The sequence below is a fragment of the Barbus barbus genome (genome assembly GCF_936440315.1).
Source record: "Barbus barbus genome assembly, chromosome: 33".
NCBI classification, from domain to species: Eukaryota; Metazoa; Chordata; class Actinopteri; order Cypriniformes; family Cyprinidae; genus Barbus; species Barbus barbus.
Window position 1 is genome coordinate 5,186,106 of NC_136761.1, and position 72,089 is coordinate 5,258,194.

Here is a 72,089-nt window from a genome sequence, read left to right on the forward strand (position 1 = left end):
AAATTAATTTCATGGTGTCTCTTTTTGGTTTTGCGCTTTTTAGGGTTAAATTCCATTTCTTCATATCATAAAATATTTTTCAATATCACGAATAAATAAGAAAAAAATCAAAAAAGTCTCTATATGTTATGATGTAACAATGGAATATTTTCTATCATTAAATATATGGGGGTGAGAGAACCAGGTGTTATAAAAGTAGGGTGACTAGACGTCCCGTATTTCAGCTCTATTTTTAGTGTCCCTATATAAACATATATTTTATATAAAAATATATAGCTTTTAAATATAAAAGCAGTGAAGATGCACATAATTAGGAAATTTAACTGGTTTTAATATTCAAATTCCTTGACTAGGATTGAACAACCTTATCTGATATGTTTATTATGCCAATATACTCTCCCATTGTGTACTGGTAATGATTTTAGAGTCTTTTTGACCACAGAGCTGGACAATCCCGATGACAGAAAAGATTCACATTTATGCTGTTTAACAAGCTCTACCGCTTTTGTTAGATGAGATCAGTAATATTAGGGAGAATGTGAACTGTACAACAATGAAGCAGAGACACTATACTACATACTGTATACAGTACTCTTCTTTCACAGATAATAGCCCACTTATATGAGTCTGATGTCATGTGACTACAGTAGGATGAAATCAGACAAGAGCCCAATTCAAAGCTGAAAGATGTCTTCGAAGCATGAGTTAATATGTAGTATGTTCCTCAGCTAGACTTTTTTTCTATAAATAGTTCAATTGTGAAGTAGTTTTACACGGATGTTCAGTTTTTAAAGCAAACAGATCAACTCAAAAGCCATACAAAAGCCATATATATATATATATTTGTGTAGCACTGGATGGTCATATCATGCTAATTCCCTTTTGCTTTTAAAGTTTAAATACTTTACTCAAGATATGATGAATGACTATGACCCTTATTCCAAGATTATCTTTGTGTATGGTAGATAATAAACCCTAAGGTTCAGTTTCATGATACCGTTGTGCTAACACACCCCTTACAGAATCAGTAAAAAGTCTTCAAATCCTAAAAAGGAACACAAATAGGAAAGAACCGTAAACAGCTGCTCAAGATAAACCAGTAACTTGTGCACAACTATCACAATAGACTACAAAACCTGAGGAGGCTTTAAAAGAGTGGAGTACAACCTCACACACACACACACACACACTTGTTGTTAATCTCTCTAAATAAGTAATAAACAACTTTTTAATATTTTAATCTTTATTTTACATCACTGTGAAACAGAGTAAAATTTCTTCTCTCGATGCAACTTAATCCCAACTATTAGTATCACTTTTGTTACAAATTCACAGAGAGGTACACTAAAATATAAGGGGTACATTGCTTACCGCCACATCTATATGGAGAGAGCTGGAAAAATGGAGGGAGTCTTTGGAAATACCATTCACATCTTCTGACGACTGCAGCGATTTGAAGAGTTACGCTGATTCCACAGATTACTCTGGCAGTGCTAATGTACACGGTTAAAGTTTAAGCAGAAGAGAGGAAGATCTGGGCTTAATTCTCTCCACAAGCACATGCTGTACTTATGAATCTAACCAGCAAATCTGAGACAAACAGGACATAAATGTACAATTTCAAGCATTTAATTTTTTTTTAAATCATCTAGCTCACTCTAACAAAACTGCATGTTTCCGCAGTACGCAGACATTCCCACTACTTAAAAACGTCCAATATCCCCAGTACAGTACAGTCTACACCAGTGCAAACAAATAATCATGTTAAAGGTCTACGTTAAGAAAACATCACAGTTGCCCTTGAGAAAGATGGAACATTCCATTCAATTTCGGCTGAAAGCACTTGTTACAAACAGAACCCTGATTACGAAAAAAAAAGCCTAAAAATTAACTGCAGTGCCTTTAGCTCACGCGTGACTCTCATACTATGAATGCATGTAGTCTGACGCTCTGAAGAGATGTAGTCGATCCAAAGGTGTGTGTCGCTGGGCAGAAAGAGTGTGTGTGGTGGCCGAGCATCGAGCCTGTGCTAACAGCGTGCTGTTTGCAGCGCAGGCCTTCATTATGCCACAGTCCACAGTCCCGCTGACCAGAGAAACAGCTCCGGAGACCTGCAGAGGACATTTACACACTCAGTGCTGATGTTGTGTTGATTTATGCATGTTGTTCGACACAGCAGTAGTGACAAAAGCACATTTGAAATAGGATTTACTACTACATACATTGGAGACAATTTTTTTTTTCCCTTGGAAAGAAATGTGCAAAAATCTAGGCAGTACTTCCCGCATGTCTTATAAAACATGAGCTGTGAATGTAATTTTGGAGTATGAATTGAATGAGGACAAAAAAGGCAGTATACCGCCAAATAATGGCAGGGAAATGTATCTTTAATTTGAAAAATGCACATAAACCAAACAGGAAGTATTCAATACAAATAACGTGCAAACTAATTCTGAGCTATTTCTTTCCCTGAGACTTTGTAATGAGTTTCTGAACTGAACCAGTCTTTCAGTTGTTCCTCACCGAACAGCAAATTATTAGTAATTTCACTGATGTTTGCATTGAACATGACCTGAACTAAGCTAAACTTTTCATGATTCGTAAAGTCGGCATGAAATGAAAATGGACCCTATCCATTTTGTTAAAAGGTAGTTCACCCAAAATGAAACTTCTTTCATCATTTAGCAACTAAACGCAGTGGTCCCCACTGACTTCTGTAGTATGGAAGAAATATTGTGAAAGTCAATGAGGAACAGAAAGTGTTTGGTTACCCGCATTCTTAAAAATAACTTCTTTTGTGTTTTGGAACAACTTGAGGATAAATTCCAGAATTTTAATTTTTGGGTGAGCTATTCCTTAATGCATGTTATTGTGTCAAAAGTTTGAGGTCAGTGAGATTATATAAAATATAAGGATAATAAAAAATATAATAATAATAATAATAATCCAAAATCAATTTCAATTTTTTTCAATCCTGGAAAAACAACAAATGCTTCAAAAAAACATTAAGCAGCATATATATATATATATATATATATATATATATATATATATATATATATATATATATATTAGGGGTGTGCCAAAAAATCGATTCACAGAAAAATCTAGATTCTCATTTGCAACGATTCAGAATCGATCTGAAATGTCCAAGAATCGATTTAATAAATAAATAAAATCAGCTGGCTGTTCGCCTCCATTTTTGTAACTATAGGCTATAGTCTGTACTGATGCCACCACGCAGCCGGTTTTTGAACGTAAGCGTGCGCGGCAAATCACTAAAACAAAGAGGAAGCAAATATGGATGAGAGGGAGATCCAATCAGCCCCGTCTTCACTTAAAGCTAAAGTTTGGCGTCATTTCGGTTTTTACCGAATGCCTGGAAGCACTGCGCTGGACATGACACACACAGTGTGCAAGCTTTGCAAAACGAAGACCAAGTACTTCTTCGGCAGCACAACAAATGCGCGTGCTCATATTACTAGGCATCACCCGGAGCTCAGCGACACGGAGCAGAGTCAGCCGCCAGCTGCAGACCAACGCACACTGCAGTGCTTCACGAAACTCCCTGCCAACTCCGAGAGAGCAAAAAAAAGAACAGCGCGCTGGACATGATAGAGCGATTCCTAGAGCAGCAGCCTGCTATTTGTGCCGCGCTGCTCTCCCCCCCAGGTGAGAAAATCTGGAAGTGACATCTGCACACTCAGCGACACCGACATCTCCGCTGCTGAGGAAATAGCATCGGCGCTGAAACCAACAGTAACCTTGTACACAGTTCATGTTCAGTTTTTTTCATGATTTGTTGAAAATCATATAATCAGTTGCACAGTTTACAGTTCTGTTGTTGCAAGAGACACTGTCATGAACATTTCAGAGACAGGTAGCTTAGGGGTAGGCTACTATTTTTCATTTTGAAAGAAGCACTTTATTTTCATAACTTGTTATTCTTTAAGTTACTGAATCTGACTGAGAAATATAGATGTTTTTTTGTCTTCTCCGGTTGTGTTCTACATGATATTTGTGGTAAACTGCAACTTTCCTGGGAAATGCATCAACCATTTTGTATTATGAAGAAGCACTTTATTTTTGTTCCAACTTATTTTATAGCTAGCTACTAATGAGTAGCAATTGAGAACCAGACAATGTTTTTGATAAAAGGCACTTCCCTGAGAATTTAACTTAATAAATGTGAAAAAGACACTTTAATGTCTCCGTTTGTCATTCTGCAAAGCAGATGAGAGTAGATCATGATCAGAAACCCGATTAGAAATCATTATGAATAAAATCGAATCATTTTGAATCGAAAATCTTTTTGAATCGGAATCGAATTGAATCGTGAGATGGTAAAAGATTCCCACCCCTAATATATATATATATATATTTTTTTTAACGTTTTCATCATAAATGATAAGAAATGTTTAATGGGCACCAAATCAGCATATTAGAATGATTTATGAAGAATCATATGACACTGAGGACTGGAATAATGGATGCTGAAAATTCAGCTTTGCCATCACAGGAAAAATTACATACTTTTTTTAAAAGAGGAAAACTTATTTTAAATTGTATTTCACAATTTTACTGTTTTTTTTTTTTACTGCAATTTTAATGAACTTAATGCAGTTTAGGTTAGCATAATAGACTAATAAAAATCCAAAATCTTACCGACCACAAACTTTTCAACAGCATAGTATATCAATATGGAATTTACAATTTTTGCCAATAAACTCTAAGCCTAGAAACAAAAGTTATTGTTAACCACCTGCTATGTTTGCACAAGCTGTGACATACATCCTGACGTCATTGTACAGGTTTTACCACTCACCTGTCTCTTGGCAAAAACAACAGCACTATGGTGAGGGAAAGTTCATCTTGTCGACCTGATTCATCTTAAGGTGGTTATCCAAGATCTGGAAAAGCTCCTGAATGTTGGGCACATATCCTGATTGCAACTTGAACCAAATTGGTACATCTAAAACAGAAAGGAACAGTGATGCTTCTTTGATATACATATATTCTTCACAGTTTCAAGATTTTTTTTAAGTGTTGTGGTCATCCAAATGACATTACCATTCAGTGAAACCTCAAAAGCTCCTGTCGAGAGGAAATGGGTCTCCAACATGTTGCTAATGAAGAATGCCATGAGGCAGGAGAAAATCTGCAAAACAGACCCATCAAATGTGAGAAACTTTCTTCCATGTTATTAAAAACAACATGCAGACATAATGCAGTTTTTTTATGTAACGGTACACGAATTACAGGTCTTTTGGTTCGGTATGCATGTGTACCGGACAAATCACTCAATTTTTTCATGAAATTCAAACAATAAATGCCATTTTGACGCTCTTTGATGAGGTGTGAGAGATCATTGTACAAACACCTCAGTTCAAAGGGCAGCGCTGAGCGTGATCATCCCTTCCTCTTCACTACTAGTTTTAATGCAAAATAAACATATCACGCCTCATGTCTTCACTTAATCAGTTTCAACTGCGGAAAGACGTCAATTCATTTACCTCAGACAAGACATCAGTGTCTACAGTTTGTTAGTTTACAAGAGAAATGAAGTCTAGAGAAGAAAGTTTGCTAAATATTAGACTATACTCATATTTTGCTTGACCTGATGTCTTATTTAATGTACCTTTAATAAATAAATCTGTCATGAAACAAGTTATGACAAATGATTGTAATGTAAATGATTACATTTAAACAACAAATAGAAATTGTATCATTTTGAAGTTAATGTAAAAACTGCATTATTTGAAATGTACATGTTTGCATACAATTTCTTAAGTTGAGTGTTGACTATATTATATTTAAAATTAAATAGTAGTTGAATTTAAGTTTGGGCTTTGTTTTTACTAGTAACCCTATAGTAATGTAAAAGGGCTCCCTAGTTAAAGCAGAAGCTCTAAATGTATTTAAAGGAAGAGCAATTTGTTCAGTAAACCACTGTTTAATGTATAAAAAAAGCAATTTAGTTTAGCTTTTTCCCTCTGCTGTACCGAAACCATATAATGTCAAAACCGAGGTACGCACCGAACTGTCATTTTTGTGTACCATTACACCCCTGGTATATATGCTCTCCAATAAGCAAAAAAAATCAATAAATTTGATGCTAATTCAGTTCCATCACTACCAGGATCTCCTTAAAATTGCAAATGAAGTCAATTTTGATTTTACGTCTTTAACATGTGTTTGCAATCGCTACGTCATCATACAGATTCCCGCAATTCCGGGCATGCCCTTCACACTCAATGACACGGTTATGGCTCTGAAATGCTGCTCATTCCTCAAAACAGGATGTGCGTCAATTAAACTATGACACACAGTCACAGTGCAAGTTTATCTTCAGCCTAAACTCCGCTATAAAATCAGATTAAAGTCCAAGCACTTCAACAACATTACCTTATTCTCCTGTCCCCAGGACCATATTCCTGGAGTGTTCATACCAAACATTTGGAAAGGATTTTGTCCAGTCACAATCAAGGCGATGGCAAGCAATTTGAAGTAGGAGATGAAATTTCCAACGTATCTACAGAGGAAGACACAAGACAAGTTAAAGTCAGGACTAAACCACTGTCTAACAGGGGGCTGATTCCACAACATCTGGAAGGACACACACTCACTTGTTGATGGGTTGGGGAGGGTAATTCTCTCCCTCAATTCGGATGTCTGGGTACAGCTGGCTGATGGACCGGGAGTACTCCTGGAACACCTTATTGTACCCTCAGGATATACTAAAAAAAAAAAATAATAATAATAATAATGGTGATAAGTCATTTTAGAAATGGTCATTGATATTACACCCACAAACACAATTTGGCATGAAATGAAAACTCACTCTATTTTCTAAAAGCATATAATATCCATGCAAATGTTTAATTATTTTTTGACCTTAGAGTGTTAAATCAAAATGTCAAATTGGACTTCTCCAATCACGTATCCCTCCCTTAAACCCACCTCTGCAAGATCACATTCACCAACCGATGAATTGAACCTTATATCTGTTATTTTCTGACACCCCTTTACACTCAGATTTCAGATTATGGAAGACTTTAATATTTTAATGGCTACATTTATATTTAAGCACCAATTCAGCTTCTTCAACAGGTAGAACGAGCAAATAAGTAAATTAAACTGGTAAATAAGGTTAATCAACCACAAAAGACGTAATTTACATATAGAAGTCTTAAAGGTACAGTACAATTAACAGCCCGTTTAATTGTAAGGGTGATAGAGATGATGTGAAAATAAAAGTCACTGACATGTGTGTACTCTCACTTAAATAACATTAAACCACACCTCTACATTTATTACTTCAGAAAAGAAAAAGGTAAAATATTCAGTCAAAGCCTATTAAATCGCTCTTTCCTATTGTCTTTGGATTATGTTGTGTTCTTAAAGGGCAATGCAATCTCATAGGAGCTTTAAGCAGATTTATAATAATCTGCTCAATTCAACACGTTTCAGTTAGACACATGAATACAAGATACATTTTCGCAGCAATGATGTTAATTATGTAAGTTACATAAATAGAAATAAATGTGTTAAAAAAAGAAAAAAGACTGTTTTATGAACATTAACAAGGTCCATTGAGGTAAATTGGAGCGGTTTTTGACATTCATCTCATGACAAAAATGGTCAAATTTATTTAAATTCATTCCATTTCTAATGCAAATAAATTTATTATTCATGATATAGTTATTTTAGTGCATATTTATCAACTTAAATATTTTAATACGTTATCTTTTTTACACATTCAGGCATGCAACGTTAGCCGTATTAGCTTAGCATCCTCCTGTGGGCTTTAAACAGACAGTAAAACACTGAATAACATCAAAGTCTGTGTAGTATCTCACCAGAACTGGAACTTGAGAACCGGACCCGTGTAGAATGAGTGTTTGCTCTGTCTCTGTGTGTGTGTATCGGGTCCACTGCTGTCCTGTTGAGTCATGCTGCTGCGGCCCACATATATATCCCTCATGGTTACCACAGTAAACAGCAGCACGGCTGTTAATATACCCGTCTGACTGTACTCCGCCATCTCCGGCCCGGTCCACGGCGAGAGAACCGCACTCACAGCCCGCCTCCCGCTGCCGATACCGCCGCAGGACTAAACACAAACCACCTGAAACAGGGTAAAGTGACCAAATAAATATATTTCAAAATAAAAGTCTCTCAGGCTGAGTCATGATGGAGAACGTGGAAAACAGCGACATCTACTGGTGAAGTGTGTCAGCTACACATTTCTGGTTTTTGGCTCCAGCGCACCACGTGTTCATCAAAAAAATACAGGGGAGGAATGGACCGTTTAGTGCAAATACATATTGCAAATAAAAGATGAATGAAAGTATTTATAATATTTGTATTTTTAATTTTTTCTGTTACAACAGCATTTTACACTACACATGAATTACATATTGTGCAAGAAGCAATGTGGGGAAATAACTGTGATTTTTATAGCCCATCTTGGCCTCAGCTCAAGAAAAGGTACATATTAATTTATCTGTTAATTATGTTTTTGCCTGTGATTTTTCAGCATATTATACTCTTAGCAGTTTTAGGCAGAAAATGTAATTATTATGAGTTTAACTTTAAAATACGACATTTAAACATTTCTGGAACACATTATTCAATAGTTATGCAAATACTTTAAACATTGCTTCTGAAATGCAATAAATACGAAATATTTTGCAATTTTCATCAGAGAGTATATCTTAACCCTAGGCACTTTTGAATAAATTATAATTTTACTTTTAAATGTATGAATGTGAGTACCAGTGTAATATTCTACAGCCTGTATTTGTTTGAACATAAAACTGATTACATAAGCACTCTACATAAGATTTATTATTTCTTTTTGCACTGGTTTATATTTAGCAAAGTGAACAATTAGGCCTTCCACATTCAACAAAATCTGTTTAACTCCTCTTTATTCTTTGCTAATTTCTATATTTATTTATGACAGCAGGATTATTGTCGCATGCTCTTTGTCTTTGTTGATACTCTCCTTAACGATTTCTGCTGAATAGGATTTTACAAATGCATCATGGTTAGTTTATAACTCTTTTCAGCATAATATGTTAATTAACAACATTGGAAAACCACTTCATCAGTTCAAAAAATGTTTTTTTTTTCTTTCTCTAAAACACGAACTCCAAGAACAGTTTTAAAGCATTTCTCAGCTAATAAAAGATTCAGTGCTTCAGGATATCTGAGATTTAATTTGGTGCTCAAAATCATACATACATGTCCCACAGCATACAAGGGCACAAAACAAGACAAATCATAAGGCTTCAATCTCTTCAGTAGATATAAGGCTAACACTGTTGAAACCAGAGAATTCTCTTATGAATCTGAAAGCATTTGAAACCACACAGAAAACTGCAACTTCTCCTGTAGAACCAAAAGTACTGAATAAGCAGAGGATAGAGGTTAAACAAAAACAATCACGGGGCACCAAATTGCACTCGCTCATTCCATAATCAACACATTATCAGCAACCCTTTCCACAGAAACACTCATACTGCTATTCTGTCAAGTTAAAATCATTATTTTCTGGGTCTTTTGAGTAAAAATTTAACAATCACCGGCCTGTTTGAACCTTGCTTTTGTACATAAGTGTTTATGCATTTGGAAGAACCACCTTAAGCTGGTGAAATACGGTGATGCTACATAAAACTTCCCACACGGATTCACTCTTTCCCAAGGAAATGAGCATGTGGTGAATTCTCAGATTACATTAACATTTGGGTCACTATTCAATGATAATCATCAGAATATAGTTTCATAATCTGAACGGGTTTCAAATGTATCCATGCTGTTAGTGAGGGAGAAATATTAGAAATATTTTAGCAGTGAGTAACCACGAGGCTATGAGAAATAACTAGCAATGGTGGCAAAGGAATATGTTTTAAGGCAATACAAACATTTGAAATGATCATTGTGACTCATGTGAAACTGGAAGGTTCAGATTCTACAGTATGTGCAGTTCCTGGCAGTTAAAACATTAAGACCGTCAGCCAATTATGTTGGAGATGTTATGCCATATTCCACTAAGTAATATCTGGATTGATTGTATGCTGATGGATGCATCCAAACAAATGTGTGACGGAAACAAATGACTGTAAATCCAACAAATGTCACGTTTCTTCAAACCTATAAAGATTGCTTAAGTGGTAAAGTGTGCACTGAATTAAGCATGAGGGGTCGAGAAATACATCTTGTGCAAACATGTCCAGGTTGCATTACTTTTTGATTAATAAAATGAAACATATTTTAGGGCCATCAGAATTTTTGCACTTTGACATTATTTTTTTAATGGAAATTCAACACATTGCCTCACCAGAAATCTCAAAATAATGCATTTGGATGTTTTCCTTTTAATGGATGATTTAGGATGTTTTTAAAACTGATGATTGTCCTTAGAGTCTCATTACTGTGATACATTTTTTATTTAAATCAGCATAAATTAAAGGAAGTACATAATATATGAGTATTTTTGCATTACCATAATAGGGAAAGTGTGCTTAAGTGTCATAAAAATAATGTCACAATGCAAAAACGGTCTTAAAAGGCATAATATTCTTTTAGCAAAATGTAATTTCTTATTTCTTTTGATTTTGAGTTGACACACAACTTGAACATGTTCTTGACAGGTTTTGTGGGATTTGCCTTTTTAGTGAAGGTGTAATTGAAGAAAAGAACATGACAGATAATCACACACACACACACACACACACACACACAAAACAGAGAGTTCATGGAGCAGCTGTCATAAAGTAACTAAAATTAGTTGCAGGCACATTCTTGCATTGTGAATTATCAATGTTAATAATTTCACAGTTTAGGGTCCTCAACAAGGGCAGTTACTCTTAGGGTCGGGCTGATGTGCCAGCCTCACTCTGCCGTCTTCTCTCGCCACGTTTCTGTATATAAGGGACTTTTGGGCTTTTAGACGACATGCCAGGCACATGAAAATGGAGTCCACGTTCTGGCTCTCCTTGGGATCTTTGGCTGATGTTTCAAACAGTAGCATGTTATGGGCATCGGCAAACTTGAGGGCAGTGTTGGAAGGGACCTGGATCTGGTCAACTAGGTCGCATTTGTTACCCACCAGAACACGAGGCACCGAGGATGACACCCTGTGCCCATTACACTCCTGAATCCAGGTCTTTAGGTTCTGGAATGAGGCCATTTTTGTGACGTCATATACAAATACGACAGCATGCACATTGCGGTAGTAGTGCTCCACCATGCTCTTCCGAAAGCGCTCCTGGCCCGCTGTGTCCCATACTTGCACCTGTCAGAGTAGAAACAAGACAAACAACAAATTTTGGAGAGAAGTTAAAACGAGAAAACTGATGGAAAGAAATGGATTAGAAGGTCAATAAATAAATCTGCTATGGATATCTTTAAAAAGCAATTTTTAAAATCAGGCTGTGATATTAAAGGTGTCATCGGATGCTCATTTTCCACAAGTTGTCTTAATGAAAAGTCTATAACATACTTTGGTTAAAATTTCTCAATGGTAGTGTAAAAAACACCTTCTTTACCCTGTCAAAATCAGCTCTGTTTTCATCAAGCCGTTTTTTTAGTCCATGTTGCTTTAAATGCTAATGAGCTCTGCTGACCCCGCCTCTCTCTTCCCTGGAGTGACCAGCAGTAGTTTACTTTAGCCGTGAACCTGGCTAACTAGCACATTATTAGGAAAGGCGATTTGCAAAGATTCATAAAAAACCCTTATACTCACTTCTTCTGTAGTTGAAGCTGGATCACGAATGATTCGCGCGAACATTTAGGCAGATCGGGGATCAGCGCATTCACTTCAAAGTGAAAGTAAAGTTAATCCTCTGCGTCTTCAGCGGTTCAGATGTCAGGAGTAAATGACGACTGCTATATTCATTATTACATCCAACAACAAAGCACCTCAATCACTTAATCTGAGACATCTCGTCTTCCCCTGCACCGGAGTCGACACAATGGCAGACTAGAGCCCTGCACGGGCCTCAAATTTAGGCCCTAGCCCGGCCATGGCCCGAGACGCTCAGGCCCTAGCCCGGCCCACGTCCGACAGCTTATCAGAATTACCGGCCCGAGTCCGACCCGAGACCGTCTTTTTTTCCCCCTTCTCCTAAAACAGTTTATACTACTGTTTCGGCTATTAAAATAGTTCAGTTTTGTGTGTAATGTCAAAATTATTATATTTTGTTTCGTATTTTTATTAAGTTAATTTAGAAAAACGTTTGGAGCATTTTTGTTCGTTAAATAGCCTTTCAATTTTTTTTTTTTAAAGTAACGACCAAGCGGCAAGCGGCATGAGCTGATCATATGTTTGATCAATTTAGCCTTCTCATATCATCACGACTTGCCTAAAATAAAATATATAGAAATCATGTTTCTTTCTGCAGGGCAAGTCGCGATGGCTGGCGTTGTTCATTGGTCAGGCATCGACCAATAAAATGTCTTCATTCGCAGCCCAGCCCCGCCCCCGGGTCTGAGCTCTCACATCTGCATTTACAAGTGCACAAGTGAGTTTTGCTACAGGAATACTGCAGAAGGAGTAGCAAAAGTCAAAGCGCTAAGATTTGAAGTTGTACTGCCAGATCTGAGAGGTTGTAAGTGCTGACTTGAGGTTTTACAGCGAAACTGAAGTAAAGCGCAAAAGTACACGTTTGTGTGTGTCATTTTGTTTATGTGAATGTCATTCTACACATGTGTAACTATTAATCTGCAACTTCGACTCCAAAACACGGGTGTTTTGATTATTGTCTGTGTGTGCAAATCGAAAGATTCGGGTTTTCAGATCAGAGCTGTGAGTGTAAATTTCAACTTACAAATACGAATGTTAATATGACAAGTTCTCAAATTCAGATCAACAAGCTCTCGAGTTTAGCTACTGATCTACCTTCATACTAGAGGAATAAAAAAAGTCAGGGCCCGTTGGGCCCGGGCCGAAATGCAGGGCTCTATGGCAGACAGCTCTCAGCTCACTCAGGGCGGGGCTAAGATAAGACAGTCTTGTCAATCAACTTTCGTGGGAGGGGACTGTACAGAACTACATCATTCTGACAGAAACCTCAGCCTGATTTGAGAAAGGGGATTTTAAAATAGGGATTTAAATAAAAAAAATAAAAAAAAACACTGGGTGGATTTTTATCATTATAGGATGGATGTGTACACTTCCAATACACATTTATGTTCAAATAACTTGAAAAGTGAATTTTGCATCCGATGACCCCTTTAAATCCAAATAACCATGTGTCACAGCTTTGAATTTTACTTATATATAAAGAAACATTCCCAGACAGCAACATATGGCCGACATCTGCTTGCTGTCTGGATTAAGATTTTTTTTTTTGATTTAACAGATTATATATTAAAGGGTTAAATTAACTCAGCTGACTGAATTCAAATCTCACACACACATAAATAAAGTGTTATCTATAATGTCATATTATGCTCCTTTCACCTGTCTATTATATTGTGTTGTATGAATAATAATAAGACTATTGGTGAACAATACCACAAAATCTGCATTGGACAATATGGTTTAATATAGATGTAGCTAACATGCTAATTTCTAGATAGTCTAAGATGGTCTAAACAGTTCACAAGCTTTTGAAAACCAGTTTGGATCAGGTATCTTAGACCAAGTAAAAATTAAACTGTCAATGACACGTATTTTGATTTGTCTTAAAAGAAACTACGCCTCTGATGCATCATGCGATCAGAAAGAAAGAGTCATTAATGTGATTACTCGTAATGTAAACATCCTCGCCATGCTGCTGTCTGTCACACTTCCACTGAAACACACACAATACAATCGTGATACAACGAGATATATCGGCCTGGTCGTGACGAGACCAACCCCAACAATAAATCCCACCTTTATTTTCTCGCCCTCGATCTCCACGGCTTTCTCCCTGAAATCCACGCCGATGGTGGCTTCAGTCTTACAGGGGAAGGCTCCGCCGGTGAAGCGGAAGGTTAAACAGGTCTTGCCCACATTTGAGTCCCCGATGACAATGATTTTAAAAATCCGCGTCTGCACACTGTGATCTAGAGACGTGCTCAGGTCTAGAGACGACGTGAGGTTGGCAGTTCCTTCTCTGCTTTCTAGGATTTCATTTGCCATAACGGTGAAATGATGTACCGAGGCTGGTGTTCACTGGACCGGCGGTGATGATGATGATGGTGGTGGTGGTGGTGATGGGGGAAGGGATGGCAGATGCAGGGAGTTTACATTGTAGGCTGACAAGTTCATGCCGACTGATGAGGTACTTTTAAAGCAATTAAAATTAGGCTAGTTAAAAATAATAGCTGAAAAATAAATTGTACTTTACTTTTGTGTCGAATAATTGTGACAACATGGATGCACTGGTTAAATTTAAAGGGATAGTTCACCCCAAAATGAAAATGTTGTCATTGTCTACTCTGATGTTGACTTTTATGCTAGTATTGCAGTGGAATACAAAAGGACAAACACCCAGAAAAATGTAAGTACCAAGTTTGTTAATAAACGGTAAGAGTAGGCTACATATTTTTTTCTTCTATGGGAATAAACAAATACTATGCTATGCATGTTGCTTAATTCAGTTGTGTGGTGTCTTGTATTTAAAATGAAACACACCCCAAATTCCTAAATTAATGCATGGCCATTTGTTTGGTGCAATGGTGGCATTTTTTTTTTTTTTTAAATGATATATATCAAAAGAAAATTAATATTCAGTAATATTATATACTATACACTATAAGATTAAAACAAAATTCAGGAATTGAGCTGGATAATGACACTAACACTGTTATTGAACTGAATTGAATCAACACTGAAATGACTTGAGCTGAATAATGATAATATTGCCTTCTGTAGAGCTGATTTACATCTGAATTAAATTAGTTTCATAAATCATGAACTTTACAACTAACACAGTAATTGAACTGAATTAAAACAACACTACACTAAATTGAGATTCATAATGACACTATTAACATCTATAGAGCTACTTTCATATTTGATGTCGTTTCATAATTGATGAATTTTACAACATTAATATTTTCCTGTTTTTGTCATGTTCCCACTATTGTGAAGCTGCTTGAACAGATGTATTGTATAAAGCACTGTGCAATTAAATGTGATTTGAATTAATAATATTTGATTTCTGGTCTTTAGTCTTTAATATCATTTATTTGCCCAGTGTGGCAGTAAGTGTCTTACATACTGTGTTCTTGTTTCGACAGCTACCACAATGTCAACATTTGTACCATACAAGGCCTCGTTCTGCTCTGACAAGGCTATTTTGTTCTAATGCACTGAAGAATACAAGAAATTCAACAGACAGCACATAGACAAATCACAGACATTCTGGAATGATTTATGTGCAATTTATGTTTAAAAAAGTATGTAAAAATCATTCTGTTTAATCTGTGGAATATATAAATATGTACAAACCAATAATTTCATAAATTAAATACAGAATACTAAAGAAATCTTATCCTCGGGTCAGTTAATGGGTAGATACAAAGACAACAATCCATGGCTATTCACAAAAACCATTAAGAAAAAATGCCATTTAACAACATTGTTGGGGTATTTTAAGTGCTTTTATGCACTTTTTAAGTATGATTTATGTTTTTAAAGAAAGGTTCCCATTTATTTTTCTTAATTAACTGATGGATTTCTGTCTATTGCTCAGATCACTTGAAGGTATGTTGCTTTGAAGTCTGTTCCCAAGGCATTTCTAGCATTACATTTGTAAATCCCTGAGTTCATGAGGCCTGGGTCCTGTATGACCAAATTTCCCTCCTCTGTCATGTGAATTCCACCCTGTGCTGTGAAGCGACTATTGGATACAAGCGTGGTACGTCCAGGCAGAGTCCAAGAAATGTCTGGTTTGGGTATGCCAGCAGCTATACAGTTCAGAATCACAGGAGACCCCCTGTTAACTCTGGTTATTGAAGGTGGAGCATGAGTGATTTGAGGTGGAAACACCATAATACTTACTGGATATGATAAAGTTGAGGATCCAAAGGTGTTTGTGGCTTTGCAGATATACGTTCCTCTATCAAATTTGGATGTTTCTTTTATCTGAAGTGTGCCGTTAGATAAATATGTTACTCTTCCAATAACCTGGGGCTTGTCTAAGACCAGGCCATTTGGAAGAGTCCAGGTAATTGTTGCATGAGGCCAACCATCAGCATTGCATGGCATATTTAGTGTCTGTCCGAACGAAATCTTCATTGTTGAAGCTGTACTTCTAATATGGGGCTTCTGTCCAGGTTCTAAAGCATAGCGCTTTTCTGCTTGTCCGGCTACATTTTTAGCCAGGCAACGATACACACCTTTGTCAATGACACCTGGCTGCGTAATGTGTAAAGTCCCATTTCCCAGGTAGTGAATGAACCGTTGAAGTTTCTTGCCGGGATTCAGTGCCGTTCCATTGGGTAGAACCCATAGAAACTCTGGCTTTGGTTTTCCTGTAGCACGACACTCCAAAGATATATCATCACCATCTGCTTTGAGAGGAAGAACCTCTATGTTTGGCACTGGAAAGCTTGGCTTCTCAGCAAGTGATGCAACTTCGAGGTCAACTGCTAGACTTGCTTCCCCTAAGTAATTCTTGGCTATGCACAGAAACCGCCCTTCGTCAGTCTTTCGAATGCCCCTCAATTCAAGAGTGCCATTCTTGTGCACTTGGAACCTACCTCCCAAATATGGAGTGGGTAGAGACATGCCGTAAGGTGTGGTCCAGGTGATCTGTGGCTCAGGCTTACCTTCTGCTTTGCAATCCAGCAGCAAGGTCTGGTAATACACGGCTAAAATTTTGTTCTCTGATCGCCCACTGTGTCCATTGATTTGCGGGCCTTTAACCTCAACTAGAAGGTTCACGTTCTTGATGTTATCTCCGGCTGGGTTCCGTGCAACACAGGCATACTTTCCCTGGTCAGCCAAAGTCAGTTTTTTAATGATCAGAGTCCCATCATTTAGGATTTGGTATTTGACTGAAGATGAGGGTATTATCTCATTCCTTGGTGAGATCCAGATTATGGTAGGTGGTAGCACACCTGTAGCATCACACTTCATTTGTGCTGATTGCCCGAAAGGTGCCCACATAGAAACCTGCTCTTTAGAAGTTATTTGGGGTGAGTTTGGCACCACTTGGACACTTACTTTCATTGCATCTTCCCCCAGGGTGTTCTTAGCATAGCATGTATAATTGCCTTCATCCTTCTTTCCCATTTGTTGCAACAAAAGCGTTCCATTCCCAAAGATGATATAGCGCCGGGTACGGGTTCCGCTGTCATCCGACTGGAGGGCATTGTTGATCATGGTGCCATCTGGGAGGCTCCATGAAACCTCAGGATCTGGAAGGCCAGAAGCTACACAGTCCACCAGGAAGTTGTCTCCATTAGCAATTCTTTTATGTTGTGCCCCAGTGTTCTCTATCTTTGGTGGCCTCATGAGAACCTCTACTTGGAACAGCTCCATGTCCTCACCATTTGGTCTTTGATACATGCACAGATAATTGCCTCCATCTTTCTCAGTCAGTCTCAGAATTCTCAGAGTGCCATTGGGGAAAGCAGTGATGTGTCTTTGTGGACTGAAAACAAAAAGAGAGAAATTGTTTACATCTTTTTATGACAGCTGTACTATTTCATAGTAATAAACTATGATAGGATAAAAGAGCTCATAGAATTCTTCTTAAGACAGCTGCACACTATGCAATTTATTTTCCATGTCCTTTCAAATGTTGCTTGTCCGATTGTATAATAAGAGACAAGTGAGACCTTTCATTAAAAAAGCAGACTGTGACATGTTTTTTTTTTTAGATTGTGATATCCCTTACGCAAAAATAAGAATAATATAGTGTTAATACATTACAATATATTGAATAATACATATAAAATATATAATTTAATATATTTCTTAAATTCTATAATTATTTACATTATATATTTCATATATAGCAAGTCACTATTAGCACAAGCACACCTGCATGTACTAAAGTATTTAGGAAAGAGTCTATCACTGTGCTGAAGAGTGCACAGCCATTACTTTTTAAATGAAGTAACATACTTCTAGTCTTAATGGTGTTCGGCCAATCGTCATAACCACAGGCTCTACTCTTTAACACAACTGTAACCCCAAAAACCCACACCAGAAACCCTTTTAAACTTGATTTGTATTACATGTAATGCTATACTTGCCTTCATTTGAAAAAAAAAAAAAAAAAAAAAAAAAATATATATATATATATATATATATACAAATATAGCATTACATGTAATACAAATCAAGTATATATATAGTCAAGTCACCTTTATTTATATTTCACAGTATATTTATTTTTGTTTCGTAAGGGCAGTTTCCCATTTAGGAAAATGTATTATGTAATATACTGCATTATATTTGCATTAAAGGTTTTTTTTTTTTTTTAACTTGAGTTTTAAAGACTTATATGTCCTACAGAACAAGAGAAGAGAAAGATAAAGGGTATTTGTGGAATATTCATAGTTAAGAGCAGTATAGACAAACTAGTTTACACATGTTTTACTAACATCTATATTTCACACGCACGCACACACACACACACACACCTACATTTGGGATTTTCCATAGACTTCTATTACTTTTATACTGACCAAACAATATTTGTTTATCCCCTAACCCAACCCTAACCCTAACCCTAAACCCCGTGCAGAAAACCTGTTTGCACTTTTACACTTTCAGATAAACATCACTTACTATTTTTAATATTTTTTTCCCCTCGTGGGGACCGCAGGCCAGTTTTACTTCAATTTTTCAGGTTTTACTATCCTTGTGGGGATATTTGGTCCCCACAATGTAGCATAAACAAGTACACACACACACACACACACACACACACACACACACATTTATTTTTGTGTTTTATAGAGACTCTCTGTAGGTGTAATGGTTTTTATACTGTACAAACTGTATTTTCTATCCCCTACCCTAACCCTAACCCTAGACCTACCCATCTCACAAAACTTTCTGCATTTTAAAATTTTTAATAAAACTTTGTTTAGTATGTTTTTAAAGCTATTTTAATTTGAGGACTACGAGGAAATTTCCCCATAAAATATGTTTATGTTGTTATACCAGTAGCCTAAAAATTGATGTCATCATAAATCACATAAACATACACACAGATCATCATCATCATCAGTGGCGGTGTTTCTATTGCTTATTCATTAAATTATTGTTGTAGCTGAAGTAACACTGCAGGATTATAAACTGATATTTAACATTTGTGAACTAAATTTAATTTTGATCAATTTTAGTTCTAGACGTAATAATGAATGCCTATTGTAAAATGTATTTGTTATCTAACTGCTTTAAGTAGCCTGTTGTATAGATGACTAAGCACCAGAATTCCTAAAGATGGTCCTGCTAAGCATATGAAGCAGACAAATTGTCCTTGCGTCTCGCTCAGTTACTGTATTGTCTGGATCAGCGGGGGTTGTTTGGGCTTTCCTGTCTGACAGAGACTGCTTGTTTAATCTACACCATGTATTGTTTGAATTACACAAGTGATGAAGTTGGCTTGCTGTGATTTTGAGAGTGTATGTCAGACTGCTTGGTGTGAACAGTGAGAACCACTAATTGTCCAAAAGATAAAAATTAAAATATCGTATTAAAGGAAAAAATGACAATAAAGCTGCGACGGCTTGACTTAAATAAACCCTCTGTATGGGGTGCTTCAAAGGGGAAACAAACTCCCACATTAATAAGCAGAAAAACTCTTTATTATTTTATTTAAAAGAAAATGTCCAATTCTAGCTAGATAGAGCACTTATAAGTTTAGCTTGTCTTCAAAAGCATTAAATATGTACCTGTACTGATGTTCCAGAATGATTTTAGATGGTAGTCTCCAGACTGTGCCTCTGTGGGAACCTACAGACTCTGGACAATGCAGGAAAACTGTGGATCCATATGTTGCTGTGACACTGTGTTGCTGATATAGGCCTTTCCAGGGGCCTGGAGCCTCATGCCTAACATCCACCTGCACTGTTCTTTTAGCAAAGCCCACTGGATTGGTTGCTGAGCACTCATACCTCCCTGAATCACTGGGATTGACGTTCTTTATATAAAGCGTTCCATTTGGGAAAATAAATATCCGGCTTCCAATAAACTGTGTGGGCTTCATTTGTGAACCATCAGGGAGAACCCACTTAATTAGAGGGAATGGCTCTCCTTTAGCAGTGCAGTCTACATATACGTTTCTTCCAGCATTCATAAATATAGTCTCATGTGAAACCTCAACAATTATTGGAGGTAGAGCAGCAACACGAATGTGGTACGTGAGTGTATCAGCTCCTGCCACATTGCTGGCAATACATTTATAATCACCTTTATTAGAAAAGTTTGCTGAATGAATACTGAGTGTTCCGTTTGGAAAAAGAGATACTCTTCGGTCAAGGGTACCAATGTCTCGCACAAATGTCCTGTCTGGAAGTATCCATGAAATCTGAGCTTCTGGCTTACCCACCGCAATACAGTCCAAAAACACTGAGTTTCCCAAAAACACTGAGACATCTCTGGCTCTTGAACTCTTGATTTTTGGAGGCTCAGTCCGGACAACGAGAGTAACTACCATGCGGTCTGAACCAAATTTGTTTTGAGCTGTGCAAAGGTACTGGCCTCTGTCTTGCAGCTGGACATTATTAATCACAAAAGTACCATTTGAAAGGACCTCAAATCTTTGTCCAAGTTTTGTGTTGGTCTGAATTGTTGCACCTGTAAAAGAGTTGGAAAAAAAAGTAAATACATCAATACAGAAATATGTTTTGATTTGAATTATGTATATTTCTCACAGGGGGGTCTTTTAGCCTTTTTTCGTAGCTGTTAGTGACCTTTCAAATCAGGGGGATGTAGATTAACCTCTAGGACCAGACAAATGGATCTGTTATAATTTAACCAAAATGTACCTGTATGATTTCATCCAATTTATGTCAGACATGTAAGTGTTGTATATACAATTTCTCATTACAAGAATTACTGATTGCAGCCTTTCAACCGCTAATTCAAACACAAAATTACCGTTTCCTTTTATTCAGTGATTAGAAATATTTATGTCATCAAATATCTGCAGCTATTATGATAATTACCATAAGCTGATAATTTGGCTTCAGTTGCACTCCAGAGTCACTCAGAAAATAGAAAATCACATGCAGGCCCTCATAAAGAGAATAATGATGTAATAATCATGAAAAAAAAAAAAAAAAAATCTTGGGCACTTATGAAGCATGATGGTAGTGTTTGATAACTATCTAAAGTATGCTGCGAGTGGGCACTCTATAAATTGTCTCATCCTCCATTGAGACAGATGCATCCATAAAAGTTATGCAATGAAGAATCGCCTAACCTGTTGAAACTTTGGTCCATGAAACAATAGGTTTGGGGTCCCCAGATGATCTACAGGACAAAAGCACATCTGTCTCTGCTAAAGCAGATATAGTAACGGATTCAGTTGCTGTGATCCTGGGTTTGACACCATTGCCCATCAGGTTTGGAAAGGGAATGGCAGTGCTCAGTTTCTTTGCTCCAAACTGACTGTAGTGCCAGCGACCACCATATGGTATGCTAGCTGTGAAGGTTGGTTTGTTTGTATATGCTAGGATGGATGGAGGAGTCACAGGCTTGTAGATGCTTGGGATATTTGAAGCTTGGTGAGGCTGTGGGGTGGGACGATATGTCCTTGGCTTAGAAGTGACAAGCTTTCCCATCTGGGCTAGTCGATATGCATCAAGCTGTGACTGTCTATATCTGTTTCTGAGCCTGTTGAAAAGTAAATGGTCACGTACACGAGATGAGCTGACATGTGGAGCTATGGTCCTCGCAATGGAAGCTGCCGCTGACCCCGAAATATAAACTGTGGGCTTTGCTGTTTGAGCAGTGATTTCAGGCCGATTGGTGACCCCTGCACCCCTGCCTCCTGTTTGTAGGAAATACCAAGTTTTGTCTTGGGCGTGGTGGTGCTTTGAGCTATGAACTGTGGGCCAGAAGGGAGACTGAGTGTAGGGACGGGGTGTAATTGAGATTTGTTTTTTTGGTGTATACTTCTGGATTAACCAGGGGTGGATAGGAACTCCTTCAGGATGCCTTGCCCAGTTGTAAACTCTCTGCCGGTCCACATTAGTTAAGGTTGGTTTCTCAGTCACATGCGCTATTTTTGTCTCTGGAGGATTTATGTTGCTGATTTGAAGATTAGGGATGGCAGTTGTCGAAATCTGCCTTGTCTTATCCTCATTTGCCTGGCTATTAGTTCCCAAAATGATCTCTCTGGTTTCATGTCCATACCTGTTGATCTGTCTGGGTGTAGCACGTGTAGCAGGAACAGGTTCATTTTCTTGCAGAGATGTTGCACTTACAAGCTGAACTGACTCAATGTGTTTTGTTTTGCCTTCAAGTTCATTCAAGTTGTCATCTTTTCTGAACGTTGTTATAGGCACTTTAAGAGGGTCCTTTGTAACTGCCATGGCAAAGCTTTCAGTTACTGGGTAATGTGCAGGAGAAACTTCTAAAATCATTGATGCTATGACATCTTTGTTTTGGGCTTGAGTATAAGAGTTAGTGGTCATTGCTACACTACTTATAGGTATCAGTGTCTTGACTGGAGAGCGAGTGAATGGCACTGCTGTAGAGGGAGCTACGGTGAAATTTGGTCTCTTTGGACGTGGTCTACGTGAAGGAGGCCTACGCTGCCTATATGGTAATCTTCGTCTTTGGTTCCAGATGGAATTATTGTTTGCCCTTATTTTCTCTTCTATTGTCTGTCTGTCTACCTGTTTTACCAGCTGAGTCTCATGTTCAGGTATTGTTGTTGTGTCTATGTGTTCTAAAGTCAGATCTGAAATGTTATAATCACTTGTCTTGTGTTTTGATTTTTCTCCCTGTGTAGTTTCCTGTACGTGCTCATTGTGGGGTGGTGGTTCCAGCTGTTTCGCATTGAAATGTTGGATGTTTGAACTTGCGCTGGTACTGCTAGCTGTAACATCTGTTTTAGTCGTTTTAAAGGTATCAGCCAAAGTTTTGGTGGTTGTAATCAGTGAAGACTCAGTCACTGTTTTCAGTGTTTTTGTCATTTCTAGATGCGTTGTGACTGGTGGCATGGTTGAGAGTTTAGCGTTAGCTTTTGCAAGAATCTGCTCCCAGCGGCTGGGATCAAGCTTTTTGACAGAGTTATTAGGTTTTCTGACACTCTCTTTGATTTTCTTTCTTTTTGCATTTTGTCGGACGATGCCCCCTCTGTGTTTTCCATCGACCCTCTGAGGTGTGTGTTTAGCAGTTGGTCTTTTGATTTCTTCATATCCTGACCCTTCACTGTCCTCATTTTCAAAAAGCAGTAATTCACCCATCGATACCGTAACACCTTGTTGTGCGTCTTCCATTTCACCAGTAACAACAATTAGATGAGACAACATATCAGCCCCATAGAGGTTAGCTGCTAAACAACTATACTCTCCGGCATCCTCGTAAGTCACTTTTTTGATGATCAAAGTGTTGTTCTGTGATACATACACCCTTCCTTTCATGTCTGATGCTTTAAGAATCTGATTATTTGGTAGGAACCATCTTGTCTCAATTGGATGAGGAGAAGTTACTAAACAGGGAAGACTAAGAGTGTCCCCATTCTCCACAGATATCTTCTTTCCATTTAAATCACTGGGACTTAAGAGACGCATCCTGACTGTGAGTCTATAGGTGACGATGTCCACATTAGTGTCAGTCCTCACAAAGCAATGATACAGTCCAGAGTCTGCAATACTTGTGTTTTTGATAACTAGTCTATAATTCTCCACCCTTAATTTATGGGAATCAGTTTGATCCACTGTTGTTAAGTCTGGAAGCATCCACTCCACAGGCTGATGCCCCGAGCTTAGCAAACTGCAATCCAGACTGACCTCAGAGTGTTCTAGAACGGACTGGATTCTCCCTGGGGCTCCTCTTTGGATCATAGCCCAGGGGGAGACTACATCCTCCTCATCCCCTCTTCCAATGATGTGCTTTGATATGAAAGTAGAGAAGGTCAGCACCAGTTTTTTAGTTGTTGTTTTGCGCCGGTTCAGCTGAAGGGTGACCCTTGGTTGTAAAAGCCAGGCTGGTTCAGCCATTAAGTGTCCTTTGAGCTCTGTAAAATATGGTGATTCCTCATTTGAGGCTTGAGAGTACTGAAAAGTCACCTTTGAAGAATTCCCAAGTCTGGTTCCCCGTTCCAAAATGGCTGGGCTCTCGTAGTAGTAGGCAACCAACCTCCACAGATTCTGAAGAGCATCTCTATCGATCTCACACTCCAGAAGTGTCCGTAGAGTCACATTTACAGCAATCTCATCTGTTCTCCTCACTGGCTCCCACCCCACGGAGGTGTCTTCAACAGGACGTGTTACATTACATGCCACGTGTGCCCGATTCCCATGACTGTCAGAGAGAATGAATGTCAGATAGCCAAGAGGACGCTCCAGATCCTTGATGTAGGGGGCATCTGGCTCCTGATTTTCCCAAATGCTACTCTCCCCAATTTTAAGAGGGGATTGAAGGGAGGGTTGGTCACAGGTGAGCTGACTGGTTGAGAGCTGCAAGATCTGGCTGTTGTTCAAAGGCTTTGGTGAGGCACATGCAGCACAGTTGCCAGCATCTCCATAGTCACGGTCCTTTTTGCACTTAATAACTCCTATAAAAAGAGGGATAGAGAATGTAAATAATAATAAGAAAAACACCTTTGTTTTCCTTGTAGTTATTTGCAGTCAGTGGAGTCAGTTGTACTACTCATTCAACCTTAAATGTAATGTAACAATACAATGCATCTAGGACAGTGATGACAAATGTAACAATTTTGAGTAAATTACATATAAACACTATATGTGAAGTTCTATATATTTGTGTGCAATGGGATTTTATTCATTGCCATTACAAAAAATTCTGAGTGAGTGGTGCAAAGTTTGGAAAATACAATCAAAGAAGTTTCACCCTCATGATTTTTGTCCCACTCTAACAACCAGTGTAAGTGGCAGTCACAGGCCCAGGGGTTTCCATGTAGAGAGAGGACTTCTAGCCTGTCTAAGTGCTGCAGAGTTCCAGGCAGCAGGTATTCTAGTTGGTTGTCTACCAGGTGCAGATGCCGCAATCCTGAGCTCCAAAATGTACCCAGGACTGAGACAGTAATAAATGTGTGAGAGTGGAGGTCCTGCAGTCGGTTCCCCTCCAGTTGCAATAGCTTTAATGATGTGAGTCCATTAAATGAAAAAGGCTCAATGAAGTCAATGAGGTTGTGGTCTAAATGAAGCCGTACAAGGCCGGTCAAGCCCTCGAACAAGCTGGGGTCAACTCTTTTGAGTTTGTTGTAACTCAACTTGAGTATCTGTGCAAATAAATAACAGTAATTAAGCCCCAATGCAATTTCAAAGTCATGTATCTTAACTATTTATAGAAAATTAGAGACACAAAGATGCTACAGTACAGTAGATGAGTATAAAGTTTTTGATGTGCCTCTCATATGAACTTATACCTGGAGGGAACGGAGGTGGTAAAAGGATCCGGAAGAGACAGAGGAGATATCGTTTCCATGGAGCATGAGCATTTCCAATTGCCGCAGGTTTGCAAAATCTGAAGACCCAACCGTGCCAATGCTGTTATAGCTTTACAGTAAGCAAAGATAGTGGTAAAAAAAATGTTAGCTTAAAACATATCACATCGATTACCCTTTAATTTTGTGAGATGCAGAGTAATCAGCACCAATCATTTACTTAATTTTACTCAGTAAACACACATTTTCAGTGGAGCTAAAAAGGACATAATTGAATGCTATGACTTATATCCAACTGTGTTTTGGTGATTTTTAGGTGCTGTAAATCAGTTCTCCACTAGTTCCAACATTAACCACAGGCGTAGCTCAACACATTAAAGTGATAGTTCACCCAAAAATAAAATATGACTTTCTTTCTTCTGTGGGACACAAAAGAAGATATTCTGAAAATTGTTGGTTCCTAAAGTTCTGGTTACCATTGAATTCCATTGTATGGCCAACAAAACACACTTACAGATATAAAAAAAAAAAGTTTTGTGTTCCACAGAAGAAAGTCATGCAGTTTTGGAACAACATGACCTATTCACAACCACAATGTATCAAAATACTTTTTTTTTTTTTTCATTTTAAGTCTATAATTTTCTAAAGACAACAACACAGTATCCTACCCTAGGTTGAGTCTCTCTGTGTCCTTGGGTAGGTTTCGTGGGGCAGAGGGTAGGTGGCGGAAGGTACAGTGCACCTCTTTAGGGCTGGGACAATTGCAGGACCTCGGACATGCATAGAGGCATGACGGCAAGATGAACAGCAGGCAAGAGGCCAACATTAAGAGAGCAGGTACACCCACTGGAGCCATGTCCCTCTCATGCCATTATCTGATTTAGGAACAGTATGATTGCAAAGCAGAGTTTTACATTGCATACAATGTAAACAATTTGTTGATACAGCAATCGGTCTACAATTTTAAAATAACTTGCAGTAAAAAGCAAGCAAATCACTGAACATTTGAATTGATGTTGAATGACTCATATAAGCTTTTTTTAGATGTCATGTGACAATAATTCTGAAGTATGATGACTCATCAACCTCTGAAAGTTGTGCACATGCCTGTCTTGCACACATAACTTATTGCAACATATCGTTAGTCTGTCATGATTTTTTTTTACCACTGATGTCTCTTTGAGAGGATAATTCTAATTCAAGAAAAATATTACATATCAATTTAGTTGATACATGTTACACATTTAAAGTAATCCATTAAAATAAAAACACGTGCATGTACATATTGTTTCACCAAATATTTAAAAATGTATTACTATTACTCTGTAGACACTGTGATGTAATTTGACTAAATATGATTACTGCACATATTTATGAATATTTAGTGTTATGTACATACATCAGTTATTGTTATATTGAAGTGTAGTATCTGTCCACCCCCACAGAGCTGCTGAACCCACACAAAAATAAATCATTGCTCAAGTGTTTGTCTCAGGAAGAGCATTGTATGGGTTTCCTACCTCAAGATGGCAACTCATCCACAGCTTAATTACACAAACTACATTTAAGAGGAAGAAGACAATTGCTGCACTTCCTAAATACAAGAATATTTGGATTCCAAGGCTCTGAAAGATGGTGATGCCCCTGTTTTGCATTTTTATTACTTTTCCTTTCTGCCAGCTTAGGTCGCTCATATCTGTTGTTTAGTGCAGGGCGGCTAAAAGGTGAAACGTCAGGCATTTATTTATTCATCTGAAAGAGGCCTGATAATGACCCATTTTGGACAATTTTATTCCCACTGCATTCCTGTCTCTTTCATGCTGTTTGCAACACTTGCCTGTAAATAAACCAAGCAATTTACATCCAGTATTTTCTGGCTTGATATCTGAATGCATTATGATTGACATAACGTTTTTACAGAAAACTACTTGCACTCCCCCTCTAAACTCATGTTATACATTAATATTTCTCTTTCCATAGTGGTAGCTTATGCAATAAAGTACAATCATGAGTTTCCTATATCTTGCAAAGGAAAGGGTCTCTAGTAATATACATTTTTTATACAAACTAGTTCTGTTTTGACTTTTGAGGGCATAATTTATGGTAAACTTAATTCAAATTGATCTTTAGTGGCTTGAATTACTGTAGAATACTGGCTGATTGCCCTGGACCTCGGACGAAGATTTACGTCACTTTTAAAATATTAACTGAATTCATACATCATTATATCAAAGATATTTTAAGATCATCAAACCTCAACACTTCTTTTGAAGTTAACTTCTGCTCGGGGTTCAGTTCTGTTTAATATTCTAGGTCATAAGTCAAAATTTATGTGAATTTATTTGAATAGGAAACATTTCAGATCAACTCAGATTCTAATGTCCAAGGGGAACTACAGTGAACTTTTCAATATGCACTGGAATATTTATGACCAAGGAAGTTCAGAAGAAAAAAAATGGCATGCTATTACTGATAATTAGATGCTGAGACAGATCTCAACTTGAGTATCTTGGAACAAATATCGCGTCTTACCTCAAGATTCCTGTTGAGAAAACGTTACAGGTGAAGACGAAGTGTGTAATTGTTTGCAGATGACTCGCAAAAGTTCCGTAAGTTTGTTTATCCCTGTACTTGACTGAGCAACAACTGTTGGGAACTCCGAGTGATGGAGGCTTATCTGGAGAAAGTCAGAAGCAGCAGTCAGCTACATCTGGAGAAGTGCTTAACTCCCACCTACACTCCTCCTCTGAGCTGGCCTGTACAGGGGGAGGGAATGCTGAGAGACTTGGCTTACATCCATCCCATCTCTTCCTCCATTACCTGCACTGTAGCTGAAGCTGTTTCTTCCAAGATGTTTCTCTGTGCCTGCCCTTTGCTCTCTTCTAACACCACTCATCTCTTACTCACTGTTCTGTTTTCTCATTTTTAAACACATTAATGAGTTCATGCATATGCAAACACATGCTCACCTCAGTGTCTCACTCACACTCCTACTCTATTTCAGACATTCACATTCTGTTTATCATTTCCCCCTCTGCTCCGTCTCCAGCTGTTGTTCCGTGAACTTTTAAAAGGCCACAAGAGCTTATTTTCTAAAGCATAATTAATGCATGAGAGACTAATTGCCAGTGACAAAACTCTCGTTTGCAAAATATAAATAAAATCAATTAGTAATAAAATAATTTAATTGGAAAAAGTAACACAAATTTACTGTCAAAAAAGCACAATATATTTATGCTCATATGGTAACCTAATATGTTTCTCTATTAAAGGAATGAAAGGCTGTCGTTTCAAAACTAGCAAGATTTTTGTTTTTGCAAACTGAAGGACAAATCTAATTGTTTTTCTTTGGTTGCCAACAGCACCTGTGGCATGTTGTCATATGCCACAGAAAATAATTTTAACTTGTCCCTCAGTAATGCATTTATAATGGAAGCCAAGTTCATATTTTATTAAAGTGCTATGTTAATTCTTCTATACAAATATGTGTATTAATTAGTTAACAAAGGCTATTTTAGTGGCGTGATTTCTGATTTAGATGAATGGACTATTGCACCTAATTGGAGTGGAGTTTTTCTTTGACTTTCTGGTATTACACTAAGTTGCTGGTTTTACATTATTATGGCAGCAGACAAGGTTAGTAAATAAGGGATGATTTATGTACAGTGCATAACAAATATCTGACTGTACATACTGTACAGCTCAGCAATTAAAATAAAATAAAACCATTAAATAGTGATTTGTGAGTACTTTTTAAAAATAGCCCACTACAATGCACAAAACAATCTGCCTAGCAACAAGATGAAGTCGTCTGAGGTTTTTTCCCTACTGATAACTGTGTGAGACACAAGATGGTGCCAACTCCAGTTGTATGAAATAAAAGAGAGTGAATTTGCACACTAAGTGCAGCGAAAGTGCTGCGGATTTCAGCTTCTGACAAGACAAAATTTTGAACCCTTGAACCCATCTTTACACATGGGGCATAAGCAGATCATCTGAAAACCTAAGATTCAGATTATATGAATTCATACGTATTAACCACCAATGTGCCAAAACGAGATTGTGTTGGCATTAGGGGTGATTTTGGATACAGCACGAGTTTAGTATGAGAGATGCAAAAGTACCGGTGGTTTCAGTTACCCGGATGAGTGGACTGATAAACAGCATTGCCTTTGACAACAGGGACTATCAGGAACAATTTGACCGTGGTTGACCAGTATTCCTGCTACGGCAAGTTGAGGTGAAGAAAGAGGAGAGATGCATAATACTAGCAGGCATTTAATTTCATAAATCAAATAAAATTATCTAACAATTTTTCAAACTAAGGCACATGTGAAAACTTCAACCTGTGAAACTTTACGGACATTAGCAAAGATTATACAGGACAATGAACTGAACCAAACAGAGGGCTGAAATGCACACAGGATAACAAGAAACTGAACAAGACACAGGTGATCATAAGCATGGCAACAATCAAGGCATGAGGAAATCAATAAATAGTGGCCATATTTCAGAAACAGTATGTTTTATGATGTTTAACAAAGTTCAGTGCATTTCCTCTTAGACAAATTGTATGTGCATTACTGTACACAGGTCTTTTTTGCTTGTTTTTACAAACTGTTGGACAATTCAGATTTGCTTTGTAATCATAGAGTTTAACAATTTATTGTCAAGTCATATAAATTACCACACAAAATGACAGGTAGCAGTTATCTCACGGGTCCTATTAAACAGCCCTGCTAGATCTATCTATCTATCTATCTATCTATCTATCTATCTATCTATCTATCTATCTATCTATCTATCTATCTATCTATCTATCTATCTATCTATCTATCTATCTATCTATCTATCTATCTATCTATCTATCTATCTATCTATCTATCTATCTATCTATCTATCTATCTATCTATCTCACCATGCTACACTGTTGGTGTTCTGTCAGTTTGTGCTCAATAAGGCTGCATTCCTCCCTTTCTCGCGCCCTGTGAGGCTCATATGGATCCTTCATTTTGCTTTCTTTTCACGATCCCCCCTCTCTCTCTCTGCTGTCCTCCAACAGCAGGAGGAAATGCATGCTTTTCATCATTCCAGCCTTGTCTCTAAGCCACAGCTGGCAAATTAATTTAGGTGCTTTCTACACTGCAGCTCAGAGTCGCATTTGAACGCAAAGCATGGAGCCAAAACAATCAGATAGTCGAGAGAAACCTTGAGAAACCTTTACCTGAGGACACACAGAGCATTTGAACACATTGTCTACCTCCTGAATAGGTAGGCTAATGAGATGCCCAAAATCACAATGGGGCCTCCTATCCCCAAACAGAAAAAAAGAGTCATAACATAACAAAGCATAGTATACATGGAACAAGTTGGTCTTTTGCCCAGTGAGATATTATGCTTTCAGTTATGATAAAGCATTGCTTAATACTGTAATTGACACTTTCAGTTGTTACTGCACGCTAAATGGGCTCATTTTGGCACTTTAAATAATGTTAAACACACCAAAGAAATGTTAATTATCAAGCTTAGGAGGTGAATGCGAGCACTCAATAAAGCATGTGGTCTGTGAGCACTCTCACTTTACAAAAATAAGCTTCTGTTACATTTCCCACGGCATTCTTCTCAGCACTGGCAAATAACTTTAAGCCTCAATATTAATACTACTAAAATACTTCTAGAGTAATCACCGCTGTGCCAAGTGGGGCCCACTAAGTTCTTCTATGGCATAGTCTACTTATTGGGTCTGGAGAGGGGGCCCATACATAAAAAATAGGAAATTTAGTGAAGGCCCTGAGATTAATTTACAGGGCCTAAGACGTCTGTATTAATCTCAAGTTTCATTTAACTCTTGACGTATTTGTGAAATGAAAAAGCATTTTGGAAAGAGGTTACATAAAACAATGCAATGGTAAATGTGTGTTATTTTTTATTTTAATAAGAACAGCTTGAAGCGCCCTGTTGGTGGCTGGAGAAGGGGCTTTGCATAATATCTCATTATACAACTCATTATACGCCAGAATAGAGGCAAAGAGCACTGCGAAATGCAATCACAGCTTAGTCAACCGCCTGAAAACATACTATTTTGAGCGCAAATGTGTGATTGGTGGTACACACTTTTGTCGGCTGGAAATGTGGCGATATAACTAAGCATTTTTGCATTTTTTTTTTTTTAAATTCTATATGTGACCCTGGACCACAAAACCAGTCATAAGTAGCATGGGTATATTTGCAGCAATAATAAAGTAAAGATCATGTTCCATGAAGATATTTTGTTAATTTTCTACCATAATGGTAATATGCATTGCTAAGAACTTAATTTGGACAATTTTAAAGGCGATTTTATCAATATTTTGATGTTTTTGCACCTTCAGATTCCAGATTTTCAAATAGTTGTATCTCAGCCAAATATTGTCCTATATCCTAACAAACCATACATCAATGGAAAGCTTGTTTATTCAGCTTTATTTATTTTATTTATTTAAAAAAAATTGACCCTTATGACTGATTTTGTGGTCCGGGCTCACATATGGTCTCGATCCTTTATTTACATAAATTATAGTCTCGATCATCTTGCTCAACTAAATTTTGGGAGAGATTTGTCTAATGTGACAAATCTGTGACAAAAGGGACCTTGAATATGCAATGTATTTGAAAAAAAAAAAAACTTTTTGCTTTGTTGTTCATTCATCAATGTTAATGCTATAGACATGAAAGATAGCTGAAATCATATGGCTGATGAGAGCAGGGGCTTGACATTATTCACTCATGCAGACAGATTTTGAGCCACTTTTGTTGCATGAAGAGTACAAATTGAGAGTCACAGCTGATAGTAAATATGGTTGTCAGTCATACACACTGACTGTGTGAACGTAGCTGTAGGGGAAATATGCAATTTTGAAGCATTCAGAAACCACACAATACAATACTGGCAGTTTAAATGTAAGTTTTATTAAAGCATGCATTCTGCTTCCTTGTTACTCCAAACTTAACTCACTAACAACTTTTTAGTCATTGACAAAAACTAGAAATGGCAGATGGTGAATCCTTGGCATAAGAAAGTAGGCACACACATAAGAAATAGGTACACAGAGGGGCTTTTTTTTTTAAATCTTTTATTTACATGTCCCTTGAGCAGCTGTATAACCAGTGTTGTTAGTTATAGTTGTGTTATGGACATATGCCAGCATGACTATGATTACCTTGTGATACTGCTTCATTGATCATTACATAGGTTTATTAGTATGGGCTAGTAGATATTAACATACTGGTCACTGTAGCTAATAAGGGACATTGAGAGGTTAGCGCCAAGATAACTTTGAGATTTCAGTATGTGATTTGTGGTGTAGGCGGACAGTGTGGGCAGCAGGCATTGAGCCAAGTAGCCTCTGGCTGCCACCAAACACAGAACTCAGATTTCTCCAGGCTTCTCTGCTCATTAACCGGGCTGAACATGATACCAATGAGTGCTGATCTAGCATGGTTTCCTGTGCCTGAAATCCTAACAAACCAGTGAGATATGGCTCAACAGATCACAGATATATATTATTTCCCTGAGGAAGCTGACTCTATTTGTGCTGAAGGCTTTCTAATGTACTGGATAAAGTTCACGGAGTGTAATCAAGAGTCTTTCTGCCTTGGCTCTCTCAAGTAGGCTACGCTGTTATTAGTGCTGCAACTGGGGTTGTGCTCTAGAAATCAGTTACATGTATCCTCTGTGCTTTAACGCTCTTTGAGACAGAATCAACATTACGTGATTTAATACAGTGATTGTTGTTTAGAGAAGTGGCTGGATGGAACACGTACTAGCTTTGATCATAACAAATAACAAATGAGTCTTAGATTTGGAGATTACTATACAGTGTTAAAAGCTATCCAAACAACATTTCTGTCAGTTTTAAGAAAAGCTTTAAAGAGAATCTAGTTGTTTAAGATTCAAACATGCATTATTTGCAAAGAAAGTGCTATTTAAAATATTTTGGAGATGTGGACGGACATTAAAATGTAATGTTTTATTATGAATGTGAGACTGAGGTGAAGAATGAAAGCTGTGTTAGATGCAGGTAATCACTCGCTCAGTCCATATTTCTTTTATAATACTTTAAATAATAAATTAAGCTTTTAACTTTAATGATGCAACTCAGTAATTGTTAGTAGTTCGAAAGTGACATTTTCGAATTAGTAATGGAGGCTTGGGCTCATCTGTTAAACTGTCAGCTTGAGAATTGAATCCGTGGCAGAAGGCAGTAGTTTAACCCACACGAGGGTCCTTTTTAAAGATGCCCCATTGTTGATTCTCATTTATTTACATATTTGTGGCATCAAACTCTTGTATAAATGCCATATCACACTCAGAGCCATGCAATATAGCTCTGTATCAGGACGGTTTTGATCACTGTGGCCTTGTGCTTGCGGCCAAATCATACCAGTGCTGATATACGTGACTAAGAGTGTGATATTGCTCATATATCAATAATTGATGTCATTATTAAAGTTATGACTAAACTAATATCTCAGTCTATGAGTCTACCCTTGTTCTTACTCTATGTCTTGTTGCCTTGTCTACAGGTATAGCTACCCCCGATTATTATTGGTACAATCCCACTGTTTTAGATGTAATTTCTTGTTATTAAAATACATCTATTAAAGGTTCTTGAAGACATAAGAGACAAGGTAAATAATGGTCCTGTTTTGAATAAAAGTGAGGAGACCCTTGGCAGAGTGCAATTACTTCCTGTTTGTTTGGCTGCAAGTTAAGTTAATGTTTAGTGGGTCTCCCTTGATAAACAGTATTTAGTCACACACTGCTAATAACTTGAAATTGCGACCAGATGTGTGATTTCCTCAGAGCCACGACCTTTATGACTGCAATAAAAACAACAGAGTATTTTGAGATTACTTGAATCATTTTCATATCTACTGGCTGTTTTAGTCGTTATCAAAAGGAGTAATAATACAGCTTGTGACTTCCCGTAATAACGGCAGCCAATTATTTCATCTCTGTGCCAAATTACCCAAATGGATTCAATAAAGCATTCCATGGCTTCTAATATTCCTATTTATTTACTTTTCACTTTGCAATTATAATTAGGTCTAATGAAAGTGCGAGGACTTGCGTCAGATTCTGATTTGAAAAACCTCAGTCCTCACTCAGAAGGTACTGAAAAGACCTCCAGGGCCTGTTTGCATGAGACACCTTTCATTTTTGTCTGAGGTCTCACTTATCACCAGCAGTAGAGAATCAAGAGTTTAATCAACGAATTAGACCGGAGATTGCTGGACAACATTATTGGAGGAGACAGACTCCGAGGTTTGTCAGGACTCTTGGGTTGATGGCTTAGCTCTGGGCAATAAGCACTGATAATTCACTAGCTTCTCACTGAGGACCATCCATTACACTCCTACCAGATGCTCATTAATTTCCATAGAAGCGATGCATCATCAATTCTGTCTTCTCTCAAGTGTGTGGCAAGTTCATTTACAACCTGTAGAAGTGTGGAAGGGGAAACTTCTCCAAGGGCTTGATGGAAACAGCAAGTGGTATTTATAGCTATCCAAACAAAGGGAAGGGGGATTAATGGCAATGTTGTGAGCAATTCTGTGTGATAAAGAAGATGGAAGAACGTCCTGAGGGGAGGCCAAATTGCTTGAATGCTTTGGTTAATATTTGTTTGCAGAAGACACATGACGACTTGAGAATAAATGCTTCTGTGTTTTGCTGGGCTTCATTTCTCTCCATCTATTACCCCCTTCTTACAGATTTACTATATTTTCAATAAATCCCAAGTGACTTTCTTTTCAGCAGCTTATTTTTATTGATCTACATTAGCAAGTTTGAGGTTTATCATCATGTATTATAATGCAGTTATTACTCGTGAAGAAGTTTAAAAGTGATGTATCATATCTTTAGATGTTCAGTCTCAGTATTTCAGTCTAATATGTGGAGCAATGTTTCCCAAAGTGAGGGCAAAAAAGGTATTTTGGAGGGCTGTGGCCTTGGCTAATAAAAATTACACAGGAAGTGCAGTCTGGAAAACCATCCACAAAAGTTAATTTATGTGTAAAGTTGAAGAAATATAAATACAAATTTACAAATTGTAATTTGTGTAGATTGGAGTTGGTATTGCATTTAGTAGCAGCTCTAGTTTTTAAACTATTTTTATTAATAACCTTTTTCCTCTTAAGTATTTATTTGCACATTTTGCATATCTGCTTTAAATAAACACAAGCATCGCTCCTGTGTTGATATCTCGGTGTGAATCTTCCTTGTGACTGCTCGGGTTGCAGTCACACATGTTCTTATTTTATTGTTGAAAAATGCACTGAAAATGTTATTACATTCAGTTCAACACTGTAAAAAATAAAAGTGGTTTCAACTTAAAATAATTTGTTACCCCGCTGCCTTAAAATTTTAAGTTTAGTCAACACAAATATCTAAGTTGTCACTTAGTACAACTTAACATTTCAAGCTGACTTAACTTATTTGAGTTGACTAAACTTAAAATTTTAAAGCAGCCGGATAACAAATTATTTTAAGTTTTTTTTTTTTTTACAGTGAACTGCATAAGTTAAAAAGAGTATACTTTATATCTTATATATATACAACTGAACACATGCATTTTAGCCCTCCCCATCCCCCATCATTTGCTTTGCATGCCTTCATGTGACCTCAGTCAATGGTGAATTGAAAGCACCTGTCCTGTGTGGACCACCAAGGTAAATGGTGGAAATGTTACTCTTGGATTAACAACTACTAAGCTTTACAAAACACCAAGGGTTTGACTTATTAACCTACAAAGAAAAATGTCCTAAATGTGCTCAGATCAAAGATTGACCATTATAGGGCCTCGTGATCACACAACTCACATATCTCATTTGCTGCAACATACTTTAGCCCAGATTCAACAAGGTGGTTTGGATCCTCTCTTGAAGAACCGTGGAAATGGAAATATGTCTAACAAAGACCAGCTGCTGGTTCTTCTCTCCTGGCCAATGGACCCCAGCCAGGAGGACAACTCTTGGCATGATAAGCCTGGACAGCTGGGGTGATCTGTCGAACATTTCCAGAAGAACATAATCTATGGTCTGATGATGCTGCTGGGCTGTCATCCTCTTCACATCATTTCTGCCGTTAAATCTCTCTGAGATCTGGGTTCTGTAACTCAGGCTTTCCATGCATGTATACATATTCTTACCTTCGGTATACTCTAAATTGTGGATCCTTAGTTGATAATATTGCCAAAAAGCCAGCCAAGTTCACTTAAATACAATAATTTTTGCTGAATAAAAAAAGCTTTCCATCTGTCAGTTTTGATAGCTCATTCATCAGCTGTGCAGGGTTTCCACAGTTTTATTGCAGAGAGCGAAGGATCAAGGACAGATGGAGTTACTTGCATAGAAATTAAATCCAGTGACATTTTTTATAAGGAATTATTCAAAGCACAGACACATTTTTCAAGAATTAAAAACAGTGCCAACATAATTCTAGATCATTGAGGTGATTGCTAATGACCTAACCGAAGCAGGAAGGAAACATTAATTGTTACTTTTGTGTCGTACAATTAATCAGACATAATACTCTATAAAGTAATCATGCATGAATATATCAAACCCAGAAAACAAAAACACACCAAGAACCTCTCGCCACATTTTAGTATGTTTTTCATGCCAAGGCCTCCAGTTCTTGAGGGAAGAAAACCGTCTTCTTATTCCCTTACTTCAGTAGGTGTGCCAACAGGTGTTGCCCTGCATATGACACTTCATCACTTCAAGATGAAAACTGTGAAAGGATTTGGCAACTGCACACTTTTAATAACTTCCACCTGCCTCACAGGGGCAAGACCCCTTGTATTACCGCCTGAGCACCTCTGCTGAGCGTTATTGTCCTTGCCTGAAAAGTGCTTTGTGTGTAGTGCAAGAGAAGCTGAGGAGAAGAACCAATGATAATTGCTTCCATAGGAGAGAGAAGAGGCAAGAAAGATGGGAAATGCTGCGGAACATCTCACGAAAGTTGATCTTGAGGTTACTGGTGTCTTGAAGATGATGAAGACTCTTGGATGTGCTTGGATGTCTCTAAAGAACTGCTTTTATGAGCCTCTTCTGTATATTGGGTTGAGCAGCAGGCAATAGATAAACGTTGCTTGATAACTTCATACATGCTAAATGACATAGCATTGCTTTAGGTGGGGTTTTATGGCTGCTGTCAGAGGACAACTGAACTAAGCAGGGTTCTTCTGGGCTTAGCATAGTGCACATGTGGAGTTTACTGGAGAATTTCTCAGATAAGGCCAGGATTCTACTAAAAAACAAAGCTCATAAATAGCAAACTATGTTGTTATTATGGGCTGAATCGCGCAATTTAATTAACAACCAGGCTCAAAAGAAATTGTAGGCTTGGCTGTGGATTAATGTCTTGGATCAATGCAAGCGACATTCCTAAGATCAAGAAAATGGAGATTTCTTTCATTAGCGGTGCTTTATAAAGGGTTTGTTCGCCCAAAAATTCTATTCTGTTAATTACTCACACTAATGTCATTCCAATACGAGTTTCATTTGCTTGTTGAGTAGAGATGTCCATTATTTTTAAGTAATCAGACTCTCATTTCACACAATACAAAACATTCTTGCCATGGACAATGATACCTAATAGACTTGCAATGAGGCACATGAGCCATAGAGACCAGGCCCTGAATTCTAGAAAGTCTTTTTACGAAAAGTTCTTAGGAAAGAATGTCATGCAAGAATGTTCAGAATGAAGGCAATTCTTAATTTTTTTCTTAATAAAAAAAATTTATTGCAAGTAGCAACCACATAGCGAAACGTTCTCATATTTTCTTAAAATGTAAAAATCTAGTTAACACTTTTGCACTTCCAGTATATTTAGTCTCATAGTCATTTTGGGTTTGGTGGATGAATGAGTCTTGCTTCTATATAATGAGTTGCCGAAAGGGCAGGCTGTTAGTCTTCAGAGACAGGCCAAGATTCCAGCTAAAGCATATGCTTCATTACAACATGAAGATGGATCTCAGTGGCTTTGGAATCTGTGTAATCAACTCTTTCTGAGATCTGCTGTCAACAGACAATACCAACACTGGGTACCAACATCAAACATTTGACAAGCCTCCATCAGGAACTATGGTTCTTTCACCCTACCTGGCATTCTTCAATGGCTGGCCAGCGCTGTGTTTTGGCAGCTGTCCAGACAGATGAAGGCACATCACAGAAAGGATTCTGGTGGAGGAACTGTGCAGTGTAGAGAGAACATGGCATCAGGAATTTGGCTTCTGGCCCATGACTAAATGCTGCATTGATACCTTCTTCAGCAGGAGATTTTGCTAAAGTGTAGGTGGACATATAGTTTTTTTTTTTAACTAACTGACTCATTATTTTTTCTTTATCACTTTTAGTGTTGCTCAAGTTGTGCAGATCATTTGATGTGTGCTATTTCTTTACTAGTCTGACCTTTACAGTCGGACTCTTTACAGAGTCTGACCTTTTTTTTCTATTTCATTTCATCCTGGCAATTACCCTTGCAGTCTAAAAGTCTGTAAAAATATGGTCCATATTCCTTACCTAACCCTAACCTTAACACCAACCTTAATCCTAACCCTAACCCTTCTGTATTGATCTTCACAGGATTTTACCCATATTTTAAATTACACATAGCAGAAAATTACCTTTTCTGTTTTTCTACTTTTTTTTTTTTTAAATGTTAATTTGTTGAATTTATGTGATTTAAAATTTTTATTTTTTTTGGACTGCAGATAAAAAGAACAAGAATATCCAAACTTGGTCTGTGATTCAAATTAGAAAACATTTGAGAATGTAGTTGCCCAAGGTAAAAATCAGATACAGAGAACACATTTTTTTTTCTTGTGTATGTTATCTACACTTTCCAGATGCTCATTCAGAGTGCGTGTTACTACCCACAGTTCATCCTCAATATCTCCAAACGGCACTACAGTATCTGCCTCTCAGGATGGCTGTTCACCGGATGGTCCAGGGAGAGTTGATGTGGAAACCATCTGATGTGAAACCCTCAGAGCACACATGTACACCATCCTTCTTACAGGCAGTATAAACAAGCACTGAGCTCCCCCAGCACCAGCCATATTCTCCTCCTCTGCTGCCGAGTGCTTTCCACACTCATGTAAGCTCTGATCGCTTTTACAGGAACCAGTATGTGAGATTGTCAGTATAGTATCTGCTAGCTGTCCCTCATTCAGTTTCTGCTGTCTCAGGAATTCTCGGTCTGTCTATCATACGTTTGTAAGCAATTAATACTTTTAATCAGCAAAGATGCATTACATTGGTCAAAAGTGACAGTAAATACATGTACAATGTTACAAGAAATGCAGTTTTTTTGCTTTCTATAGATCAAATAGAATATAAAATATGAGTGAAGGAATAAACTCTATTGGAAACCAAAGACTGCAGAAGCAGACCAATATCTGCACAAACCACTGGACGCAGGTGCACTGACTTGCACATCCCAATGAGAAAGTTCTGCTCTGCTGAGCTTTCTGGAGAAGGTTATAGGTAAGTACAGTTATTTATGTCTTAAGTGTATGTAAACAGATGTGACAAAACATATGATATGTCTCAAAATAATGGGTCTCTGCATAGGTCTTGCAGCATTACAGTCATTGCACTTGTAGGTGTTTGTTTAGGCTGTAATCAGTGTTAGGTAACAAGGCTCATTTTAACGACTTAAAGGAAGCATGTACATATGGAGGCCCCTAAGATAGATGTGCGCCACTCATGCTTATGACTGTGGCAGATGGGGTACCAGGCCTGTGTAATCTGGACGTAATAGCAACAACAACAAAACCACATTTTGCCTCCTGTTTCTCTCAGCTCCTATTAAATGTTACTCCCTCGTGTTTAATTTTCTAGATAACTGCAAATCTTTTCCGTTGTGTGGTAAACTGTGAATAACAAACACAACTGTTGATGACGCCCCACATTTTAATCAGATGCACAGAATTGTTTAATTCCCAGATGCAAGGACGTAAATGAAATATTCATCAGTTTTCACATCCACTGTCCTCCGTGCTGGTTCACAGCAAAACCCGAAGCAGTTCAAATTTATGTCGGCATCTTCACAGAGCCCAACAGATATTGAGAGGCTGTTACACTGCCTCATTGAAGGGTGTGTGATATGTACAAATAATGTTCTTCTGGTCAGAGATGTTTTACGTCTCAACATAGCTCACGTCAAGGCGTGTCTCTCATGCAAACGCGTGCAGACAGCTGCTTAGCTGTACGTAACTTTGCCCTTGGCAAGAACGTGCACGCAATGCGAGATGTATGTTTCTATAAATATGGAAAGGAGCTACAAGGCTCCGTGTCAGTCACGGCTCCACAGTCAGTTATCTTAAGGAATCTTAAGGAAACAGGACATAATTCATGTCTTAAGAAACACGCACCCTCATTAGTGAAGTGAACTTATTCAAACTAACATTTCACAAGTGATAGATGCTTGAAGTTGGAGAGGACGCAGAAAATGATTACTCTTCAGAGGCAAGCTGGCACAATGCTGCGTGCATTCCAGTGTAAGCTGATGGACATGCTAGTTCATGCATTCGTGCTAGTTCTGAGCTAACATCGCCTATGACGGAGCATCAGTGAAAGCATTATCGTAAGGGTAGCTTGGGGCTTAGCTTTTGAGGAATCTTAGATCATGTTTTTGAAGACAAAACGGTGCTTGGCACGTCAGTGTAACATCTTTGGGCTCTATGACTTGTTTGTGCACCAATTTGCTCACTTTTGGTTTAAAAGCCAGCAGACTGCACACAGATTGTTCACGAATGACACTCCTCAACCAGAATCTCATCCTCCTTGGTCAAAAAAAGCCATTTTTATCTATACTCAGCTTGGTGCCTGATTATGAATGACTGAAAAAAGACTGGCAAATGTATTATGTTAATTTATGACATATAATTGAATTCTAGTATTACTGAACCTATAAAAACTTAAACATTTATTCGTTTTGTGTTTTCTCTTACTACCTTGGCCTACTGGTTTAAAGAAGAAAACTTTTTTTATTAATTATTAACTAAAGCAAGATGTCATGATAATACATATACATGATTCTATTGACTAAAAGATATTTTAATGTGTATTTTATTCAGTGCCTGATTAGAAATCCTACAAAACTGCTTTATGAAGTATTTAATCTGAACCATGTTATTATGACCATTTAAAGAAATTTACAAGTGAACTATTCCTTTAAAATATATTTTAAAATGGGTATAGTTCACCCAACAATGGAAATTCTATCATCATTTACTCACCCTCATGTCGCTCCATGTTCATAGACTTTCCCTTCATCTTTGAAACACAAGTGAAGATATTTTTCTAAATTCTGTCATCCATACAGTATGTGCTATTCTATGTCTATTCCATCTACTTGCTTTCTTTTTATGCATTAAAAAACAAACAAGTAAAAAAACTAAAAACTCGACCTTCTAACACTAGTGTTCTGTATTCTTTTTGAATTCTATCTACTTGTTTTCTTTAAATTATTAATAATTTAATAAAATAATAGCTTAACACTCTAAATAGCTCTAGCTATTCTATTTCCTTTCTATCTACTTTTAATAATTTATTTATTATAGAAAAGAAAAAAAAAAAACTTGCTATGTGTACTGTGTTAGACTAACCGAGACTTGTCACAGTACTTATTGTAGCTCTTTTGTTGGTTTGATTGCTTCTATTGTCCACAATTGTAAGTTGTTTTGCATAAAAGCGTCTGCTAAATCATTACATGTAAATGGAAATATGAGAACTAGCCTCAATGATTCTTATGCATTACATAAGCACATATTAGCTTCCATTTACCATATTTGATGTGCTCTTTGTATGTGCATTCATCAAAATTTACATGTGAATAAAAACGTCTCAGGTTACGTATGTAACCCTGGTTCCCTGAAGGGAACGAGACGCTGCATCAAAAACGCTAGGGGTCGCCTTCAGCGTTACCTCGCTCTGAATACATGTGTAATCTGTCCAATGGAAGGGCGAGACGTCATGGGCGGGTGACGTAATCGACCAGGAAGCATAAAAGCTTGTGCGGTGGAACCGGCATCAGCTTCTAGGAATGAAGCAACCGCCGGCAGGAATGCTGGACGCATGGCTTAGAGACGCAGCGTCTTACATACGCAACCTGAGATGTTCCCTTCCAGGAACTCGAGCTGCTTTACAGTGAGTGACTGGCCTTCTCTCACTGTCTTGACTGACGTGAGGATCGACTCAAACCGAGCAGGGGACATGCGTGCCTGCATCGTGGTCGGATCCCACACCACGACTAGATAAGTGGTTCTCTGTACTGGAGAAAGCACACTTTTCTTGGCGTTCAGTCTCAACCCCAGTTCTTTCAAGTGCGCGAGAACGACATCTCGATGTAGAATCACCAGCTGGTCCGATTGAGCTAGAATCAACCAATCGTTGATGTAAAAGTGCGGAGTGAGAGTTTCAAGGCCAAAGGGAAGAACCTGATATTGGTAAGCTTTGCCCCAAAAGCAAACCTCAGGGACTTCCTGAGAGTGGGAAGGATGGAGGCGTGGAAGTGTGCGTCCTTTAGATCGATCGTGACAAACCAGTCCTCGGACTTGATCTGAGATACATACCTGTTTGAGTTTTGAGTATCTTGAACTTCAGTCTGCTGACTGAGCGGTTCAACTGATGCAGATGTAAAATGGGATGCAACCCTCCATCCTTCTTGGGAGCTATGAAGTACCGGCTGTAGAACCTGGACTCTCTTTCGTGAGGAGGGACCACCTCGATGGCCTCCTTCCTCAAGAGAGTGTCTATTTCCTGTTCCATGACAAGAGCCTGCTCGGGGCCCACCAATGTGGGAATCACCCCGTTGAAAGGCAGCGGCGGAGCGCCGAACTAAATACGATAGGCTTTCTCTAAAGTACTCAGGACCCGCTGAGACACATTGGCAGTAGTTTCCACGTTGCCAGATGGTCTACTAAGGGAACCAGTCTCTCGAGACTGGCCTCTGATGTACTCAGAGCTGCTACCTCGGTGCCCTGAAGTGAAGGACCGTCAGGAGACGGCCGAACCAGGAGCTCTAGAGACCTCCGCAGGGGTGGCGAACTTCTCAGCTCTGCTACGTTTCCGGGCGGAAGTGACTGAGAAAAGCGCTCGCTGGAGCCAGCTGGAACTCTGGCAGGGTTGGCAGACTGATCTCCTGAGGGCACTGAGGAGAGACGGACACCGTGTAATGCGGTGTAATCCGCTCTTCCCCAGAGGGGCCTGCCCTCATAAGTCCTCGGCCATAGCATCAGGACTGCCTCAGCTGAAGCCTCCTATTGAAATGATGGTCCTCAGACTCGCATCATTTCTAGGAAGACCAGGCTGATAGAACCAGAGCCTGCTCAGGCAAGACCCAATGAGACACGCTTGGCATGGGCTCCCACATCGCCAAGTGTCTACTGAGGGAACCAGTCTCTCGAGACTGGCCTCTGGTGTACCTAGAGCTGCTAGCTCAGTGCCCTGAAGCGGAGGACCGGCAGGAAATGGCTGAACCAGGAGCTCTAGAGACCCCTGCAGGAGTGGCGAGCTTCTCAGCTCCGCTACACTTCGGGGCGGAAGTAACTGAGAGAAGCTCTCGCTGGAGCCATCTGTGCCCTGGAACTCTGGCAGGGTTGGCAGACTGGTCTCCCGAGGGCATTGGGTGGAGACGGACACCGTATAATGAGGTGTAACCCGCTCTTCCCCAGAGGGGCCTGCCCTCGTAAGCCCTGGGCCACACTCGTCAGGGCTTCTTGGCCAAGGACCTCTTAGACTAAAGTACGGTCCGCAGATCTGGCTTAGTCCTAGAGGTCCCTGACCCAGAGTGTAGCAACGCTCTGTTTTGTGCCTCTCTGTATGAGGAGCTGGCACACGGCGAGGGCTGCTCCCGCCCAGCAGCCCCGGCAACGCGCGCTGCAACAGCCAGCTCTCACTCAAAGGGGGAAGAACCGCACCGCTGGCTTCCAGCACCGAGCGAGAGCGCTAGATCTGGGGAATGCAGGGGGAGATAGGGAGAACCCGTCTCTAACCCGTCCGCCAGATCCATGTTGCAATCCCCACAATCTCACTCCCTTTTTTTCTTTTTCTTCGGCAGAAGCGGGACCGGCACCGTGAGGAATGCTAGTGAAAGCTCACTCCTCAAAGAGAGCCTTCCGAGAGCAAGCAGACGCAGTGACAAACGCTCACAAAGCGGGCAGTCAGCTCCCTCGAGAACTGACTCTGTGTGCTCTGCTCTCAAGCAGACCACACACGGACTGTGTATCCCCAGCAGTGATGTAACGTTTGCAGGGAGGAACATACAGCCTGTAATGCGATCTGCTCTCGCCCAAATGCTTGCACACATTGTGGAGCTTATTTCAAATGATTGTGTAGGGACAAACAACACTAAATAAGACTTACAACACAGATCGACAGACACACACACAGAGTAGCGGTTGCTGAATGACAAAAAGCTGATGCCGGTTCCACCGCACATGCTTTTATGCTTCCTGGTCGATTAGGTCACCCACCCATGACGTCTCGCCCTTCCATTGGACAGATTATACATGTATTCAGAGCGTGGTCACGCTGAAGGTGCCCCCCTAGCGTTTTCGACGCAGCTCGAGTTCCTGGAAAGGGAACATTATTTAAATATTTTGATCATATTCATATTATTTTGCAATGCAGAAGTAAGCTATTTTCTTTGAATTTGCAAGACTTCCAATTTATTAGCAACTAGGTGACTAAATAGAAGAATAACAAGTGCAGAAAACTGTAAAAACTATTTGCATTTCAAACCCCTGTGTTTGTGATTACGGTGATAAATTGAAATAATATGATAAGAAATACCAGTTCACAAGTAGAAAATGGACTTAGTTTTGGTACAGGCAAAATAATTGGAAGCGCATGACACAGGGAGCCTTGCAAATTCAAATTACAAATGGCTGAACTTGCTCTTACATTAAAAATGAGATGGATGAAGTGATTCAGAGTTTATTTGGAAGACTTCAATTAAACTGCTCAATTTGCATGGATTACTATTAAACTATCTTTATGAACTTTTAGAAACTTGAGAATGTTGGTTGCATGGACTTTCAAGATGATGGGGGAATATTAAACATTTCTTCAATTGTGTTTCAAAGAAAGGAAGTTTTATGGGTTTGTAATGTCATATGACACACGGGTGAGTAAATGATGAGAGAATTTTCATTGGACATCGCCCAAAGCAATAGCTTGACTAAGCAATAGGCTAGTTTACAATACCATTAATTGGTTAGTGTGCTAGCTGTTCTGTCTAAGTGGGCAGTACTTATGCTACATTCCAGTTTAAATTTGAGCTGGGATTTCCTTATACATATCTCCAACTTCTGACTAAAGGTCTTTGCTGTGCTCTGCATGTATGAAAATAAAAATAGCAACTCTACATTTAACTTTGCAGCTGTTAGAATTTACAACTTGTTGGTCTGACCTCAGTGGTATTTATTGCACTTTTCCCTACACTGTAAAAAATAGTAATTTTACCAAAATCAACTGATTTTTTTCATGTGGTTTTCTTTATTTTCAATTGTAGTCAATACTCGGTAAAATTGTCTCTAAATTACTTGGCTGTTATTTGAAGTATTGTGACATTAATGACAATTACTTTTAACAAAATTATTTTTTTTCTACAAAAATACTGTATTTTTTATGCAGTATTTTCATGTTTTCTTAAATTAGATAAAAATGTATGTACAATTACAAAAATAATCTGTAATTAATACAATAACAAAACCGTTAGATGATAAAATGGTCAAATGACTATGACAAACAAAAAACATAAAATTTAAATAAAATCTACTTATTTAAATAAGCTGAAAACACAGCTGAAAATAAGATGAAATTTTACAGGTATTTCCTGAATTATTATGATCAAAAACCATCACTGTGGCAAAAACGGTCAAATGACCGGCAAACAAACAAAAACCTTCAAATTAAAGTAAAATCTCCTGACAACACTGTCAATTTACAGGTATTTCCTAAAATATTACAATCAAACACCTTCACTGAAATAAATAAATACATAACATCACATGACTGGCAGCAACAGAACAATAAACACTAACAGATCTCTCTAGATCTCAGCATCTTCACTTATTACAAACCAGTCTGATTTACTGCTTTCATACAAACCGTTATATTGATAGGATTTGTTTTGTTTTGTGATGTTCAGAGTTGATCTGTTTATTTGAATATTTTGTTCATACGCAGACTCTAGATGTCTGTGAGTCTACATGATCCTATCCAAATAATTTCTGCATAATGACTGAAAAAACTTTCAAAATATCAAAGCAGGGTGGAATTTTGAGCAGTAGTATTTTAGGGCTATAATAATGTGATATTTATCAATTTAAGTTACATATGCACATATTGGACGCTGGATAAGCTCAGTGAACCAGGCCACTATATGATAATTGAATCAGATCATCTGATCAGATTTTCTTTAACAGTTTTTCCTATAACAAATGCACTTTTGATTCACACAGCTACAGCCGGAGAAAAGCTATTGTTTAAAAGTAAAAGGTCAAGAGCCCAACTAAAGCAAATCTCCAAAACAGTGACTTTAAACTTTATTATTTTTAATAAAACATCTAAACCTCAGTTAATTCTCAATAAGAAGTTCTGTTTGAAATAATGTCAGACTGGACTGTAATAAGTGAAGATGCTGAGATCTAGAGAGATCTGTTAGTGTTTCATGTTCTGTTGGTATTTAAAATGTGTAAAAACATTCAGTACTTTCAATCTACAAATCACATCATACCTTAAAAATTACAAAATGAGCTTACGATAGCATTAAAACCACCTCCTTCTCCTGACTGGTAACACTACTCTTGCCTGCTGGGTTTTATATACAGCTCTAATGAAAACACTTAATTAATTAAATAATTACATAAATCAATTAATTCATTAAATAATTAATTTAGTTAATTGTGTGTTAAGGGTTTGTTTATACTTAAATAAAACGCATAAAACAAGCCCTAATATTTAATAGTATTTACTGTAAGTGTTTATTATTTATAAAAAAAAATGGTATTTCCAAAAAAAAAATAAAAAACATTTCCATTTGTTTTGTAAGTTCTTGATGATTTTACGATGTTTTCACCAGCAGGTGTCACCAGGATGTGCTTTTTCAAGTGCTTCGAAACATCGAATAATTCTTCGAAGCAATTGATTCAATTGATTAAATGCTTCGAAAAGCTAAGCTTCTCCCTTCACTAGTCAACGTGTTCTGGCATAGTAAATGCATGCGGGGATGCCCTGCGGGGTAAGCAGATCAATTTTTCATTTTTGGGTGAACAATCCCTTTAATGGTAAACACTTGGCACTCTGTGAAGCCATGTATTTCACCATTTTTTATGTATATGTTTTCTTACAGTGTTCAGAAAGTTATAAATTCAGACTTTCTGAGATGAATGGGACACATTAGCCAGAATATATTTCACTGTGGATCAGCCAAAAGTCAAATGTCTGACTATGGGAGTATAATGCAGACTTACACACTGACTGATTCATGACCTCAAACCAAATTTAGCCAGTGAGAGTTTCAGAGGTTCAGTAGATAATCCAGCTTTGAGCTGTTTAATGAACAATTTCTCTTACAGTCATAAGCAGTTCATGTATGTGACATGGCTAACAGAGAGTGGACATTTGCTACCCTCTTGTACCGGTTTGGCCTATATATTTCTTAAAGTGAACCACCCTAAAAATCTGTAGTCTCCCTTGAGATACAAAGAGATCAAACACTGGTTTAAGTAACTAGTTTTAGCAGGGATAGCAGAGCTCATTGCTATGGAAAAACTCCTCTGCGCTTCATTGTGTTTCTTTCGGGTATCCCCAGGCTACAGCCATGGAGGAGATCTCAGTTTGAAATGTAGGCCACAGTGTGGGACCTCCACAGTAAATTAGTCTGCCTTCCTCCAAAGAGGAAAGCAGGCTCTAGTTACGACCCATCAGAGCAGCAGGTCAGAGGTAGAGTGATGAGACATCAGGGTCACACACAGGACCCTCTCCATGTGATGAAGAGTACAGATGCTGTGGGGGAGCAACAGGGATGGATTATATTCAAGCTTCCACACAAACAGTTCAAGTACATCTCTCAAGAGTTCAAAAGGTTCATGGTGCGTCTCACTATTTCCTCTCTGTCAGAATACAGGGTGATTTCAGCAACTGGGACTGAACGTAAGAGTTAGAGAGAAATGTTTTCAGACATATTTTATAAACTGAAGTTTGACTGAAGGCTCAGTTAGCTCAGTTTTAGCGAATTAGAGGTTTGAGTAATTTAATTTGTTCACTAGCCATTTGCTTTATTCAGACTGAAAGTTGGATCTTCATGCTTGTTTCTAAAAATGGTAAATTTTCATATGAATCAAATTGTACGAATTTGTGACCAATTTGCCAAATATCAAACGTAGCATTACTTCTGGCTGGTCAAGTTAGTCAAGCTTGAGTCAGCTGACTCTCGGCTGATCCACGTCTACCTATAAGAATATAACAGCTATCACAGCATCTATATATAAGGTCCTTCAGTATTATCAGCAGCTTTCTTGTTGCTCAGTAGCTGATTACCCTCCACCATCCCCAGCTCCTCCTCTTGTTCGGACAGGATTCAGCCTTCTGATTCCCCTTGGAATCAGACTAATTTCTAAAATGTTTACATTAAATTATTGAACATAAATGATATCTGCAATACATTTATGTTGGTTCTGTTCTGTTTACCCTGTTAACAAAAAAATCTGCTGAAGCTGGTTGCCTTCAAATTTTAAGTTGGCTCAACTTACACTTTTTTTTTCAGTGTACAGTATGTGTCATTTTTAAGACCAGCCATCACATATGAGCTCATGATATTTTATTCTCCTTTCTCTTCTTAATAGTTTCCTGTCACTTTAACTGTCTTATCTAATAACAGGGAAATAGCAATACATGTCTATCATCTACTACAAGCAAATATGCTGATAACACATTTAAGCAAAATGAGGTATCTTTCCACAGATGCTGCACATTCACTGTGTGCTAGATTTTAGTTTGAAACTCTTCCACCTTCTGAAAGGTGGTTATCGGGTTCCCCAAAGGGGAAGTTTATTTATTTATTTATTACAAAGTCTAACAATTAAAATGAAAGATTATAAACATAAATAGTGATCAAACATAATTTTAGGACAAAAAATGCTTAAGTTTTAACATTTTTCTTTTTCTTTTTCCTTTGAATAGATTTGACTTTTTAACAGCAATTCTGTCTTTGGATATCAGCACTGACCATTAAAAACAAACAAACAAACAACACATCGGAAGGCCACCAATTACAGTGGACATTGACTAGTGATTAAACTCCCTGTGTCGAAAAGACTGTCATTGCTGACCACCAGCATATGTTTGGTAGCAGCAACCCTCTCTTGATAGACATAGATAGATAGATAGATAGATAGATAGATAGATAGATAGATAGATAGATAGATAGATAGCCAATGCTGATCTAAGCTGGTCTTTTGAGCTGTGACTGTAAAAAATGATTTATTGAATATATAAAATAAATCAAACAATGCAATTTATGCTGTTGAGTGGGATTTTTAGTGCTATGTGGTGTGGGGAGTGATTCAGTAGCACACACACATTTTTTTAATGATTTGTTATATGTTTGGATCTTGTTGCTTTCTTTTGAAAAACTCAACAGACATCTCTTTATAGTTTAAGGGTTTGCTTTATAAATGTCTCTTGAATTTCAGTGGTTTTACGGTATGCTTGGGAGCCAGTTATTCACTGCACAGAATGTGATGTGGCTGGTAAAACCATGTTCATCTATCAAGTCAAGTCAAGTCAAGTCAAGTCAAGTCACCTTTATTTATATAGCGCTTTTTACAATGCAAATTGTGTTAAAGCACTGCACAATATCAAAAAAGGAAAATAATGTGTCAATAAGTTTAAATAGTCAATCAGGTCGACGATATCGCTGGAAATGAAGCGTCCCCAACTAAGCAAGCCAGAGGCGTCAGCGGCAAGGAACCAAAACTCTATCGGTGACAGAATGGAGAAAAAACCTTGGGAGAAACCAGGCTCAGTCGGGGGGCCAATTCTCCTCTGGCCAAACAGACCAGCAGTTCAATTCCAAACTGCAGCAAGTCAGATTGAATGGGCTCAGCTGGTTCCAGTGGTCTTTTCCGATGGCTGTCTAAGTGGCGGGGTCCTCAATGGGGATCTGTCTCTGGCGCTCATCCAGGTGTCTGGCCTCCGCCTACGATCAGGGACACATACGTCATCTCCCGGCGCTGATCCTCCATCTCAGGTGTTCGGTCATCTCAGATCATGTAATGGTTAGATCCAGACTGAAGTTCTGTAATTCCTAGCTACCCATGGCAGAAACGTAGAGACAAGCAGAGACATGATTAGCGTAGCTGCTGTTCCATCTAAGCAAAAATGAATTGTTCAACCCAAGCTAAAGAATAATAATAATGTACGTCTGATCAGATATAACTGCAGTACAAGATTATAAGATGCATTATGTGAATGCTTGGCTAAAGAGATGTGTCTTTAATCTAGATTTAAACAGAGAGAGTGTATCTGAACCCCGAATGTTATCAGGAAGGCTATTCCAGAGTTTGGGAGCCAAATGTGAAAAGGCTCTACCTCCTTTAGTGGACTTTACTATCCTAGGTACTACCAAAAGTCCAGAGTTTTGCGACCTTAGGGAGCGGGTTGGATTGTAGCGTGGTAGAAGACGAGTTAGGTACGCAGGAGCTAAACCATTTAGGGCCTTATAGGCAAGTAATAATAATTTGTAAATGATACAGAACTTAATAGGTAGCCAGTGCAGAGACTGTAAAATTGGAGTAATATGATCATATTTTCTTGATCTGGTAAGAACTCTAGCCGCTGCATTTTGGACTATCTGTAGCTTGTTTATTGAAGATGCAGGACAACCACCTAGCAGTGCATTACAATAGTCCAGTCTAGAGGTCATGAATGCATGAACTAGCTTTTCTGCATCAGAAACGGGTAGCATGCTTCGAAGCTTAGCAATGTTCCTGAGATGGAAGAATGCTGTTTTTGTAACATGGGAAATATGATTTTCAAAGGACAAGTTGCGGTCTAATATAACACCCAGATTTTTGACTTTAGAGGATGTAACAGTGCATCCGTCTAGTTGCAAATTATAATCCACGAGATTCTGTGTACTGTTTTTTGGTCCAATAAGTAATATCTCTGTCTTATCTGAATTTAGTAGGAGGAAATTATTGGTCATCCAATCTTTTACACTTTTTACACAATCTATTAGCTTAGATAGTTGAGAAGTTTCATCTGGTCTTGCTGAGATATATAATTGAGTATCATCAGCATAGCAATGAAAACTTATCCCGTGTTTTCTAATAATATTTCCAAGAGGCAACATGTAAATTGAAAATAGCAGAGGACCTAGGACAGATCCTTGTGGTACTCCATACTTTACTGGTGATAATTGAGATGACTACCCATTTAAACGAACAAAGTGGTAGCGATCTGACAGGTAGGATCTAAACCATCTTAAAGCCTGCCCTTGAATACCAGTATAGTTTTGTAATCGATCTATGAGTATATTATGGTCTATAGTGTCAAACGCAGCACTAAGATCAAGTAATACTAGCAATGAGATGCAGCCTTGATCTGAAGCAAGTAGTAAGTCATTCGTAATTTTAACAAGTGCAGTTTCTGTACTATGATTGGGCCTGAAACCTGATTGAAATTCTTCATAGAGATCATTTTTTGCAAAAAGGAGCATAATTGAGCAGACACAACTTTTTCTAAATTTTTTGACATAAATGGAAGATTTGAAATGGGTCTGTAATTTGCCAGTTCATTTGAATCTAGTTGTGGTTTCTTAATAAGAGGCTTAATAACCGCCAGCTTGAATGGTTTTGGGACGTGACCTAAAGATAACGATGAGTTAATAATATTGAGAAGCGGTTCTTCTGATACAGGTAACAACTCTTTCAGTAGTTTAGTGGGTACAGGATCTAATAAACACGTTGTTGGTTTAGATGCACTGATAAGTTTATTTAGCTCTTCCTGTCCTATAGTTGTAAAGCACTGCAGTTTTTCTTTGGGTGCGATGAATGAAGCTGAAATACTAGACGCAGTAGAATCTACATTTGATATTGAATTTCTGATGTTATCTATTTTATCAGTAAAGAAAGTCATTACTATTAAACTGTGAGGGAATATATTGATTGGGTGGCGTCTGTTTATTTGTTAATCTAGCCACTGTGCTAAATAAAAACCTTGGATTGTTTTGGTTATTATCTATGAGTTTGCGGATATGCTCTGCCCTGCAGCTTTTAGAGCCTGTCTATAGCTGGACATACTGTTTTTCCAAGCAATTCTAAAAACTTCCAAATTAGTTTTTCTCCATTTGCGCTCAAGATTACGAGTTTCTTTCTTGAGAGAATGGGTATAACTGTTGTACCATGGCGCAGTACGTTTTTCTCTAACCTTTTTCAATTTGAGGGGGGCAACAGCTTCTAATGTATTAGAGAAGATAGTGCCCATGTTGCTAGTCATTTCGTCTAGTTCATGTGTATTTATGGGTACACAGAGCAGTTGAGATAAATCAGGCAGGTTGTTTGTGAATCTGTCTTTGATGGCTGGAACAATAGTTCTACCCGGACGATAACGCGGAGCCATATAATTAATATCAGTAATACGCAGCATGCACGATTGTCCACTCACACTGGTTGAAAAATCAAGTCAAATCAGTAGCCCAGTAAAAGATGCTTATTTTACATGAATCAGATGGCCTCACAGAGATTTCCATGTTGAGATCACATGACAAGCCAAATACTTCACACTTTGCACTCTCCACCCTATTTACCTGACACTTTTGCTCACAGAATTAATTAATCATCCCAAGGTGTCAGACCTAATTATCCTAACTAGACATGGTTATATAATTAGTTACATTTTAGTATTTGCATTTGCCATAATTTATTTATTTATTTATTTTATTTATTATTATTATTTTTTTACATTCCAGAACAGACCTGCCACCCTTTTTTGGGTCATGACCCATCTGTTCCCAACGCATTGTGAACTAGGTGAGTTTTTGTTAGAAGTAGGTCAGCACATGCGAGTGTTTGACCCTCTGTATTCATGGACCAAAGGAAGATAGGTCAAGGAAAATGAGGAACATTTTTGACTTCATGTGCTGTTTACTTGTAAACTGAGCAAAAGCATGATTCGTCAGTGTACGCGGAACTTAAAGGGTGTTGTAACCTTTCCAGGATCTTTTCTTTCACCTTTTTGCTCTGAGGTCAAGTTAACAATACCTGACATAAATAAGGACTGAATCAAGAAGAGAAAAAGCGCTCAAAGGCTCCATAGAAGGGGCAGATCATTAATCTTGTCCTTTTCCACAGTGCCCTTTGTCACCACTAGGTGTAGCTGTGTCCCGTCCTTTATAACCTCATGTAAGCTTAGTGAGGGAGGAAATAAATCATTTATATCACAGCTAGAGATGTGATAAGATGCACATATGTGTTTTCTAATAGGTTTCTTTTAATTGCTTTTAATGAGTATATTGATACAAAGTGACACATTTTAAATGGGAAACTTCACTTAAAGGGAAAGTTTACCCCAAAATTAAAATTGTCATCATTTACTCACCCTCAAGTTGTTTCAAACATGTGAGTTTCTTTCTCACGTCGAGCACAAGATATTTTGAAGAATATTGGTAACCAAATATTCTTTTAAAGTATAATTATAAAATGTTATTATTTTAAAGTATACCTATAAAATTGAGCAGATGAACAAAAGCATATTAATTAAATTACTAATTCATTAAAAACATATTAAATAAATAAAAATAAACATTTTAAAATATAAAAGAAACCTAAAATTAAATACTACTACTACTAATAATAATACAATCTTGGAATAACTTTTTTATGTGTCCAAAAGGTAACCAACTGGTTAAGATGTCCATTAATACATGAATGTTTTTTTTTTATGTATTTTTCATTATTCTGAATTGACCTCTTAGAGCAATTACAAAAATAGTTTATCTTGTTTAACATTTTAAGTAAAAATTGACTTTTATGTTTAAAACATATTACTACACGGGAATAATGATCAAACGTGCATGTCATGAAACAATTAGGGAATACACAGTCCTACATGTATATTTATCAACAAGCATCTAGTTACACCATGGTATTATGTATGAACATATTAATATAGATATTAATATGATTTTTCTGACATTTATTATATACACACACACACACACACACACATACAGTATATACACACACACACACATATATATATATAGATATATATACAGTCAGGTCCATATATATTTGGACACACGCACAATTTTTATTATTTTAGCTGCTGACGAAAACATATTCAAGTTACAGTTATATAATGAATATGGCTTAAAGTGCACACTCTGAGCTTTCATTTGAGGGTACTCTCATCACAATTGGAGGAAAGGTTGTTCTTTAATATGCAGCTCTCCCCTTTTTCAAGGGACCAAAAGTAATTGGACAGTTGACTTAAAAGCTGTTTCATGGACAGGTGTGGGATATTCTTTCGTTATTTCTACATCAATTAAACAGGTAAAAAGGTCTGGAGTTGCTTCTAAGTGTGCCATTTGCATTTGGAAGCTGTTGCTGTGAACCCATATCATGCGGTCAAAGGATCTCTCCATACAAGTGAAACAGACCTTGCTCCCTCGGACAAACAAACGGAGCTGCTCACTCTCTGACAATGACAGCTGCAGTGTGAAAACCGTGTCCCATGATGTTTTTGCACAATTTTGGACACAGAAGGCCACCAAATGGGGATTAAATATTCCATGGAGGGATTTATAAAATATTTAAAAATAAATACGGTGGGTAACTCGAAGTGAGGATTTACAGATCACAATGCAAGCGGTAGAAGTCTCATCATCACGATCGCAGATGACAACATGCAGGATCAACACTGTTCATGTATCACAGGGTATGATCAAATTAATGTACATTTAACCAGTTTAATATGGAGAGGCACTGAAATGTAGACCTTCGTTTATCTGTTTTTGACCTACACTGTACAAGACGCCAGAACAGTCCGCTATTTAGGTTTGTACGTTAGCATGGACTCACTAACTTAGCTCTAACTTAGCTTAGCTTACTCTTAGCACTAACTTACCTTAGCTCGTTTTAGACAGAGATACCTTGCTATAGCACAAGATAACATTAACGTTCTGCTTGAGCAGATGGACATTGTGACTTAATGAGTGTATCACAACCAGAAAATGAACGTTTTTGTCTTCATTTGTATTGGGGTTGAATACTTAGGGACATTTTGCTCTTTTTTGTTTGGATTCAAGAAATGTAATAAAATAAATTATATTGCCCATCCTCTCAGGATACCTGGAATCAGTGTTACAAATACCCCAGGCACATCGTTTTTTCCATTTTTGAAGCATGTAACCCATAAAACTGAAGCAAGCTTAGGCTCTTCCAATGTTTCTCTATGGCGCTGAAACCTAAAGATGTCTGAGTTCTGCTCCCCGTGCAACTGATACTCGATTGCCATTGGCTAGTCTGCATTCGAGGGGAGGGGCTTACCGATAGGTCAATTATTAGGCTGCAAAAACAAAACAAATCCATTAGAGAGATAGCAGGAACATTCGGAGTGGCCAAATCAACAGTTTGCTACATTCTGAGAAAAAAAGAACGTACTAGTGAGCTTAGCAACATAAAAAGGCCTGGACGTCCAGGGAGGACAACAAATCAGGGGATCCTCTCCATGGGAAATAAAACAACAAAACCTTTTCACAACATCCAGCTAAGTGAAGAACACTCTCCAGGAGGTGGACGGGTCACTGTCAATGTCTACAATCAAGAGAAGGCTTCACAAGAGCAAATATAAAGGGTTCACCACAAAGTTCAAACAAGGCCAGATTAGACCTTGCCAAAAGTCTAATATATATAAAGCACTATATATATATAACTTTCATTAGTTGTCAGTTATAATCATCAAAATTAAAGGAAATAAACATTTGAAATATATCAGTCTGTGTGTAATGAATGAATCTAATATACAAGTTTCACTTTTTGAATGGTATTACTGAAATAAATAAACTTTTTCATGATATTCTAATTTTATGACCAGCACCTGTATATATATATAGTGCTATCAAACGATTAATCACATCCAAAATAAAGGTTTTTGTTTACGTAATATATGTGTGTGCACTGTATTTATTATGTGTATTTATTATGTATATATAAATATTTATATACACACATGCACTTATATATTTAAGATAAATGTTATGTTTATATATTAAATATATTTATATTTTCTAAATATATACTGTATATGTGTGCATTTATATATACATAATAAATATACACCATCAAGCAAGATGGAGTCAGCCATGTTAAGTGTTATATAGTTTCTTCCATCATAGAGTTATATACAGTTGCTAAAAGGTCATCTTTCAACTATTATTACACAAAAACACTAAAGATCAGTAATCAGCGTATCAGCTCTCATGACAATGAGTAAGTGCACCGGTCATTATTGTTTTGCTCTTGCACATGTGGCTGAATGAGAATAACTCATTATCTGTCATGATGTCCTCATCTGCCGGCCGCCCACATGCGGCCGCACAGCGCTCTAGACTTTGTCTGTGTCTTGCGGTCCCTGTGAAGTGAAGGGGCCGGGCCGAGGCTCTGATTGAGCACCAGTGATTGTATTTGCTCAGCCCTACTGCTCGGCTGAGATGAGTCTGTGATGCTATCACACACAGGCCCGTCTCTGTCACACAGGTCCATTTATGGCTCTGCAGTTATTTGTGTTTGCCCAGAGATCAGTGTGTTATATGAGATGTGTGGCCATGCATCATGCAGTAACTCTGCGTCTGCAGTATTTGTGTTTACCTCTATCAGACCTTAGTCTCTTTTATCCACTCTATGTTTTCAGCTCTGCTTTTTCAGTTATAGACAGACAGATACCGGGGCACACAGGATTTTATTTCTGTATACGCAGAAGAAAATAAAAATCAGTTCTTAGTAACATTACATTCAGCCCTCTAAAAAATTTAGTTTTTCACCTATTTGCACCACTAACTCCAACACACTGGGGTTGGAGTTAACTATGACCATTTTTATGTCCCAGTAGTCAAACTTTATTAAAAATAACATTTTCTTTCTTATATGATAAACACATTAAAACTGCCTTTTTTAAAACATGCTCCATTATTTACAATGATATATAAAAAAAATGCATTTATCCATTGGTTTTATTGTTTTAGCCTTGTCACAGAGCCTGACTTTCAGTTTTAAACTTTGAAATGCCCATCAGAATTTTAATTATTGCTTATTTAAACGATTATGTAAAGATTTTCTATTATGCTATAATTTTGTAAAACTATACAAAAAATATATAAAATACTAGTCTTAGCAAAACAAAATAGTTGGCCATTTTATTCCAAAAATGCTTGTCATTTGCACTGCAAAATGTTTTTTTTTTTTAGATTTGCTGAAAATAAAAGTACGTATTAACAATGAAAACAAAACAGCATCAACAACAAAACCTTCTAAAGCAATGCAATCTTGTTAATTTCAATATTTACTTATGTATTATTAAAATTAAAAGTTGTATCTGTTCATATTATTGACTGGACCTGAGCCAACAGAACAAAATATGAAATTAACAGTTTTTTATTTCCTTATGTTAACAAAGATTAATGGATACTGACTATAACAAATGCATTGCTCATTGTTTATAGGTTAAGCATAGCATTAATTACTGTAAAGGTAACTAATTGGATCTTAATGTAAAGTGGTAGCCAATTTTCTTCTAAAATAACACAATTCTTCTGTGATTGGTTTATTTACAGTACACTGTTGGACCATCTTCGTAGACCAGGATTTTCAATTCTTCTCCTGGAGTGCCATAGTAATCAAACGCCTGCACAAGTTAATCAAGGTCTTCAGAATTACAGGACCTTCAGGAGAAGAACTGAGGTAGTAGACAAATTAAATAAACTAGTGAGTCTGAACAGTGTTTTAGAGCAGTTTCATTTACTATGTGTTATGAAACACAAGGATGATGGAAACAATGGATTCATAAACCGTGACACTATGGGTTCAGGACCAAAAGTGCCCATAGTTGCCAGAGATATATTTCTGTCATTGACCTGTGTAGCAACAAGCCAATGCTTACAGAAATCAATATAAAAAAAAAAAAAAAAAAAGTTAAGAAACAAATTTTGAGTTCTTTTTTTGGGGTTTATAAACTGCTTTCAAATGTAAAAAACTAAATTGCAAATAATCCTGAAGGGAGATCCTCAAATCAGAAATGTGGAGAGCTCTAAAAATGATCACCAACTCGAGCAAACTCAACCAATTTTTAAATCCTGTATTACAACAACTAGAGTTTAAGACTTAGGTCTGTTTCACATTGCACACTCAAGGAAGTATGTATGCGGAACAACACTGTAACTGCTACATATGTGAATATGCATTCACAGTGGCCATTTCTGCTGCATAACTGCACTATGATTTATTTGCTATTATGCAACTCTGCATCTTCTGCGCTGCTGGTATGCAGCACTGTTCCGCTGTTAAATATGTGGTGTTTTTGTGTGTGTATGAAACAAGTCTTAAAAATTTAATTTTTTTCTAAAATGCCTATGCAGATAAAAGTACTTCTGTAATGATTTAGAAATGATGTTATATGGATATAAATATGAATATATATATATACACACACACAGTAGTTTTATTTATATATTTACATGGAGAACAACCAGAACACAAGAATCAATTTCGATCTCTAGTCGTCTTGTTTGGTCTTTTCAAACAAGACGAGTTCACAGCTATGCTGATGATACAGATTTACCTAGCCTTATCTCTAAATGACTACAGCCCCATTGACTCCCTCTGCCAATGCATTGATGAAATTAACAGTTGGATGTGCCAAAACGTTCTTCAGTTAAACAAGGAGAAAATTGAAGTCATTGCATTTGGAAACAAAGATGAAGTTCTCAAGGTGAATGCATGTCTTGACTCTAGAGGTCAATTCTATTCTAACTGTTTTAAACTTCTTTATATCATTTTAAAAGTTTAAACAGAAGGCTAAAGTAAGTGCTGGGATGGTAAAGAGAATGTGGGCAAAGAAAGACAAGTGTGTTGGTTAATCAGTTTAAAGTAGGACCTCTGAGTTTTATTTGTTTGGTTTCTGGTTAGGGACTGTCTGTAAGCGGAGGGAGTGCGGGATGGACTCAGACGCGAGTGAGGGACACAGCAGAAGAAAACTGGTGTCATGGTTTCACTTTATTTTGATGGTCCCTTTAACACATTCTATTGACTATAAGTAATGTTGCAACTACATTTCTACAAACTCTCATTAGAGTGTTAGCGGTGTATTAGTTGACTGGTAGGGTTAGGGTTAGAATAAGTTGACGCGTTCTTGCAAAGTTAGTTATAGTCAGTAGAATATCTGTTGGGAGACCAACATAATAAGGAGTTAGTAGATATGAAGCAGACATAATACTCTTATGAGAGTTTGTTGACATGTAGTTGCAACATTACTTAGTGTCAACAGAATGTTCAAAAGGGACCATCAAAATAAAGTGTTACTGGTGTCATAATTAAGGTACATCTGTAAGTGTAAAGGTGTACGAGTGCACATCTATAGATTGAGAAATGTGCACAGTCCGGGGGGTGGGGTTGACAAAAGGCATTCTCTAAGGCACTAAGAGCCGTAGAGGCAAATAGTGCATTTGAAGGTATAGGAAAAACCGAGAGAATGTGAGACGCTAGGCTAGAAGGCGGGTTCTAGTCGTAAATCGCTCTAAATTCCTACCATTATAGACAGGGGCGCATAAGGTCAGGTACTGATGGTCAAAGTAAGCAGGGGGAGAAGTAGTGGAATAGTTTGGTGTTTTGGAAGGTTTTTTCACTTATTGTGGAAGAGTTCGAATAAAGCTTGAGAATATTTGTTTTTAAATTCCTTGTTTTTGTTATTATATTTGTTATTATATATATTGTTGTCATTATTATTTTTTAAATGACTATTTTATTTCCTTTTATGTAAAGCATTTTGAATTATCACTGTTTATGAAATGTGCTATATAAATAAACTTGCCTTGCCTTGCCTTTTAGGTCTTAGTGAATAAGTTCCTCTTACAGGAGCAGCTGTCTTCACTTCTGCTTTCAGAGGATGATGATGATGATGGCTTGTCCTAATGAGTGATGACAGGATATGCACATTCATACGACAATATGCTATAGAAGACATTGAGACAGACAGGCATATCTTATATCAATGAATAATAAAAGAAATATAGATTATTTAGCAGATCAAAGTTAATGTTTACAATTACAAATAATAAAAGACAGTATTTAATAATTCTAAATGTTCAAAATTGCTAAAATTTAAAATAGTGCATTATATGCACTACCATTCAAATGTCTGGGGGCTAATACAAAAACAGTGAACATATTGTGGAAGAATACCGTGAAATATTATTTATTTGAATAAGCTGAATTTTCCGCAGCCATTTTTTCAGACTTCAGTGTTACATGATCCTGCAGAAATCAAACTAATATGCCGATTTGCAGCTCAAGAAACTTTTCTTACTGGCATTGACATTTCTGTCACTATCTCATAAACCTCATAATGCATAAACCCTGTAAATACTGGAACAATTCAATGCAGAGGTTCTAAAATGACTCCCTCATCTTTGCTTGGTCTCTGACTGACCTACAAAGTTTCTCTCCTCTTATCTGTCAGTCACAAAGAGTTCTGCGTCTGTGTGAAGGCTGGCTGATGTAGGTGCTGAGGGTACAACTCGGGTCCTCAGATGAACTGAGCAAAGATATAACAGTCTTGCAGGGCTTAAGGACCTCTTGATAACCCCCACAGGCTGTCACATCCTAATGTCATTTGATAATTGCTTCTGCGCAAGGATTCTCCAAATGTGAAATTACATCTATCTTCTCTCCAATCTTAATGCATCAGTGACATACCTTAATTCCCTTCCCGTTTCTCTTATTCTGGGGGGCTTTCAGTTCAAGACTAAGTGGCTGTTGGAAACTGGCATGGCTTTCTATATACAGGATTAAAGCAATGTTTAATTTAGTCATGTATATTCCCTATATGAGGGTTTCAAACTTGGGTTTGCAAGGGAACTGCAGGAAATGCTGTCAATGAATGAAATCATAAAAATGCAAAAATCTAAATATATATTTTTAAAAATGTTAAAACTATTAAAATTAAAACACTATATTTCTGCATGTGACCATGACATCAGAAAGTTGTGAACATGCAAATGTGTTATTACATTATTGAGATATCAGCTTAAAATATCAGGGGGTACTCCAAGTAAATATTTTAAGCCAGAAGGGTTTGGAATCCCTGCACTATTTAATCAGCAATAAATTTGCTGAAATCCCACCGTCAGCACAGCAAGTGAGTGATGCAACATGACAAAACAAGAACATCTCCATTCTAGACTCGCCTGGTATTAACATCCATCTCGAGTGCATTAAGTCGGCACAATGTTGCTCTAAAAATATACTTGAACTTTAGTGGAAGCTTATAGTTTTGCCATGTTTTGAAAGAAATTGCATGCTCCATAATTATGTGGACATTAGGGATAAATGAACACCAGAGGAGGTAAAACAACTTCAACCAACAACCAACTTCTTTTCACACTTTCAAAATAATGATTACAGTGGCAGATTATCGAGTTTTTATAATAAAAACTCATTTTCAACTGGTTCTTTGCACAATGCTATTTTATTACCGCAGATTATTATTATTATTATTTTTACCACTGTGTTAGTTTTGTAAACTGTTACTTTTAGACATTTGCATCACATAATCAGCAGACATTTCTGACATAATAAACCTGGTAGCTCATCTGGTACAGCATTGCACTTGTGATGCAAAACACTCAATAGAGCATTAAAATTTTATCGCCACTCGCTATAGATTTAATTTTCAAATGTCCATGATACAAACAGTATCCAATGCAATAAAACATTATGACATTTTTGTTTTGTTTTGGAAAGAACTGAATGCACATTTTGTGCCACTTATTGGACATTTCCTTTTGAAAGCGAAAGACGAAACATGCAGGAAACAATGCATTATCATTTTGCAGAAAAGTTGCAACAGGCACATTTTTTCCAATGATCCTAGGTTGGTTTAAAACCATTGTTTTGGAGCAAGGATTACTTATTTTAGTAGCCAGTCCTTCACTGTTGACCTACAACAGAATGCAAATAAAATGTGCTAAGTCATAATCCAATGCTTGGCTTTATGATTATGTTCAAATGTGTTTTGAATGATTGGATTGCAAAACGTGTTTTGCACGGGCCACTTGTGACCTGTTTCCCCAAGATGTATGCTGTCCTTTCTGGACAGCTTGACAGTTCATGTATGCCTTCATTGAAAAGGTTCAGCGTTAATATTTTGCTAAATATCCTCTTTTGTGTTCCACTCACTCAGGTTTGGAACATAATGAGGATGAGTAAAATCGTTGGTGAACTAATCCTTTAATCCTAGGTGTAAAGGGGCTTTAACCAGCAAACTTCTCTGTGCTGTAAATGGAGTGTCAGTCTGTCTGTCTTTCTTTGTCTCTCCAGTAGATGATGCTCTGTCTCTCCTTTTAAATGACAAGTAGAGGAGTCAGGTTCTCAGAAAACCCACATTACAGCCTGATCTTCCTCTCTTTATCACCTGCTCAGAGTCAAACCAATGCAAACAGGACCACACCATTTCGCCTATCTTCAGCACTGCTTCAATATGGATAATGTGGATCAATGTTTTGCATGGTCTCCCTCGTGAGAATACAGAAATATGTCTAAATAGAGAGTACCTTTTCAGTTAATGAGGAAGGTATACATACACCATCACTTGGGGATTGGGATACGAAGGGTTTGTTGCCTTAATGAACCCAGTTGGCAGGTTGTTCAATGGGGTTTTCATTAAAAGCTGAATGGAATTTCAATAACCACTGTCGAGCTGGACAATGCAGTATATTACTTTTACCATGTTATTACCTCTCATTAAAGAGCACAGTGTACCACCAGAGACAGAGCAAACCATGTGATTCTTGAAATGTTTTAATTTCTGGAGCTCTGTGGATTGGAGGGAGTGAGAACAGATGACCCTAAGCTAACATGTATTTTGGTAGTTTTATAAATATATTTTCACTTCTTCCTCTCTCTCTATTACATTTAAAACATTCTGGTGCAATTGGACAGAAAAGAGTCCAGCTCATGTATGCTGACTGGTTACCATGGTTCCTTTGATGCACAGACACTTAAATAAAAACGTTAAATGACTGAGAGCAAGTGGGAACCGTGCTTTTATGGCCAGATACATACTTTATATGAGTATGAAATGCATTATAAGAGTGCAGTCCCATTATACAACCTACATTTTTGAGTTACTGTAGTGTAACAAACCATTTCATGTTTTTAAAGGGACATTCATCATTTTGGAACCCTCATGTTGTTCCAAACTACTACTTTCTTTATTCTGTGGAACATGAAAGAATGTATTTGGAAAAATTACGTCCTACCCCCCAGGACGTAACACAGCCATGTTAACCAACCTGACTACTTGACTGAACCTTCAGAGAAAACTGACCATAGAAGTAGACATTAATAGACACCGATGCCTGTTATAGCGTCCCTTATGGCAATGCTGAGAATGCAGCACATAAATGAAGCTCTAAATGCAAGTTCGGAAGGAACTTCAGTCCTGTCAATCATGATCACAAGAGTATATAAACAGAAGTCTTTCAGCCACATAATCCCTCCACCACCCGTCTCCTCCTCTGTTCTAAGATACCTCATTCTATCCAGTTCTGTAAGTCCAGGTGGTTAGCTTGAATCTTGAGCCAAGTCTATGACTGTATTTTGCGTAGCATTTGGACTCAGTGAGCTGATCTCGATTAGTCACAGAAATTATGGCCTTGGACTCTGACTTGAAACGGACTTGATTTCTTGTCTGTACTCGAGTACTACATTGCAATACTATATGGGCAGGTGAACTTGTGAATTGCAGTATGAATTGTGTTTTGACACATTTCATAACATGATGCATGACAATGAGTGTGTATTTCTAGAAGCCTTGACATTCACATAGAGTATGCTCTGGGCCTTATTCTGCACATATAAAGTGTATGTGTACACCTGGGACTTTTCAGCAAAGGCCGTCTCATGGTTTGATTGTGTATTCCACTGAGGACCAAATCTGCAGATCTGAGAGGAATTTCCCTTTTCTCAGTATGTAACAGAAACCACAGACCCAAACACGGGAATTAATTAAATTACAACAGTGCCTTGATTTGAAAGGGATAACAATGCTTCTGGATCAATCGACTAATTTCTTTCTTGCTTGTTTAATATTGCTCACGAGAGATGCTCTGTGGAAGAGGTAAATAAATAAATATGACTTTGGATCAATGTTGAACAGAATTAATATCAGTTACCTTGGAAACAGGAGCATGTGATATGTGTAAGAGAGAAAACATCTGAGAGGTAAAAGTTCAGCGGTTGCATTCACCTTACAGGAGTTTTGCACTTAAAACACCCCCCCCCCCCCCTTTTTTTTTTGTTTAGTTGTGTTTTGTTTTTTCTGAGGTAAAATAGTGAGGTAAAATAGAGCATTGGCATGACCATGCTGGATTTGAATCTCGCTCCTGTGAACCAAGCCATTCAGCTACATTAAGCATTCTTTTTTTGGTCCATATATACAGTATTTATTTTGTTCATAAATATGTTAAATGTATTTAAAACAGAGTGATACAACTGCCTTGATATGATAAGAAAAGCTTAATTAAAAGAAATACATTCTTGAGAATTTATTATTATTATTATTATTTCTTTAAAAATAATACTGCTTGTATTTGAAAAATACAAAAAAAAAAGTAAAATCAAAGTCAAGCAGGTTATAAAATGTCATGTGATGTGACCCCCCAAAATGTATACAGGTACAGGTACGTGATAATGTGACTGAATGAATGAATACATAATATATATATATATATATAGGGTGCTCACCCTGTGGTCTGTGTGGGTCCTAACGCCCCGGTATAGTGACGGGGACACTATACTGTCAAAAAGCACCGTCTTTCGGATGAGACGTTAAACCGAGGTCCTGACTCTCTGTGGTCACTAAAAATCCCAGGATGTCTTTCGAAAAGAGTAGAGGTATGACCTCGGCATCCTGGCCCAATTTCCCCATTGGTCTCTGACCATCATGGCCTCCTAATCATCCCCATACATTGATTGGCTTCCTCACTCTGTCTCCTCTCCACCAGTAAGCTGGTGTGTGGTGGGCGTTCTGGTGCACTATGGCTGCCGTCGCATCATCCAGGTGGATGCTGCACACTGGTGGGGGACGAGGAGACACCACCCCTCACAATGTAGAGCGCTTTGAGTGCTTAGAAAAGCAGAAAAGCGCTATATAAATGTAATGAATTATTATTATTAGATTTCAGAGCTTAGGGTAGATTAGTGCAGAACTTGCACATGTGATTTAAACTATTTCCTTGAGATTTTTTTTTTTCCCTTTTCTTTTTAATGGACACATTTGTTCTAAGTTCACATGTCACAAGCCACATACACTGCAGCCCAGACACCGCTCCACTTCTTTCCATTGAGTAATATGAATCTCTGATTGAAACATGTCAAATTTGACCAGACATGCATTAAAGGACATCCTTAAATCCGGCTCATATCTCACAGATCACATAATGTCCACACTTTATTATCTGCCTTTGCAATATCATTGGAGAAATCAGGAAATAAATTAGCCCACACTCCCAGCAGTGTGTCACACAAATTAAAATTTCATCTTTTCCTTTCTTTCACGAGTTCGCCTGCCCATTCAGCACTGTCAGATAATGGTAAACAAACTTGGCTTGCTGTCCGCGAAGGAGCCTCGAACCCGAGGCTCGGCTCGAGCTCTGAGTAAGAACCCCCCCCTATGATGGTAAGGTGTGGAGGAAAAAAAGAGAGGAATTTAGAGGAGGAGAAGGGGTGGTGGAGGGATGCTGGAAGAATTGTCGCGTTTGGGAACTTCCTGTTTTCTTCCTGTTTCTGGGGAATAATATGTCTTGAAATCAAGTGGCAGTGGAGGATGTGCCCTGTGCCAGGTTTCAAACCCTGGGGTATGGCAGAGTTTGGCTGAGGTGGCTGGTTAAGAATTGATTGGTTTTAAAGAAAAAAAAAAAAGCAACAACTACTACAAGCTAGTAGTTTTATTGACGAAAGGGTATGTGCTGTTAGGAGAAAGCAAAGAAGGAAGCTCAACTCAGCACAATTTTGTTGATACCCTAAACCTGCTTGTAGCATTTTCAGGAAGCCAGAGACACATGGTGCAGACTGATGGGTTTCCTGGTAATCTGCAGGTGTCTGATGAAGTTATGGCACATGTTTGTTTGTTGAGATTTACTCAAAATTCAAAGCTCACACAAAGATTTCTAATATTAGCATTGGGGTACTGTAAGGATTTGCATTCATCAGCATTTAAAGTGTATTACCAGAAAAGACAACACATAAACCTCCTCACCAAAATTATGACTATTTAGATTCCTTTGGATTTGGACTATTTTAGATTCTGGTTCTCTGACCAACGCTGAAGGGAGAGAGAAAGATTTGGAGTAATCTTGAGTTCCTGTTCATTTTTTTGGGGTCATGCCTAAATGACATAGGTTGCAGCAATCTCCTTGTTTCTTTTCCTCAGCCTGTTGGATCGGAGGTTATTGGATGGATCCCATCATTCCGATTCCCTTTGGAGCAAGACTGGGGATGATATATTGAAAGAATGAAACATACATTAAACTCAGACTTAGAGAGTAAGAACCAGAGATGTAGATAACAAGAAGACACTCTGGGGTCCATTCCAAAAAAAAAAAAAAAAAAAAAAAGCTTATCTGCTGTTTTGAACTGAGCTGTTTTTACCCACTACTTACACTCAACTTATGCCCTTTCCCATTAATTACATCCCCATAGTCTCCTATGCGACTGTCTGATCACTATTACTAAAGCAGAACTTAAGAATGAGATGTAAGTTTATTCCTATCATGTAGGGACTTCAAAGACACCCTCTTTCCCTCTCCCCAGAGAAGGCTGATACTAGCATTATGATTCGCTAATCCTAATAGTGCAGTATCCTTTCAACAATGGGCCTTGGATCTCCTTTGAAGTCTCAACTGAAGCTCCAGGACAAGCAGACTTCCAGATAATGGAGCGAGCCAACCTTTCCATCCCCCTAAACCCCACTGCTAACTCTTGACTTCTTTGGTTCTTCTGCTGCCCATAGGAAAAAAAAAACCCCCACAAATGAGATCTCTTCAGTATCGCAGTTGTTTCTTTGCAACACCAGTGAGATTAAATGGAGCATGAGATAAAGACTTTAGCATCTCATATTTTGTCCTCTCTGAAGTATCAGAAGACATCTCAACAATGACACCAAAGACATAAGAGATCTCAAATATTTTTCATCAAATTCCTTCAAAACCAAATTGGAAGCTGGTATCCACATTCATATTATAGAGTACCTTCATACTCCCATTGCATGTCAACAATTGTCTCATGTCTATTTTTATTTAGACTGATTTGAAACTTCTGAGACAAAGACTTGAAATAGATCAATTATGTAATGCAGCTAGTTGTGCATTAAACAATTTTAATGCTCGACATGGAGGCCAAGAACCATCTGATGCGAAGCAAAGTTAATTAAAATCGTTTAATGCACAGCTAGCCGTGCATTATCCCGCTTATACCGTGGTCATTTGCCAGCACTGAAAAGTTAATGCTGTTAATGATGTTTGCAGTGCAATATTTGACCGGGAGGGTAAAAATGATAGTTATTTTCGTCAGTTACGTTTCATTATCTACCATTCAAATCAGGCTGCTTCAAATCAGACACAGAGATGAAATACTGTGGTAAGATCACATTTATTTGAATGAATTATAGCATTTATTTGAATACATTTTTGATCAATCGAGTGCCTCTGTGTGTGTGTTTGTGCGAGTGATATGTGTGGGTTTTTGTGCATCAATTAAAAGCAGTGCATTAATATAGAATTGTGATTAAACTGACTTGGAACTACCTGTGTATTAATTAGTTTTGATGCATACCTGCCAGCCAATCAGAATCGAGTATTCAGACAGACAGCTGTATAATAAAGATTAAAAAACAATATTACAACATATAATGGACATCAAATATAAAATGATTTCAAATTTCTTCAAATAGAAAACTGTCATACTATTATTCATGTACTTCTAGGATAGAATTTAATAGAATTATGCCATGTTTTTCTGCCTTGAATCACAGGCTTTATGATGTGGCACACACAGATTGACTAAGTGACATCCAGTCTAGCAATCATTTACAATTTGGATGAGACAAAAACACCAGAGGAAAGTGATAGACACAGAGTCGGAATGGTCTCATGAATTCTCCAGAGCTGAATGAGCAACCTCCGAGCAATAAAATGTCCCCTTGGGTGTCTTTATTCCAGCGTTACAGCAAAAATCAGAACATTTCAACAGAAGCATCAAGGGCAGTTGACAATTTATTTTTAGCTAGTGTAAGCTCATAGCTGCTTGCTGTTGATGGGAACTACCATTAACATCTCTGTTGGCTCTATCCATGTCATACAGAGTGGCTGAGCTCTTGCTGAGAGAGCTTCTTAATCATGCTGCGTGAAGGCTTAAACCTCCTAAACATCATGGCACAGCCCACCTGGCACACTGATGTGGTAATGACAGGCCATTTCACCATTGGTACTGCTCTAATAATACACCATGCTTACACTAAAGCAAGTTTGCCTGACAGTTGTCGGAAGTGTCACGACTGATCTCCAAAACAGCAGTCCCCTTTTGTGCCATGGTTATTGGCCAGTGTAAACACAAAACAAATTCCTCGCCTCTGTTTCTCAGCGATCTCTCCGTGCTCTTACACAACAAATGCACATTTCTTGCCTGCAGAGGTGGTGGGTGTGTAGGGAGTAATTGGCTGGGTTTCAACTGGAGATGGGCACACACACCAGAAGCACTCCCATGACGCAGGCCCGCTTCCTCTGATTCACCCTTTGAATGGATGCGATCTTTCCTGTCTTTTCCCTCCTCTCTCCCACCTCACACTCCACCTTAGTCATCCTTAGTTATTTGCGTGGCCAGTTTGAAGCTAATATTTCTGGCTCGCTCCCATCCAAATCCTGGCTGTTCAAAATGAAGAAGCACCGTCGGTCATACAGTCTTAAACTTCAATAAATCACAGGAATTAGAGCTCAGCAGTAAAGAGGAGATGGTAAATTATCTTGGAGGCGTCCGTTCCTTGATTATGCGGCAGATGTGCTGGCCTGGACGCCTTGTTTATTTGGGGCCTTTCTAAATCCAGTTTTCTCCTCTTTGGGTCTGAGGGGGCATGACGCCACAGACGTGCCGGTTAAATAAGGCTCTGCACAAATTAGGACCCTTACAGCCCAGTAATGAATCCCCAAGCTGATGAGTAATATATTGGGCTGTCTGTCACTTGGCTAACAGAGCTCTGTCTCTTTTCGCTTCGGCCCGGAGACAAATGGCTGACAAATGAGCCATATCATCTGGCATAGTGCAGTTCGGATTGGGCATCAGGATTGGGACACTGTCCGTACCTTGGACCAAGCCTACTGGCGACCGCTCTGCAGTTCAATCCGGTCCTCTTGGAGCTACAATTATGACTGTAAGCGGAACCTGATCCTTTTCATTAACAAGCCGAATCCTTCGTTTTCTGGGGTCCCTACTGTTTCATTGATGGCGCAGGCTCATTCATGCCTGCTTAGTGCTTGTGTAATACGATTCCCTCCACCTCCTGGGTTATTGAGATCTTCTAGAGCAGAGGTCCCAAACACCGGGTCGCGACCCACTACCAGGCCGTGGAAGAATTCCTACCGGGTTGCGAGAATGTTCGGGGGAAAATGTGTGAATGTGAAAATATGACGCTCTGTTATTTATTGTGCGTAAATGATTGCTCTAATTATTCTGTATTTTCGTTGCATGCTATTGATATGGAGATGCAATTTGATGATTTCATGTTAAATTAGTAAATAAAAGGTTGCTCTGATCTGTCATATAGGCTATTAGGGCTTAAACAGATCACAGTTGATCTGTGATATACAGACCAGCGCTCACAAGAATAGAGAGATGTTTCAGACAGCGTGGCATACCAATTTGTTTCCTCTTTCATGTATGCTTGAATTTAAGATACATATGCATGGGGGTTTGCGGTTACGTCGCAATACTGGAAATATTTCTGTTTTAAACCATAAAGGCAAGCCGATTGATATCACACAAGCAACGTGCAAACTTTGCGCAATAGTTATGCATCTTAACTTCTGTCATACAGAAAGTGAAAGTAAAAAAAACCCTGCTGCATTAACAGCGCATATTCTTTCAGAGACGACAAGAGACAAATCTACTTCAACATGTGCTGATAACTGTATAAATGAATAGACCTCTTTTAAAGACCCCATCCACAACACACCCATTCACCCCCCCCCCCCCCCACACCCGGTCCGCGAGATTTTTTATGAAAACGTAACCGGTACGTGGTGTAAAAAAGGTTGGAGACCCCTGTTCTAGAGGGCCGTGACACCCATTTTCACCAAAGTCTTGTTTGTAGTTAATAGATTCCTCAACGTCTGTCCAATATAGGTCACTTGGGTAGAGTGCTGCAGTACCATGTGGCACGATGCTGCCTACCTGAACCCTCCATCTGGGCTGTTCAATGTCTCATCCTCTCGGGACCGTCTTGGATCGCAGCTCCTGTCCTCTGTCTCTACGGCAACAGCCATGACAATTAGCATGCTCTTAATTACACAGCAGCCACCGTGCGCCGTGGCCACCTCTCAGTCTCACCCACCCACGCACAGCCACCTCACGTATCGCATGAGCATCACACATGCTCAATGCTGGATATTTATCAGCATCACTGCCAGTGGGGTGATGGGACCAGAATGAGTCACATCTGAGCATCAGGGGCTGAGGGAGCCAGAGAAGAAGGGCTCATTTGCAACTCTTCTGTTGATCACAATGGTTGCTTACAGCTCCATCGCTGTTCTGGAGAAAGGAAAGGCCTTAATTACAACTCATGAGAGATGGCTGGAAAAAGAATAGCGTGGTAAAGAATGGTTTACTCCTGGATTTCATTCCGAGGGGAAGGCAGTTATAAAAAGAAAGGTGGATCACCATAATTTGATCTTCTTAGAAACATTGTCTTAGCAAGATTACTCAGAAATTGCCATGTGTGAATGGTGCTGTGATCTGGCTGCTCCTGTGGTTAAGCACCATTGGGGTGGGTTGTAAGGGCACATAGCCCTGTATCACATCATTAGAGAGATATCTTCTGAGAGATGTCATCAGTACTCTCAAGACGTATTTTATATTGTTCAAACTGTTTTTTTCTTCTGTGACTATTGTAGCATTTTCAGCAGTGGGTCAAAAATAGGCAGGGAGGGGAGATTAT

At 38.1% G+C, this 72,089-nt stretch overlaps 3 protein-coding genes across 3 annotated transcripts; all 3 read right to left on the reverse strand.

The window, feature by feature from the left end:
• Positions 1-1,214: 1,214 nt before the first annotated feature.
• On the reverse strand, positions 1,215-8,180 carry LOC306853223 (selenoprotein T2-like). The gene is made up of 6 exons (XM_079390477.1): positions 7,860-8,180; positions 6,627-6,737; positions 6,406-6,532; positions 5,071-5,158; positions 4,826-4,972; positions 1,215-2,111 (listed from the first exon to the last, which is right to left on the reverse strand). Exons 1-5 carry the CDS (start codon positions 8,042-8,044, stop codon positions 4,851-4,853), a joined length of 633 nt encoding a protein of 210 aa, XP_079246603.1. The 5' UTR covers positions 8,045-8,180; the 3' UTR covers positions 1,215-2,111; positions 4,826-4,850.
• A 1,026-nt stretch (positions 8,181-9,206) lies between these two features.
• Positions 9,207-14,351, reverse strand: LOC306853225 (ras-related protein Rab-33A-like). The gene is made up of 2 exons (XM_079390478.1): positions 13,889-14,351; positions 9,207-11,302 (listed from the first exon to the last, which is right to left on the reverse strand). Exons 1-2 carry the CDS (start codon positions 14,135-14,137, stop codon positions 10,856-10,858), a joined length of 696 nt encoding a protein of 231 aa, XP_079246604.1. The 5' UTR covers positions 14,138-14,351; the 3' UTR covers positions 9,207-10,855.
• A 1,340-nt stretch (positions 14,352-15,691) lies between these two features.
• LOC306853249 (matrix-remodeling-associated protein 5-like) lies at positions 15,692-26,403 on the reverse strand (the record flags this gene model as incomplete). The annotated part of the gene is made up of 6 exons (XM_079390512.1): positions 15,692-17,600; positions 19,858-20,761; positions 21,390-24,695; positions 24,992-25,382; positions 25,530-25,659; positions 26,216-26,403. The coding sequence occupies 6 exons, from the start codon at positions 26,401-26,403 to the stop codon at positions 15,692-15,694; spliced, it is 6,828 nt and encodes a 2,275-aa protein (XP_079246638.1).
• Between the last annotated feature and the right edge of the window lie 45,686 nt (positions 26,404-72,089).

Coding starts and splice junctions, on each gene's coding strand:
- LOC306853225 (XM_079390478.1), bottom strand. CDS start 14,137: ATGGCAAATGAAATCCTAGAAAGCAGAGAAGGAACTGCCAACCTCACG. Junction 11,303..13,888: donor TCGAGGGCGAGAAAATAAAG/GTGGGATTTATT, acceptor CTACTCTGACAG/GTGCAAGTATGGGACACAGC.